The 69,790-nt window shown below is 39.1% G+C and overlaps 2 protein-coding genes across 2 annotated transcripts; both read left to right on the plus strand.

The window, feature by feature from the left end:
• Window positions 1-19,411: 19,411 nt before the first annotated feature.
• Window positions 19,412-41,080, plus strand: smad1 (SMAD family member 1). The gene is made up of 7 exons (XM_059342167.1): window positions 19,412-19,491; window positions 30,314-30,873; window positions 34,222-34,494; window positions 34,934-35,050; window positions 37,564-37,785; window positions 38,017-38,273; window positions 39,445-41,080. The coding sequence occupies exons 2-7, from the start codon at window positions 30,474-30,476 to the stop codon at window positions 39,586-39,588; spliced, it is 1,413 nt and encodes a 470-aa protein (XP_059198150.1). The 5' UTR covers window positions 19,412-19,491; window positions 30,314-30,473; the 3' UTR covers window positions 39,589-41,080.
• Window positions 41,081-43,175: 2,095 nt separating this feature from the next.
• Window positions 43,176-56,099, plus strand: mmaa (metabolism of cobalamin associated A). Its single transcript, XM_059342177.1, has 7 exons — window positions 43,176-43,223; window positions 44,795-45,227; window positions 46,902-47,024; window positions 47,922-48,092; window positions 48,363-48,448; window positions 50,536-50,685; window positions 55,082-56,099. Exons 2-7 carry the CDS (start codon window positions 44,795-44,797, stop codon window positions 55,373-55,375), a joined length of 1,257 nt encoding a protein of 418 aa, XP_059198160.1. The 5' UTR covers window positions 43,176-43,223; the 3' UTR covers window positions 55,376-56,099.
• The last annotated feature ends 13,691 nt before the right edge of the window (window positions 56,100-69,790 follow it).

Below are 69,790 nucleotides of genomic sequence, written 5' to 3' on the forward strand. Positions count from 1 at the left end.
CGTTTCCCTCCCGAAACGATAAAGACTGTGACCCTGGGAGAAGGGAGAATTGCAATACTTGGAGATAATAACTGTAATGATAGTAGATGATGGTAGGGGGCACTATGTGTTGTGTCAGGGCCTCCGTCGTAGCTCCGGAGGCTTTGGAGCGCTGAGAGAGTCAGGTTTGTAGTGAGAACAAGCAGCTGCTGCCTGCTGAAGGGCCCTGCCACTGACCCTATTCATCCCAACAGCAGGTGTCACATCAAGTCCCCGCCTCACCCCTCGCGCACACACATTCACTCCTGTGCACCACACACACACATACACCCATGTGCGAAATCACAGAGCCTCGTGCACGTTTACACACACACACACGCAGATGAGTGTGTGTGTGAGTGAGTGAGTGAGTGAGGGGGGACCTGGAACTACTTACAGAGAACAAAGAGGGAAATCAGGAAAAAATGCAGCCTCTTCGAATAAATCTCACCACAATGCTGAGAAAAATCCCCAACCTCACCCCCAGAAACGCAAGAAAAACCTTGTTTCTCTCTTTCAAAGCAGTCAAAAGTGTCTTACAAAAGCAGAAATAGAAAACATTTTAGATAAAAGGATCCAGGCCCCTTTCTGAAAAGGACCTCACACCAAGTTGTGTGTAATTCCTACCAGAAACTGGTTTATTTACCAAAAAATAATAAGATTTAATGCCAAAGCACTTAGGCCACAAATAAAGGACAACAAGTGGTGGGTATACTGAAAGGGGCGAGGGAGAAAAAAGGAGGACGACGCCGGGGTGGAAATTTTCCCTTTTCTTGTGCTTGTTATTTTCTGGTTCTCTGTTTACACGACACACAAGATTTCGCATGGAGGAGTAGCAGCTACAGGAACAGTGGCGCTAGAGCCGTGCAGATTGGCCTCCGCAAAATAAAAGAAAACAATAAACATGTCAGAGGAATTTGGACATCTGCAGTGACACAAGCTCTCACACCGAGGCCATGGCAATTTCACGAATCAAAGTGCTTCTGCCTCGGCTTTCCTTATATAAAGCAAAATCAACATTTACCCTGAGAAAGTGAGCAATGATGCTGACAAGTGCATAGAGCCAATGACAATACAATAGCAGAGATGCTAGGAACAACCGTGCCACCCACGTTGCTGAAAGACCGTGCTTTCAAACACCACCACTGAACTGTAAAACCACTAAAACCCCTGTCTTGCCCATACTGTCCTTTTCACTTTAGCTTGAAATAAGCCAGTCTTTTCTCCCCGTGCTTCATCAGAGGAGGCTTTTCCACGGCTAATTCTGGTATTATGTTCCTATTGGACCCACATCTCCCCTGACACACAGTCACTATAAGGAGGAACACAGTGCAGTGTTTCCATGAATGAATTAAAATTATAAATGCTGACCAATCCCACTCAGGGGGAATGAGCCAAAGCTTGAACCCTTGGCGTAAAATTATAAATCTTGTTAGGGAGCCATCTTCTCTTGCTTGCCTTTGCCTGCAAAATCTGCGGTAGAGTAGAGAGAGTGTGACAGCTCACTGCCTACAGCAATCCTCCAAGATTTCTATTATACACCATTGAATTTGACGAAAATGAGCTGAACTAAATAAAGCTGAGCTTATTGGTTCTGTTGCCAAATCTTTCCTCGTGAATCTGTGCCAAAAAGAAATGTTCATTTGTTTCCGTTTTGAAATGAAAATAGAATCACATCACTGCAGCTTGACGAAGCCACTATACCCAATTTTGCCACGGGGATAATTAAAGCTTCCAGTTATCTTAAAGGCAGCACTGTCCTCTCAGTCACTTTTAAATCACATTATGTGGAGTAAATACATGAGAGTCACTCTCTTCTGTGTGACCCCGGGAAGGAAAGAAAAAAGCCCATGTGCGCCCGCGCTTCCTTGTAATTCTCATTCATACTAATACACTCCTGATGAATGCTCTGCTATGCGGTGGGTAGTGTGTGTGAGGCTGAAGGAAAACCTGATGTGGAAATATCCGAAAGACCTCAAACGTCTTAAGAAGTTAACTCCCAGACACCCTTGTTCAAGCTACACACACACACACACACACACACACTTTCTTTCAAATGGACTGAGCTGTCGTGTATCAGTGACCTTAATTCATGTTTTCAAATCCGCATGATGACTTTGAACTCTGTTTGAACAGTAAAAAAGAAAAATCCTGCCCTCTTTTCCTTTTCCTTTCTTCTGTCCGCTTCTATTATCTCCACAAGGTATGTATAACAACTGGAACAGCCACATCGTAACATGAAAGTGAAGACTTGACCTGACCGGAATTCACTTTGCCTAAATCATTCTTAATATGAGAGCCGGGCAGCCTTGTTCGGGGGATTATCCTCGATAGAACAGGAAAGATTTCCAGCTAATCTATATAGGAATGCCCACTCTGGGGAAGGTGAAGGGAAGTGGCTGGGACCAAAGGTTTCTACTGGAAGCCAACACACTTCATTATTCTTTTGTGCAGCAATTAAGGCCCCAGCCACTAGGAAAAGCAATAATTTTCTGTTCTTTTACAACATTTGAGTCCTCCAAGGCACAGAGAGAAGATTTCGTTTTCTGTTATTGAGTTGTCAACAATTTTGACATTCCATCTTGAATGTAAGGATTTTTGTTGCTTTTCTACAAAGGCTTATTTATTTTTTAGTTTTGGGAGTTTGAAGATGTCAATATGGGTTCTGTGATAATGTGATGGGCATTTCCACTGTTTTCTGACCTTTTTGGAGACTACAACAAAGACTTTTGTTGTCTAGTTCTGGTGTCTGGTGAGATGTTTGCCTGCTGTTTTGCTTGTCTGGAATACTCGACTACTTGCCCACACAAAGAGAAAAGACAGGGAGAATAAAATATTGAACCAAGTGAGAAAGAGCCAGTAACACAAAGATTAAAGCTGCACAAATGATTATTTTTGTGTAGGAAATATGAAAAGTTGCTTCTGGCGATGAACCAACAGAAATATCATGCAACTCTGCAGTTCAGAGATCCTCAGCTCTGCAGTGCAGTTTTAGTTAACAGGTCCTCAAAATGTTTCTATGCCCTATCACTATACTTAGACATTATCACACAATTAAACGGGAGTTTTGAGTGGTCATCATCCCCATAAGTATGAGCAAGTAGGGGTCTGCTCCACGTTCTAGTAGGTCCAGAAGTTTGTTATCAGCCCACATTTATTGTTAGGTGCTGGCCTCTAGTGGCCATAGTAATCAATACAGGAGCGTAGGAGGACATTACATCCTTCAAGCAGTAACACCGACCACATAAGTAGAAAAGTCTTAAATACAAGTATTCTGCCCAGAAGGCGTCCTGTGATGGCCTTAAAGTGCAGAACAAAAGGGCCTTATTAGATGCAGCTATGGTAGATATAACATGTTGAATATATTGAAGAGGTTCATTAGGCCTATTGATATAATTTTTTACACTGTTTCTCTATACAAGGCCAATAAAGCAAAAATATTTTCTTGTACCTGACAAGTTTCGGCTACCCTGCTTCCTATATTTTTGCTTTATTGGCCTTGTATAGAGAAACAGTGTAAAAAAAAAAAAAATAACATGTTGAAGTAGCCTCGTGAACATGGCCAGAAAGTATATAGCCTGCAAACATGGTGGAGACCAAAAACAGAGCCAAAAGGAGAGTGACTACTGGACTTACACTTTTCAGATAAACCAAAAAATACTAAGGTGTATCCATATCAGCTGAATGTGTAGATTAGCAATTGTTGGCTAGCTTGTTGATGATGATGATATGTCAGTGTTGTGTTTACATTTTGTTCTGCTGCCCCCAAGTGGCCAAAAAATATATACTTTAAACAGCTTTTAATCAGGTTAAAAGACAAATATGCTAAATTTTGTTCTCACCAAAGGGTGGTAAGTAGCTGAATGAGCTGGGGAGTTTTGGGCCCTGGGATGTGTATATAATTGCAAGAGAGCATGTGTCTGAATGCATGTGTGCATACGTGAAGGTGTGCAAGGAAAGTTCTGGCAGTAAGAGGGATGGACACAGTTTTAATTAGTCCTGAACTGGAAGCTGAAACAGTGGAATCGTTGTGGAAAAGGCCACAACAGCTGCAGAGGCTGTTTGCTGGCTATTTAACATAGCTCTTACTCCCACCGAGCAACCCTTCCAGCTAGCCTCTGTCTCCTCCACTCCTGTGCTAGTTCAGGTGTCTGGGGCAGCTAAGGAAGCACTGGGTGGCACCCACCCAGACTTGCCGAGCTGGCAGCGACCACTCTGTTGAGGAATGTATGAGAGGGTTGCTGGCAAAGCACGCTGCTTGGCAGGTTGTCCCGCTGGGGAATCACTCAGTGAGAGCAGACTGCAGCCAATTCCCTGTCAGTGGCCGGTGAGCTCACAAGGGCAGTAGTCGGGGAACATAGACATTAGACACAGAGACGGCCTGTAGACACGCTGTGTAATACCTTCCCATTCACTCTGCCTAGCCGCCACCCCACCCTGCCCGCGGGGACACACTCTAAATTTTCAGAGTGGAACTGAGAAATGAAAACAGAATGTTCCGCTAAAAACTTCAATGAGTGGAAATCATTTTATTACTGCAGTGCTAAAACTGCATGTTCATGTGCTTCATTTGTTGTTCAGCTTAACTGTTCTCACAGAAGCGCCGAACAAGACACAAACATATCTTCATGTTCTGTTTACTTTCTTATCTATCTTATGACGATGCAAAAGAACTGTATGTTGCTTCCTCCATTTCCCGCTCCATTTCTAAACCCACACGAGCCAGGCCAAACCGAACCTCAATTTCCACTTAAACTAAACTTGAGGAGGAACCGACAACCCCAAAACCTCACCTCAACCTGACCGCACTGCAACCACTGCTGGCAGTCCGTCCCATCGCTGAGATGTTATGAACCATTGGTTGAGATATTGTTTTACTTTAGGCTTTACTCTGTCTATTTTGGCACCATAGAAATCAACACTGGCCTCCATGTTAGCTCCATGAATTACTGGCAAACCGTTTCAGTTTAAAAACTGTTCTCGAAAAAAATGTCGTCTATTTTGACGGAAAAGTTTAAATAATTTGACGTGGAATGTTTCTTGAAGCCGGAGTGAGAGTCTGATTTTCCATCCAAATGTACCAGTGTTTAGCTGTGAGTCAGGTGCTGCCAAGAGACTTTCAAAGGCTCCTTTCACACAGCTTCTTGGGGGCCACCTCAGTGCAGTGCAACACTGACATCTCATGGAAAACCAGAAGATGTGCAAACAAAACTAAGTGGTCAGAAATGCAGCAAAGTGCATTTTTCTAATGTTTTGAAATGTACGTTTTGAGTATTATTTTGGGATAAAGAATGTCAAAAATGCTAAATGAAAGTGGATGTAAAATATAATTGAGGATGTTTGAAAAGTATGTTTAAAAATGTGTGAAAATATTTGGGGGAAAAACCCCACAACAAAACATGCACACACCCACACACACACACACACTGCTATCCTCAATATCTATCTTTAATAAAGGTGTACTCCCCCCCAAAAATGACTCATACACAAGCAATTCCTCTCAATCATCACCTGTCCTCTGCTGTCATTCTATTTTATTTTCATTTGGCTGTGGTCAGGGCATTTTTGAGAATCACCCTTTGGATGCAAAGCTTAAAAAATAGGGGAATCAGCGCCAAAAAATATGCAAATATAGTGAGGCGGCATGCCAGGTGGACAAAGGTTGTTTCCAGGGGGATGAGATTGAATGTTGTGTTAACAAACAGCTAACAGCAATTCCTACATAATATGTCTTTAAGTGTATAAAGATAAAGCCTTCAACTTTATCATCGAACTGAGAAATATGAACATTTACACAGTAAAAAGTACTTTATGTCAAATATTAGGGGGGTCTCGTAGGACAGAAATTATATCTTAACTCTCTATTTCACCTGCATGCTTGCCTATGTTGCTGTAGGACAGCAGATTACCGCTCCAACACGAACCAGACCTGAAGAAGTGCTGAGGCTCGTTGGAATCAGTGGAATTTGGCGATTCAACAAAAAATCTTGCCCAGAAAACAGAAACCTAACACTGGAAAATATGATGTCAGTGAGTTTGTCTCATAAATATGGTTTCTGTTGTCAATGCTAACATTTCTAACTTTTAGAAATAAATAAACAGTGATGTAGGTGAGTAAAACGCAGTCATTTACATCCAGAGAGGAGAGTATAAAGTCAGCAAATGAGTTGAGGAGGAACTTTTTGCTTTTGCAACTGATCTCATTGTTTGTGCTCCATGACCAGTGGTGGAATGTAACTAGGTACTTTTACTCAAATACTGTACATTTTTAGAGGTACTTGTACTTTACTCAAGAGTCTTTTCTTTTAATGCTAATTTCTACTTCTACTCTACTATATCTCAGAGGTAAATATTGGGCTTAATTTCATTTATCTGACACATTTAGTTACTTTACAGATGGAGATTTATAATATATACAAGACATGTATAATGTATAAAATACGTTTTTTTATCAACAAACTACTCAACGTTTTTGTTGTATAATCATTGGATTTTTTTTGGTGTATAATGATTGGACTTCTTCCTTTGGGTTTCTATATTTGCTTTTCTATATTTGCATTTATACTTATATTGCTCTTCTCTTCTGTGTCATTACTTTTTAGGCCAGTTTTTGGTTTAATGTTTTGTTTTGGGGAGGGGAGATTTTCTCTATATATTGAGTTGGATTATTCTTTGTAGGATTTCCATTTTGGCACCCATGACGTATGTTATACTGCTACACTTTTTATCTCAATAATAGTCAAGTGGTTTTGTCTGATTGTTCAGGAAGCAGAAAATCTTGGTGCTTCTGCCGGGGCCTCCTGTAGGCCTGGAGGAGCACTGCATAGACCTGAGGAGCCACAGCTGAACTGAATCCCCCTATAATTGCATGTGTTTTTGTCTCTTGTCTCCATACACCCTGAGGAAGCTGACACGTGTTGGTGTTTTTAGATGCAACCCATGTAAAATAAAGGGATTTTAACTTTTGTCAATCCACCAGAGTGCCTGCATTTTTTGCTTTTGAGTAAACTACTCGCCAGTTGATACAAGTACAGCTGGAACGAATAATTCATTAATAAATTAGTCAACAATTGACTGAAAATTAATCGGTTACTATTTTGGTCTTTCACATAAAAACATTTTATTGTTCCAGCTTCATTAATGTGAATATTCATTATGTTTCCTATTAGTAATTTTTAATGGATTAATGTTTAGGGTTGGATTGTTGGTTTGACAAACATTGTTAGGGATTTTTACTTTGGGCTCTGGGTAATTGTAACGATATTTCTCACTATTTGGGGAAGGACAAGGAGGCAAAAAAGAGAAGTTGCAGGGTCACACAGTGTCATATCATTGGTGTACAACACATGTGCAGGAGTGGAAACCGTCACTTTATTTCTAGCACCGTATGCTGTAACCCCTCAACATCGCAGCTGTAGTTACACTGTGCATGCATTTTACCACAATGATATAACACCTTTTGACCCCTGACTTCTCCTCTTTTTACCCTCCTTGTTGAAGGGTCATTTAGGGAAAGTAGGAAAAAGCCCCACCTGCTGGCAGCAGAAAAAAGTGTGGTTGTAATGCTAAGATAAGATAAGATATTGCTTTATTTATCCTGCAGTAGGGAAATAAGATATAAGAATATCAAAAAATAAACAAGACATATACATACATTCTATACACATTCAATACATACATTTCTAACATTTGGGATATATATATATATATATATATATATATATATATATATGTGTGTGTGTGTGTGTGTGTGTGTGTGTGTGTGTGTGTGTGTTTGTTTGTTTGTTTGTTTTCCTGTAAGTACTTTGGATTTTACAGATATTGCACATTGGAGAAAATATATTCTAGCATGTTAAATAGGTCAAATATATTGTTGCATGTAGTAGTATGAACATCATTGAATAAAAATGCTTAAGTATATGCAGAGATATACACAGCATGGTATAAGTGATATATGACATATATAATATGGAAAAAAATACTAGTAATAAGTAATAAGGCCTTGTGTGGTCGGATGTAGGTGATGGTTGCAGGTGCAATTATACCAGTAAAGTGACCTGGTGGAACAAACAGTTCTGTATTATGTGGTGCTACTATTTATATCCTATCATTCTGGGTTATTGCATGACATAAAACATATAATTTATCACAATTCTACAATTTAAGACCATTGGCTGATGGAATAGTTTTAAAATGGTATTGTTTCCACCCTCAGCTCTGCAGGCCTACTTTATGTGCATTTTGGAGTATGCATTAGAAAAGAAGAATAGAAAGGCAAAATTAAATTAAAATTTCCCAATTGCAAAAGAAAGTTTTTATTCTTGCTTGAGGCGGTATTGCATTATGTCTAATTGTAAAACTGTATGATTTTCTGTGCAATACTGCAAACCTGTCTCGTTATTGTAGTTAACTCTTGACTGGATCTAATCAGATGAGTTTGTGATGAAAAATTATAAATCTTGGATATCACTGAAAACAATCAAAGTTTAAACACATGCTCATGCCTCCGAGCACAAACACATGTCTGCCCTTTTAAGGAGAATATCAAGTGAATTATAAAAAGACACTTTAAAAATAAGTAAATGCTTGGTCCATTTATCTTTACACCTTTTTTTATTTTTTATTTCTTAAGATAATGTCAACAAGTTAATCAAAATAATATTTCCAGCAGTGGAGCTTTTATGCTATAAAGCTACTTGACTTATATCAGAAGCTTTCTGCCCAAAATCTGCAAAATCTTTCACTGACCACTTTTCACCACTAGATGGTGGTCAGTATCTGCATTAAGATAAGCGGCTTCCCAGCACCAGAGGGCAGTTTGGTCTTTTCACATATTTTTGGATGTATGTACACAAAATGGTAACAAACAAGTTTAATTAAAGCTATGCAGATAAAAACGACTTTTATTAATTATAAGAAAGTCGATGGTTGATAGGGTAAGTCCTGGACATCATATTTTGTTAACGTGATCATGGACATTATCATTTAAGGATTGTATTGTGTTAAAAATACACATCGTCACACAAGCATCAACTAATTTTCTAGAATATTATGAATCTCAAGCTTCTTAAATTGCCGGAGATTAATTTACACTTCCTGTGCATTTTGAAGCTTGAGCAAGATTTTTCTCGAAATGATTGAGGAAATGTGTCTTTTTCTTTCAATAGGATATTTGATCATATAGCTTAGATCCTTAAATAAACATGTTATATGCATTAAACAATCCTTGGAATTTCATATAAATGGGACACTAAATGGGTTACTTGGGAAAATTAATTTCCTTTTTCTTTTTTCTTTTTTACATAAACTAATCCATAATTTGTGTTTATGGTGTTGAATTGTTGGACTTTTGACTTACTAATTTCCCCTCGATTATTATTATTATTATTATTATTGTTATTATTGTTATTATTATTATTATTATTATTAGAATTCTTCTTCTCTTTTTTATTATTATTATTATTATTATTAATATTTTTATTAATTCATTATTATTATTTTGTTATTGTCTTGTTTGTTGGATCCAATGTTATTATAAAAAATATTTAAAACTAAGGCTAATGTAAGATGCATGTTTAATGTCATGAATACTAATCTAGAAGTTGCTCAACTGCTGTTGATTGTAACTGTGTGCTTTAAAAATAATAATAATTAAAAATAATAATTAAAAAATAAAAATAATGCTGAGTAAAGCAGAGAGGGGATTAAAATTTTATCAAGAAAACTAAATATGAATTTATTAAATTATATTAAATAAATTGCTTTCCTCTCTTAGATGGCATTTGGCATCCTGTATACCTGACAAAGAAAAACAAGATCAAATCCTTAGAACTCATAAAGAGCAGGTCAGAGGAAGGTGGATCTGCTTGATGTCCTGACAGAAAGGACTGTTGTAAATGGTCATGATCGATGGGCCTTAAACTGAGGGTGGAGGGGGATGAGGAGAGGTGATGAGTGTTGCATTTATTTTGCTGGAAACAACACATGACACCACACTCATACATGAGCAAAACCTCAAAGTTTACTCAGGAATTCAGTAAATATAGTTTAGATGGAGGAGTATCTGATAAGGTTGTGCAGTTAAGTGGGCGTGTTCAGTAAATGTCTGATTCCCTTCAATTCCCTTTAAAACATATCAACCCCCACTCTTCTGTGTCTGTTACACACACACACACACACACACAAACACATCTGTCCTGATCACATGACAGCTTTAACCATAGGGATCAATTAAAGAACGGTGACATCATCGAAGTGTCTGGGTACAATTTGTGTCCCGCGTGTGAAGAGGGAACTCCCAGGTCGGTCTTGATGTGTTTTACTTCATTTACAGCTCTGTGACTGGCTGTTGTTATAGGTTCAAGTGAGCAACAACAAAACAACAAAGAAAAACAATTTAGTATATTATTGCATTTTTAGCAAGTGATTTGCAGACACAATTGCAGTTTATGGTGTTATGCTACCACAGTAGAGAGAAAAAAACTCTTATCTATCCATTATAAAATATCAGTTCCACATATTCAATTGAAAAATGTTCTTCATATTTGATATATATGTGTAATATTGGCATTAATTCAGTTTAACAGTAACATAGAATCTCATTATCCATTCACAGCTCTTCTCTTTACTCTGTAACATTTGACCTCAGACGTCCTTGTGGTTTATCCACTATCGTAATCATTTTCGCTGCAAACAATCAGTCATCAGCTTTGTTTGAGGAGCCGTCTATTTTCGCTCTGCAGATCTGTCTTTGGAGGCCAAACCAGGAAGAGGTGATGTCATGATGGCTATCACTTACAATGCTCCAGCCAGCTCCAGATGCACAGACCCCCCGCCCCCCCTTCTCTCCAGAGGTATGACCTCAGCCTGGTTGAACAGAGGGAACATCTGCTTGATGATCTGGTAAGCAGGATGCAGGTTTGATCTGACGCAAAACATTACACTGGAGAGAGGCTTCTTGTGTGATGATTTCAGGGAAAATATTTGTGATCAGTCCTCATCTGCTGGAGCTATGACTGGAGTCTTAAAATAAGTCAGAACGAAGATTAAGGTTAAAGGTTTGTGTGATGAGGCAATTTTGGAGACTATTTTGCCCATTAAAAATGCTTCATTTTTTACAAGATGACATTGTAATACCTTTGGCAAGAAGATCTAGCAACGTGGCATTCGTAATTTTGAAAGACACCAAAGTTAAGTTGCAGACTGTAAAAGCAAAAGAGGAAACAAGTATACAGAGTATAAAGAATGACAAAGTCCACTGAGGATGGGAGGGTTCAAACAAACACAGGACTTTCATCAACTTGTCCCATGTGAAACTAAAAATATAAAGCACACTGTGGCCAGTCAGCCTCCACTTGTTTTCCCAGTGCATGTATTTACTAAGCGTTACAGTACGAACGTGTTAGACCCGCCTTTAAAATAAAAGCAAACATATGTAGCTTTCAAAATAAGAGCAAATGGACGTGTTAGCAAAGTCCACAGAATTAACAAGGAAACTGTCAAAATATGATGCCTGAAATAAAACAAAATAACCCTAACTCTTTTTTTTTTTAAATAATTCATTAAAATATGCAATGATTAAGATGGAACAGTGGCATTAGAATGTGCAGGAGAATGTGCACCAAATTTAGGCTTCTAGGGCAAAAAGTGGTGTATGCTCTCCCAACACATAACAATGAAATAACATTTTGTCTTGGGTTATGATTAATAGCAAATAATTGTGTATAGATCAGTTTTGCTATTGAAGCAAATAGTATCTAATAACTGTGATATGGTTACTTGATTTGAATTGAAAGCATTACTGCACTAACCTACTCAGAAAAGTTTTGTTTTTTTTTAAACTACAGTAATCAGTTACTTTATAATTAGTTACCCCCATCACTGAAGTTAAAAAGGTTGCCGCTACAGTTGCAGATCAATTTTGGTATTGAAAAAAATGTTTGTGATGGTATTAAAAAAGGTATTAAAAGGTATGAAATTCAGCTTAAGTATTTCTGTATTTATAGCCTGATTTAACTACCTCACTTCCAGAAGTTACATCCATTCATTTGACCTTTTTAACTATCTCTTGCTACACCTTACAATGTACTTTTCTCCCTAACCTTAAACAAATAGTTTCATTGCCTAAACCTTTGGGGGAAAACCGGTATGAAGAGGTATTGATCTCTTGCTGCTGAAGCGGAAGATTTAAATGTTATGCATGCATTTCATGTTGCATTTGGGGGCTGCATAAAATATTTCTGGGCTGCCCTTTGAGCTGCTACTGTATGTTGTAAATGGTTAGTAATCTCTGCACAATAATCCTGAAGTCTGTTCCATATCTTTTCACTGTCTCATGAAGGCAAAACTGACAAAAAAAAGTATTTTTCTTTAAAGTGGCAGTGCCCAGCAGGTACAAGCAAGCCTTTACTTAGAAACTGAAGGATCATCAAAGGTAAAACTTTTGAAGCGTACATTCATTAATCAAAGGGAAAGGCCCTGGAGTGGGCGCCAGTCCATTGCAGGTCTAAAGCAGAATACCCAGTGGCAATTTGGAGTCTAAAGATTCACTTGATTTGCATGTCTTTGCAAGATTAAAGGGACTTCACACAAACGCAGGTATGCAGTCAAATGTCTGCAGTGAAATGCTTCTGAGAATGCACCTGTATAGTGAGGGACAGCTGGTCGATATACAGGTGCACTGCCATGTGTCTGCAAGTGTCGGCAGTTGGTTGAAGTTCATTGTGTCACCACCCCCTTGTGCAAAATGTGCCACGACTGCTTTGACGGACAGCTGTGCTATCTAGGGTTAACTGTCCCATCTAACAAGTGACTGTGACAGCTGCTGTCAGTCCCCGAGACTCGAACACTTCTACTCAATGAACGGGGACGGACCTCCCTTTATACTGAACCCCATGGAATCCCTTTGCTGGGGGTGAAGTGGGTTGTATGTGTGTGTGTGTGTGTGTGTGTGTGTGTGTGAGGGTGGGGGCTTGCAGACACTGTGTCCTCAGGGGAGTGTCATTTTACACAGTGGGTTTAGATTGGAAATACAGCATTGTCTAGAAAGAGGACCAGTGATCAGACCTCTAAAAAGACCCGTGAAACAATCAATCAAGCATGTTTGAGAGAGTGTGGAAAGTATTCGTGATAAGATGTATGTCTGCACATCACACACATAACATCAATGAACCACGCTGCATGTAAACGGACATGTGACACTGATAAAAGTGGCGAGCTGGTAGGACATAAGGTAGTGTCACATCTGATTGGTGCATCCTCTGTCTCTGTGCAATGAAGGTAGAAGAGGTAAACCGAGAGCCCCTGGAGACAGCATTCAAATATTACCACCCCACATTATTTCTAGAAGGACTTGCAAAAAGCCGCGCCAAATGAGCCACCCGTTTGAAATGTGAGCTGGCCTGATGCGCTGCTGCCGTGCCTCGCATTGCTGCAAAAAATGTGATGGGCCTGCCAAGAGCCCTCAGATGGCAAAATGAATTGCATGTGTGAAGGAGTGTCATCTAAACACTTGTGTCAGTCATCGTTAAGCATTTCAACCCCGTGCTAATTCATGGAAGTCTATGGAGTTAATGTTGTAATCAATCCGAACCCGTGAGTCCGCTCTTCCTCCGTCTGGTTAGAGACAGGCAGTGCTCCAAAGAACCCTGACCTAATAGAGCCTACTACTAAGTGGTTCAAATGTTAATGTCCTGTCTACACGTTTTACTGGCAACATGCTCTGCAGTTCTTCTCCTGTTTTGGGTCGAAGGAGCAGAGAAGTATTGTGACTATTTCAAGAGCTGGAGCTCCTGATTTAGATTACGATATCTATCCACCCTGTATGATTGTGATTTCTTCATCAGAGAGTAGAACAGGACTTACTGAGCTTCAGGAACTGTATGTGTAACAAAAAGATTAAAGCTAAATTTAGTAGCTTTAAGGAGCTTTTAACAAAAATTAAAAACTAATGTTTTAGGTTGGACTACTTGCTGCTGTGGAGTGTGTGCTAACAAATATGCATCCAAAGAAATGTAAACTTGATACACATTTTAATGGTTAACCACAGGTGTGGAAGTGAGGTCTTTTGCAGTATTGCATTTGTTTTAACCAAATTTTCTTCACAAATTTACTCAATGTGAATTCCCAAAAATTTGCTGCATTTGGTAATGTTACTAAGCCAGCAGAATGCCATACACAGAGCGTCCTGGTCCAAAAAATAGTCGTAGCTCATCTGTGCAAAAAGCTTGTTGCGACGTCTAGTGGTCATTGTGATTATCAATAGAACAAAGGAGAAAGTAAGGCTGACACGGTATAAAGAGCGACAGAGTCCACATAGAGCTGAGGATGTGTGTGGATGGGCAGGTGAAACAAACATAGGACTGTGAGCCAAGAGACTGCTGTTAATGTCCTGTGTGAAACCAAAAGTCAATGTTGAGTTATTTCAACTCAATTATTTAACCACTTCACTTACTTTTTCACATTAAGTAGCTACCTCACGTCCTTATTTTAACTCACATCATGATCTTTGCTAAACCTAACTAAACTAAACTAAAGTAGTTCTGTTTCACAACTTTAACAACATATATTTAAAACTGTGACCATGCGACAGTTTCACAACTTATTCTGTTGTTTGGGTATGAGGACGTGTTTGCTGTACATGATGGGGGCAGAGTAAGAGTAAGTGTGTTTGTAGTTTGATACGTAAATCAAATGGTTGTGATGAACTTATCTCAGTCTGAGAGTCATCAGCCGATTTAAATGTTATCAGACAACTGAATGGCCATTATCAGCGGTTATCAGTGGGTCAGTATCGGCCTGCTCCACCTGCTGGTAGGCCAGTCGGTCGTTATCAGCCCAATGAATGGGCAGCTATATTAACATGCGTTGTCTATCGCGCCCTCGATCGGGTGTAGTAATTTTGAACAATGCCAAGGCAATGTGCTGATATGGAGTGTGAAAGCAAAGGGGGAAGCAAGGAAATATTAAAAGTACGGAAAGCTGTTTCCTGCTTGTTGTGGTCAGCGCAGCACAGTCCCCACGCATGCCTGGTAGTTTCATACTGATTGCTAGCAGCAGCTCACAAAACAGACGTTTTCTCTCTTCTGTTGTTGTAATATGTAACTGTCTAATCATTGCTACACCGTTGGTGTGAACCCAATTGCATTGTTACAAAATGGGCTCTCAGACCCTCCGTGCACAGTTGCATTCGCACTGGACTGAACCAGGGTTATTATAGTTAACGAAAACTAACGAAATAACGAAAACTAGAATTGAAAAAATATTTTCGTTAACTGAAATAAAAATAAAAACTAGACTTTTTAAAAAAACGATAACTAACTGAAACTGTATTGCGTGGTTACAAAACTAACTAAAATTATAGTGAAAATGTCCTTAGTTTTCGTTTTTGTCAACTTTTTTCATACATAATTCAGTGTTTCTATTTGAACATGCAACACATGGTAAATATGTTTACTGAGACTGGGACGTCTACACTAGAACCAAAATTCAAAACACCCTGAACTGTAAGAGTTAATAACCTTATTGGGGCTGAGATGGATAAACCAAAGGAAATGAAGGCAAAATTTATTATGACCTCTTTGAATCTGGCACCCAACATATAGCTCATTACAAAAAAACTAAAACTAACACTAAGACTAATAAAAAAAACTAACTAAAACTAACTGAATTTGAAAACAAAAATTCACAACGAAATTAAAACAAAAACTAATGAAAAATCCAAAACTATTATAACCTTGGACTGAACGCAAGAAGCATGAAACAGCTTTTTGGTTGGATGGGTCAAATAAATCCAGGACTTTCACCTAGACCAGGGTTTTTGTTTGTTTGTTGTGTTGTGTTGTGTTTTAATCCAAGTTTCTCTGTGCTTTCTTTTTTTGGGAATATACAAAAGATATACAAAACTGTGTAAAGGAGCCAGTCCCTTTGTACATAAAAAGATGTGTCACATTTCTACGTTACTTGAGGTTACTGAAGGTTGGCTTAACACCCTCTCTTTGTTGGTTCAGAACATGTTTCAAACACAGGTTTTTCTTTTCCTGTTTCACCGTGATATTAATATTCAGTCATCAGTGTGAATCACAAGTGAGATATAAAGCCATTACAGTGTCAGCTGTCACAGTCATTACTGCTAAGAGGGAGAAGGTCTCTCTTTGTGACTGTTTGGGCAGCCTCCTTTCCACTGATACAATAATAAGCACAAAAGTAAAGTACGTATGCAACAGTAATTGATTTTCATGTTTTATTGTGCCTATAGTCATGATCTTAGCAGCTGCATTAGTGAATCTGTGTGATGGAAAATATAATTTACTTCAGGTTAGCCACTTTAAAAATGCAAATATTTATATTGTGGCTGCTTCATGCAGCATAAAGAGCGTAAGGCCGACACTCTTGAGCCCAGTAATTACATTTGCAGACAAATCTTTTGAGCATTTGTAAGATTTTATTTGTGTTTCTTAAACATTATTTGTGTTTAAAAAAGTATAGAGATATTGAGATGGCTTTGAGACAGTATCTGGGTTTACCTGTCTTGCCTTTTAATAAAGTATAAGTAACAATACTACAATGCAAAAATACTCCATTACAAAATTAATTTAACTCATAACAAAGTTTTTAACATTGTGGTGTTGCTACCTTTACCTATGTTGTAAATGGGGGAGAAAAAATATATTTAATACACCGTGTATAATATTGTGTACCTTAAGATGTAATGATGCATAACTGCAGTGGTAAGAAGTATTCAGGTCAGTGTGGAAATACTCTGTTACAAGTAAAAGTCCTGCATTAAAATTTGTTTTCAATATGTACTTGATGTACCAACTGTAAAAGTACTTTGCACATTTATGCAGAATGTGCAATTTCACAATTTGAATTTTTTTATTATAATGTTGCACAGGTAAAGGTGGAGCTCATTTGAAAACTTTATATATTGCTGGGTTGCTTAACCTATAATAATATGTAATAATTTATTAGTTGATTTAGAATTTGTATCTGCAAAGTAACTAGTAGTCCTGACTAAAGCTGTCATATATATGTAGTGGAGTAAAAAGTACAATATTTACTGCAGAGATGTAGTCGAGTGTGAGTATAAAGTAGCAGAAAATGGAAATATTCAAGTAAAAGCACTTTAGGTTACATTACACCACTGGTCGTATAGTGCAGAAATCAGTTATGGAAATCATGAAGGAAATGCAAATGTAGAAAAACAAATTTGTTGTCTTGATACTTCCCTCTCTGGATGTAAATTGTTGTGTACTTTGTGTTGTGTACTTATTTGATATCTGAAAATTGTAGCCTATGTAAGTGCAGTACTTTATTAAATGTGGTTGGTTACATTCCACCACTGCTATGCTGTTAGATAAATGTTACAAAAAAATAAATGTTACTGCAGTGCAAAATTTCCCTCTAAAATTGACTGGAGTTAAAGTCGCATAACATAGTAATATCCCAAGTAATAGCCTACTTTTTTTTAATCACAGAAAGAAAGATGGGTGTTGTGCACATGTACAAAGTAGAACTATCTCAATGTGAATATTAGTAGTTTATTGCACTGATATAATGAGATAAAATGTCATACAGACTGACAGTCTGTATAAGCTCAGCTGCCTCTTCCTTGTAAGTGCCAGGCCTGTAAATGTCTGTGCTGCAATGAATGTGCAGTTGTGCAGCCTTTGTGTGTGTGTGTGTGTGTGTGTGTGTGTGTGTGTTAGAGGGAATCCTGCAGCAGCTAAAAAAGTTTGGGGAGTCTTCTTTTCTCTTCCTACTCATAATCATCATCGTCGTCCCCTCCCTCTCTCCATCCCTCCCCCTCCTCGCACTGTTTTCCCAGATTTATTCACGTGCAGCTCGCTCCCGCCTCACTCAGACATTCTGTCGCCAGCGCCGTGACGTCACCTACGCCAGGAGCTTCCTCCGCTCTGAAACGTTTCCCTCCGCCTGTCTTCAAGATAATCTAGTCCCTGCTCACCGCGGCAACCCTGAACTTGATGAATGAAACTGGCGAAAAAACAACTTAAAATACCGTTTTTATGTTTTGTATCATATCACTGAAGATTTTTAACAATATTTCTATTATTTAACCCCTTGTTTTTTAATAATTAAAGTATGCCTGGACTCATTGACACTGTAATATCCCTTAAAAGTATACATACCTTAAGTGTGTGGTATTTTTTAGATGTAATATTGTCAGGCATTTAAACTTTCTTTTTCTAAAGAAGTGTATTTTCCTAATTTATATATTCACTTTGTGACCTCTTCAACTATATTTTGATCAGATAAAATATACTCTGGTGTTTCTGAATTCTACTTAATATGACTCATTTTTATTTCTGATGCACACGCATTCTGATCTATGGATTGATTTAGCTCACTTCTGAGAAAATGACACTTCATGTCCTCTGCTGCTTGCCCTGCTTGAAGGCTATTTTCATGCATTATCATGCAATATTAATGAGACTGTTTGAAGAACTGTTGGAAGTTTCACTCTTGACATTGCAAAATTACCCCTTTACATCCACCAGTGGAAATGCCAGCATTAGGGCTGGGCTTGTGTGTCTGTGTGAGTGTGTTCGTCATTGTCTTGAGGTGAAAAGTTGAGATGATGGCATGTGTAAGCATGCTCCCGTGCTTACTCTGCTCTTGGACACTTTTGTTCTCCTGACAACATAAATAGTGCTTATCATATCACAATCAAAGCAAGAGGGGAACTGAGAGGCAGGCTTAACATGGTGCAGTTCAGGAGTTCACTACAGATACACCACACTGCCTGTCTATCAGTTAACACTGCTGCAACAGATTACTGGCCAAGTTTCGAGGAAAAGAGCTGTTTATTTTCCTTGAAACAGAAAAAAATAAATAATGAATGCTTGTTTGTGGGCATTGAAGTTGCAGTATTATCTATGCAGGAACCTGTAGTCTAGTTTTGTCCTTTAAGTTAACTTTTAAGGGGATTTTGCAGCATTTATGGGTGGAATAGGGTGAAAATCAGATCATAAAAAGTCCCCAAATCCCCTCATTGTCACGGTATGCATGCAGAAATAAGCAACTGTTCTACATTTTGCCTGCATGTTCTAGGAATTTCTGAAGCAAAGAGACCCCCCTTTTCTGCTGTCTTTCTCTCTAAACTGCATCAGTCAAGCCACATTTTACCACCTTTGCAACAACAAACTGGAAAAAAATTCTCCGGCGGTGAGAAGCTCCTCGTATTCAGCGAGAACTTTGCATTGTTTCATAGTTACATAATCCTTTTTGCGCACAGTGGATGAAGATGTTAGATGTGTGAAAAGTAGGTCTTGTTATTGTCGGGGCTGCATCCCCGCGGCGTGATACTGGCGCTCAGCGGAGGGTGAGACGGCTCCGCGACTCACTGACGCCAGGCCGAGCAGACCCAAGACAGGCAGAGAGAGCACACAGGCGGACAGAGAGAGAGAGAGAGAGAGAGAGAGACAGACAGACAGCAGCAGAGAAAGAAAAAAGGTACTGTAAACTTTTATTTTCCAACGTGCTAAATGAAAAGTTTCTTTGTGTGTGTTTTCTCCTGTTGTAGTGTGCATGGCTTTGCTTGTTTGCGGGGAAGTAGAGCCCAACTGTTATCAACTCAACAGTGTGTCAGTTGGCAGCTCCAAACTTTTTTTCCTTTCTTTTTCAGTCAAAGTTTCACAATGAAGCTGCAAATGTAGCCGCAATTGAATTAAAATGAAAGCTAAATGTTCCAGCTAAGTGTTAAAACATCAATGTGTTCGTAGTAACTGCAGTAATGTAGTTAAAATGTAAGATAGGCTGCTGTATCTTACAGAAAAAGAGTACATTTTTGTATAAATATTGCAAAAGTGCTGCTTTTGGGCGCTAAAACGCCATAAAAAAAATGATTAAATCACTCTAAATCATATATGAGAAGCACTGGTAAATGTAAAGGCATACTGCAGTGATTTTTCAGGAGGGAATGCAGATGAAACTGCAGTTATTTAACACATGGTATGGGCCCTCTTGGCTCATTAAGCTTCAGGATGTGATAATTAATGAATGGCATGGTGAATGAAATGTAAGAAAACTGTGAAAAAATGCACATCCTAAAACATAATAAAATGATGACACAGAGATAAGCTGCAATTTCTCACATTTTCTGTCAATATTTACCTTCTTCTTTTTTTAATGTCCCTAAATGACAATAACCTTTCAGCTCTATACTACATAGTGCTATGGTGATAAGCTCATGATATAGGACATTTTGGTTTATTAAATGACAGGATGTAGATTGATCTGTGGTCTTTTTGTATCATACACTTGTTAACAGATCATAGCTTGATGTCATGAAGCCAGTGTATAATAAATAATGAATTATACATGTAGAATATTTTCATTATATATATATTATATTCATATTCCAAATTTACACATGCAATCTCTTTGCATCTTGCCATTTAAAGAAAATCATAATTTTACTGTCTGTTGCTTGATGCAGACTTTTTCAGTTGGTGCAGTAGTGTGCTGCACAGGCCATGTGTGTGGTTTTAGCTATGTCAATGTGTTTATGAATTTATGTAAGTGTGTGTGTGTGTGTGTAAGAGAGAGAGAGAGAGAGGGAGGGAGAAAGGAGGGAGAGTGAGTGAGAGAGAGAGAGAGACCTACAGCAGCTAAGGCTAGATCTCCTGACATTATTGAAGATGACATATCAGATTACCCAAAGGACAGGAATTTGTCCTTGTCCGTGATTTACTTCCAATTGTTTTATCGTTCCTACATTCTCCAGAATGCAGCTTTAAATTTGGTTCGAAAATTAAACAAATGGTGTTTTTATAGGAATTAAATGACAGGTTTAGTTTGATATCAGCCTCGTTAATAAATGGTAATGCAGATGTGATTGTCAGGTTATTTTATCAACTTCATTATGCTTACAAAATACAACACAATATCTATCTATCTATCTATCTATCTATCTATCTATCTATCTATCTATCTATCTATCTATCTATCTATCTATCATAGCGAAGGAAAACAGCTACTAAACAACAAGGTATAAATATAGGTTAGCAGCATTCCTGTATCCAGAGAGTCAGTCACAACAGTAGTGAACAACGTCAAAACCCTCCCGTGTGTCTGTGCAGCCCCAGACAACATAGCCTGCCATGTGTCGGGGTGAGGTGTCCACCCTAACACAACACTAACCCAACACTGAGTGCCAAGCATGGTTGAGATAGCTGCCTGAAACCCCATGTGTTTGCTAGTTATGTCTGCAGTCGTGTGTGGGACTGACTGGTGTGTCTGGGACATAAAGAATCTGATCCCAGTTCAGCCTTTTTAAAGTCAGGACAATACTCGGCACAGTTTTGGTGTCAGAAGGTTTTCTAGTGTTTTCCATGTGTGACGAGATGGATTCTCTCTCTCTCACTCAGTGTAATCTTTACCAGGTCAAAGCTACAGTATGTTATGTGAGGAAAAGTGACCCTGGTGAGTTTAAGGAGCCTCTCAGGTCAACGCCATGTCTAGTCACTAACGGCAGCACCTCATGTCTGACTATGGTTATTTCAAGCTTTGCTCTTCCCTGTTTCATAAGACATGAGTGGCTGTGGTAAATATCTGCATTTGCTGGCTGGGAGACCTGGCTATTGAGCCTCAATACGTCTTTGGAACTGATTGACATAGCAAAAGGTGTGTCACGATAACTGTTCATGTTAGACAATACACTTTTCCAGAAATTAAGATTTTAGAATTGCGACATTATTGTAATTTTAAGATCAGTTTATGCTACTGACGTAACGATAATATAGTATAATTGTAATGCAAGTACACCCTTTTAAAGAGCAAAGGACTTTTATATCTTAATAATATTCACAGATGAATGTGAAAAACATATTAACATATACTCAATAAATAAAACAACAGACCAGGAAAATGTCTGTCAGTAATTTTTATTCCTGTTCATTTGGCTTAGGCACTCCACCCAGGTCTTATAATAATCAGTCAAATCTGCTGTGTGTCAGAAATCATGTTGGCTGAAGTGTTGGTGACATTAAGTAAGCAAATCCGCAAATGATCATGGTCGTGTCCATATATCGTACAATAAGTAAATATTGTAATTATCATGACAGTTTAGAAAGTAATTAAGAAGCTTTGGAGGGGCTGATATAACAGCCAATATTAGGTAATATATACATTACCGTATATGTTGGCCAATAATTAGCGAAAGATGCCAAAACTTCAGCGACACTTGTTATATAGAACAACACTTGTAGTATGTAGAGTAACTTTATTTAAAGACCAACATGTTTCATTGTAACAGTCCTGATGAAGGCCACAAGCTGAAACATGTTGGTCTTTAAATAAAAATACTCTATATACTAAAAATGTCAATGGGGCCCTTTTGCCCTTCTCTGTGCACCTTAAAGTAGGTGAAGTTGCACCTGAACCACTCTTATTCCACAGCCAATAATAATAGCAAGAAATTGCATTACAGAAAGCCCAAAGATGTGTTTCCATAATACCAAGTTTTTTTTCCAGAGCTCTGACAGATATGTGTTTCAACTGTAAAATGTTCCACTCAGTACATATTTTGGTCACAACTATATAACAACTACATTTAAGGGATTCTTTTAAAATGATTTGAAATCAGTGTTGATCTTATATGATATGATGGTTCCTGGTTTAGTTCAGCTTTGTCAACTTTAGACAATTTTATGAAGCCAGTTCTCCTAAAACTCCTTTTGTTAAGACGTTGTTTAACATTTGAGAAGTTTGACTTATTACTTCATTGTATTTATGAGGACTTCCTCTGATAATCATTTCCTTGTCAGTTAATCCGCTAAATTTTTTTGGATGAGTCATTTATTCTATGAAATATCAGAAATAGAAAAAATACTCATCACAATTTTCCAGTGCCCAAGGTGACATCTTCAGGGGCCACACCAAGAATGATAACTACATAAATAACTATAAATGTATTGTAATAAAATATTGTTGTAATTCAGGTGGATGGCAGAGGCCACATCACAACTATAACAATGAAAATGGCAAAGAATATTGAAGCATTTCCTCTGTAGCCTAATGGAAACTATCTCACCTTCTTATGATCAACTACCAATTAATAATAAAAAAGGAAACATAAAAAGTTTTCATGGACCGAAATGCTAGATACAAAATTCATAAAGCACCTAAGTTAGTTTTAATTATCCTATTTTTATGAAGAAGAATATCAATAAGAAGAAAAGAGTTAAAGTAAGCTGCTACAATGCCTCACAGCTATTTAGAAGATATTGAATTTACAAAGATGTGAAACGGTGAAATAGATAATAATTCACATTTTTCAATGTGTGTCCTCAAGCGATATTGAACTTTGCGGCAGCTGCTACTCTGAACATGCTTTCATGTGTCATTGCTGCATTGCTATGACTCGTATTTGTGAAAAAGCATGTATGGCATCCTGGTAGTGTTAGTCTTTACTCAGTAATGACCCTTGAAGGCACTTAATCGAGAAGTGAAGAGACCAGATATACGAGTGTTTTCCATTTCTCTTACTCCAAAACAATTTATCTGTCTTACGTCTCTGGCTTTGCCTTCGCTCTCACTTTCTTCCTCTCTTTCTCTTTCTGCATCATTCCTCCTCTCCCTCCCCCCTTTCTCTCTTTATCTACCACTCTCTCTTCCTGCACTCCTCTGTTTATAGCCAGTGACTCCATTGAGCGGGGGCTAATGGAGGCCCTATCCAGGACCCTGCTGATAAATAATGTAGCTTCTTTATAATGCCCCGTCCCTGGGGAGGGTCCAGAGAGCATCATTACTGCCTCCTCATCCTACACAGCCCGGGCCTAAATTGATTAACAGACACTGGAGCGGTGCAAAATGATCCATGGGGCTAGTGTAGTGGCTAACAGCTCGCACCAGGTGGGTCAAAGCCTCCGCCTGTCAGTGTCGCATGATCCCATTCTGTGCTCCCATTAGCCTCGGTCTCTGTCCATTGGGCTAACTGATGGCCATAACAAGCTACCGCTAACACAATAGCGAGAGAACATTGCCCGGCCTCAGCTGTAGGGAATGTCAGAGTGGTTTTTATGGAGCTGTTGTGTAAATGATGGTGTGTGTTTCAGCTTTTATAGGGAGGAGAGCAGCGGCCAAGGCCACTGCAGGCATCTGTGAGGCTCTGCAGTGACTGACTGTGTGAGACCTGACTGATGAGGCTCAAAGGTTGATGACTACATTAGATATTTGATGCAATTATGAAGTATGAGTATGATGAAGTATTTTATGTGATTAGTTAATCTATCAAAGATAAATCTACAGTGAATGACCAGCAGTTAATCGTGTTAGTTATCAATCACCTTAACATTGCGGGTTTTTCTCGGTTTTGCATTATTGTAAAGTTTTCCCGTTTGTTGGACAAAACAAGAAATTTAAATACGTCATCTTGGCTTCTGGATGTCACCTTGAGAAAATTGTAGAAAATGATAAGTTTAACCCCATCAACCAGTTGACATGAATGAAAGGCGTGTTTTCTTTTTTAACCCTCTGGAGTCTCCAAAAGCACCAAAGCATGACTTCTTCATCACATCCAGACTAGAAAACAAAGCAGCGTGGAGCCCTACTGTAAATTTACCTCTAAAGTTCTGGCTGTGAACTCCATGAGGCCAGTTTCAGTTTGATGATGATATACCAAGTAAAACTGGAGACAAGGTCAATATATTTTGTATAAAACTATAGAACTGGATGTAACCCTCTTATATGTTATATTTGCAACCTTTGTTGACATTTGCAACATTTAAAATTCTTTATTGAGCATGATAGTGTTTTGAAAGTCAAAAAAAGATTCAAAATCACATTTTATGTTGGACTAAAAGACTAAAAGAGACACAAAATGACCAAAAAAAGACACAAAATGACACAAAAAAGACACAAAATGACTAAAAAAGACACAAAAAAGACACGAAAAAGACACAAAAAGGATATTTTGGATTCAAAAATGGACAAAATAGCCATAGACTCCATAGAGTTAAAATGACCAAAATCACATAATCTATCATAGAAAATGTAAACAGAATGCTAACAGAAATTAGCATTGGATTTTCAAATTTCTTACGGTTCTTGAATGAATTATGTGTGACGGATGCTTTGGTCAGAAAACAAATTAAAGCTTAAAATTGTCATATTTAACAACAATTAAAAAAACATCACAATTTTCTTAGAGGTCATTTAAATTCAGTTTTAAAAAATCGCCAAAAATAAATGATTTACACGATCCAGATCTTGCGAAAAACATTAAATTTTGAGCTCAACTGAGGAACCATGATTGACTTTCCTGAGACCAGCCGTCACGTAGCAAAAAATCAGTGAACCTTTGACTGAGCTGCTGTTTGGCTGTTTTCCCCCAGTATTTGTAACATGATTATCAAAAAAATTGCTTTGTTTCATTTTTTAAAAATTATTTCATGGCATGACTGTGTTATACAGAATAAAATACATTTTTTTGGTGAAAAACAAGGCCACAGTGAGTTAAATGTGACAGGACTGTGTCTTTTGCTGGAGCTTGTTGCAGAAAACTGCCATAGAGTTGCTCCAACAAGCATCTATGTTGTCAGCTGTTACAGGCAGTTGGGGGTAAAAGGTCGTGTTTCGTTATTTACCGCCATGATTTTTCAAAAGTTTCTTGTACTGATGTTTGTCAGTCCCTTGTCCAATGGCGTGGGATGTTTAGCATTTTTCTTTCATCTGAACATCAAACAAATCAACTAACATGAACACAATGAGGAAGTGAAATGGAAGTACAGAAAAATCAGCTGAGATCTTTCTCTAGGTGAGAAAATGAAGGATTTTTATTTTGCATTTCAATAAAATCCAAGCTTAATGTATACTATTCAGAATGAACTTTGATTGACCTGCTGCAGACAGTTTTTAAACAGTTTATTTCAAGTAAAACTTAGTTGGTGAAAAGTGGAAAATTGGTGCACAAAAAGCCTGTTCATGTCATGCAAACATCCCCGTCTATACATAGGTATAGGAGGAACAGGGAGGCACAATGGCGCCTTTATATTTTGACTGCCTCACAGACAACCCTAAACTAGCATTGTCCAAAGAACCAACACAAAGCCATATCAGACCCTTTAAATAAGCATGCGGTCAGGCCAGCCGTCAGATATTTCTAACTGTCAGGGTTGGAAATATCCAAGAGATATGGTCTCCAGCTGCAGCAGGATGACAGCCGAGCATTGTGAGTCCTGCTCCAGATGTTACAGTACAGAACTTTCTGGAATCTTCCATCTGAAATGGATTAAAGGTCATCCTGAACTTGTGCTGATAGTGCTCGCTGTTACTGAGAGGCCATCAAAGCAGCTGGAAATGGATCAAAAAGACTCCCAGTATGTCTGTCTGATGACCGTGGTACAAAGATGATTGTCTTTTGAACTTCATGTTGTGTATTGTTGTGCTCCAGACTCAGCATTCAAGCTTGTCTTCTGCTTTGTGGGAAGATGTGCTGAGTCAGTTTTGAATCAGACAAGGTCACAGTGTAACGGATACATATTTTTTTCATTTTGAAAATATTCAATTATATTTTAAAGACAATCATGAGAAAAGTTTGTATATGTAGTCTGAGACAATAGCACAGAAACGTTGATGGCAGAAAGCAAAGGCTCATTATGGTTGGTTATTTAACCTCCATACTAGACTTGGGCGTTATCCATTTTTTAACATACTGTCATACCGTTCTGACATTTCACTGGGGACTTATTATTAGTCCTGTAAGTTGCCATGTTTCTCAGCCAAGCTGCTTTGAGACTGACCTCTAGTGACGGCTTCTGTTCACTGCACATAAAAAACAGCATTTCTCTCTCGGTTTTATGCATATACAGAAAGAACAGCATCTATACTTTTGACGGTATTGAAAATCATACTGTCAGGGTTTCTTAAAACCCTATTATAGGGCTCGGCGATATGGCAAAAAAAATATACGATATATTTTTTCATATCGTCCAACTTGATGATTTTTTATATTGTTTTTAAACTGCCAGTTTTAAAGCATCTGTATTGAAAAGGAAAACATTTTTACTCAACAATACAACAAATGTAGAAACATATAAAACTACACAGTTAACTACTTTACAGTCCTGAGTGCTTTTGCAGGTATGCAAGACACAAAATTAACAAATTGTGAGATTTTTTGTTGTAAGAAAGGCCACACTGTTAATGTTTTGTTAACTTGTTTGTTGAACTAAGTTCCATTCAGTAATAACTTGTTCTCTGTAAGTTTTCATATGTCCCACGCTCTTAAACGCACCATAGCCGTTCCAACGCTATTGAATGCAACACATTCTTACTGAAACGTTTGGCTGCAGGCATGAAATGTTTTGTAGCAAAAATGTTAAGAATTTATTGGTTTCAAATTCTCAAATGAGATGATATGCTGCTTGTCCTTGTCTTAAATGACAGTAAACTGATCATTCTGACTTTTTGGTTAAAAATAGCATAATATTTGATTTTGTCTACATTGCCCAACCCTACTCAAATTTGAATTTCGCCAAGTTTAGTCTCGTTGTGAGGAAAATTAATTATTATCAAAATGTTTCAAAAGATACCCAGCCCTGATTACAAGTTTTTTTTTTTAAATTGGAGGCAACATGACTGCAATGAAGCTACTAAAATGACTGAACAGGCGGGAGCAGAAGCCACACTCGTGTCATTTCTGACCCATCCTCCTGCACTTTTAGCCGTTTGACTGCAAAGGAAATCAGTCAGAGAGAAAGAGCACAAAAGGAAGATAAAAGTCAGGGGTGGCCAGTTGAGGAAACTACTTTTTTCTGTCCCACCCTGCACCTGTGGAAAAACCTGCAGATCTCAGCAAGAGGAAGTGATGTCGCTGCTGTGCAGGCGATGACAGATATGAAGAAATAACTACACAGCCTGTTTCCTGTCTCTGTGATGGTGGAGAGTGTTTCTCTGAGGATGCAAGTAGTTTGTGATATCATAATGGGTTATTGAGGCACTTGATCTACACACACACACACACACACACACACACACACCAATCCATTGTCCCCTCCCTTGTGTTAGTAGTTCAGCGTCACTTTTGATCAGCCAATGTGATTCGCGTGGCTCAGCTAAGAATAGGTACGACTCTCTGTTTTCCTGTCAGTGTGGTTAGCAATAGTAAGAGTCCAGAGCCCCCCCCCCCCAATAACACACACTACACACAAACACAGTACACACACATGTTGTAAACAGCACCTGTTCTCATCAAACTTCCTGGCCCGTTTGTCAGTTTGATGCAGCCTACACATGCAGTAGCTGACAAAGATAGAAATCGCTATTCATCCCATAATCTGAAGGGCTAAGAATAACTACAGTACAGTCTTAATGATGTATTTGTTCCTGCTCGTAGGAAATCCAATATACTGCAGGCTTTACAGTCGGAGAGTGATGCATCCTCACCCATGAGTCAGTGCGGATTAAAGGTGGTGGATTTCTGACAAGCTGTTTATTGGATTCTAAGATTGCATCAGAACATTTGTGCAAAGCCAAACCCCCAACCATAACTATGTTTTTATCTTCCCTAATTGCATTCAGAGAAACTCTAAAAGAAGTTTGAACTGGGAGAGCTCAATGTGCTCTTGTTTTCCCTTTTAAAAGCTAGAATGTGTGTACGTCCTGGCTACTGAATTGCTCCTGTGGGACTCGAGTGAATGGGCACATTTATCCTGGGGTCCACATGCACTTCCTTTTTATTGTGCTGCACGTTGCCAGATTCCTGCCCCCAAAACCAGTGTTTGTTGGTTGATGGTGTTGAAGCTTTTTGCCTCAGCAGGCGGCTCGTTGAAAGTCTCCATCTGAAAGACCTTTGCAAATTTTACATATATGTTGTTTGCAGAGATGTCAGGCAAAAACTATTTTTTATTTTTTTTTAAACTCCTGCTGCTTGTGTTTGGGAGAGAGAGAAAACGGAGGAGTACATCAAGTTAAAACTTTTGTTTGACAATTTGGATAAATTACAAATACATTATATAAAGTTTTACTTTGCATTTTTTGATATAACTGTGATTTAGTAGCTGAAACAATGAGTATTAATCAATTAGTTTCTACAATTTTAACAAAACTTCATAATTCATTAATTGTTTGCCAATTACAAAAAATGTTTCAAATAACTGGTTTCAACTTCTCAAATATATATAAATGCTGTTTTTTCTTATCTTCTATGATAATAATCTGACTATCTTTCAATTATTTGTTGCATATTTAAGCAATTTAAAGATATTCTTTGGCTCTTGAAAACAGTGACTGTCGTTTTTGAAAGGTTTCTGACATTTTTACACAGTCACAACTCCATACAATAACTTGTGTTTTGTCGCATTATTGTTGAAGCATTTTGTTGATTTACTGATTAGTCTGTTGTAATAAATTAAATTGTCTACTATAATGATATTTGATTAATTGTTTTAGTCATTTCAGTCTATCGAATTCAGTCTAACTTCTGGAGTATTTACGGCTTTTTGTGTTTTATGGGATATGAATGCCAAGAAAATGCCTTTTCTTGCATTTTGTCGAGGAAATTATTTAAATAATGTATTAAAAATGGATTAATCTTTGGAGTAAATGTTCATTGTATTTTGTGCTTGTCAGTATTAAAATTAAAATATAGAAGAAAAGGCTTAAAAAATTACTAAATTAATCAATGTTTTGTACTGATGATCAGACAAAAGAAAAACTCAAAGCATTTTTAAAACAGCTGTCATATAGCTACATTCAGGGATTTAAATTGGCACCTGCCAAATTCAGGATGGATTTTGGCTGCGGCGGTTAAAAATCCCTGGCTACAGTATGTAAATGATGTTGAAGAAATGGACAAGGTGGCACATTTAACCTGCAAATGAGTAAAAATCAACGTGAATCAGGTGTTCAACCTGCACGCCACTTTCCTCCATGTTGTGTTGGCTACATACCGCATGTGAAGCCGTTTACTGTAAACGACATTAGTGAGTGGTGGTAATGTGACAAGCCACACAGACAGGAAGCTATCTGGAGAATGCCTGGTTGGAGAGGGTGTTCACTGTGACTCCTCTGCCAGTTTCCCAGAAGCCATGACGGACATGGCCATAACGTACTATAATGGTGACATCACCGCCTCATCATGGGTTGTTCTGGCTTCTGGTGAAATGTCAGTGCTGGTAGTGAGGCAGAAGAGAGCGGTTAATGTTCACCATAGATGCTACAACTTTGTCAGAGAAAGAACATAGAAAGCAGGAGTGATCTGCAGAAGTCTGTTTGAAATCTCTAAAATATATTTTTCCTCATAGATGCTAACCTGCCTCCTCTTTTCTTCTAGTACGTGACCTTCGAGAGGACCTGATCTTACATCTTGGAAGCTGAGGATTAACTCCAAAGGGACACTCGCAGCCTTTCTCTCCTCAGACTAGACTGTCCACCACCGCTGCTCCCGCTTGTTTTGGACAGAGAGGAGAGGGGAGGAGGGCGGCTTGTCCGACATGAACGTCACCTCGCTCTTCTCCTTCACCAGCCCGGCGGTCAAGCGGCTGCTGGGTTGGAAGCAGGGAGACGAGGAAGAGAAATGGGCAGAAAAGGCCGTGGATGCTCTGGTTAAGAAACTGAAAAAGAAGAAGGGAGCCATGGAGGAGCTGGAGAGGGCTCTCAGCTGCCCGGGTCAGCCCAGTAACTGTGTGACAATCCCCCGCTCGCTGGATGGACGGCTGCAGGTGTCCCATAGGAAAGGTCTGCCGCATGTCATTTACTGTCGGGTGTGGCGCTGGCCCGACCTGCAGTCCCACCATGAGCTAAAGGCCCTGGAGTGCTGCGAGTACCCCTTCGGCTCCAAACAGAAGGACGTGTGCATCAACCCCTACCACTACAAACGAGTGGACAGTCCAGGTGAGTGACCTGAAATGAACCTGGTCTCACAGGAATCCGTGAAATAGCCACGGATTCGCTTAACTCAAAATCCGTGAAATAGCCACGGAATCACTCAAATTTCCGTGAAACTGACACGGATTTCGCTACAATGCAAGTTAATATTTTTTCCTATTGGTTTGTTCCAAGTCACCTGACTTTAAAGGTTCCGACGGTCAGAACAAAAAACATGGCGGACAGTTCTCTCATTTTTAGTGAAAAAATCAATATTTTGACTTAGTTTCATAAAAATGGATTTTGATCACATTTCTAGCGAGAAATATATGTTTTATTTTCTAAATATTCACTCAGTGAATGTACATAATCACTTTGTATGTTGGAATAGCCACGGGATATGACTGTCATTAACTTGCATTGTAGCGAAATCTGTGTCAGTTTCACGGAAATTTGAGTGATTCCGTGGCTATTCCACGGATTTTGAATTAAGCAAATCTGTGGCTATTTCACGGATTCCTGTGAGACCATGTTGCCTGAAATAATTAGGCATGCAGCGATCCTATCAGGCCGATAGAGCACTGGTACCAAATCAGCACTGTGAATCAGCAGATACCTTGAGTTTGAGGAATTTCAGCAACTTTCTGTGTGTAGAATATTAGTCCTACCCTGAAGTTCCTGTCCGATAATGATTTATGCAGATCTTAATTTATTTTACTCTTCTCACCTGCAGCTCTTATCTGCTTTTTCTGTCTTTTAATCTCTTTGAAATGGGATTCTATTACTGATACCAAAAAAGTTGGATCGGTGTATCCCAAGAAATTACAAAACAAAAGCTGACATGGTATACACTTGAACTTGATAGGAATAATTTCTGTTCCTTTTATGTTTATGTTTAAATTTAATATCCTTGCATGGAGGGTACGGCAGTTTTGTGACACTGTGATCACAACATTTGCATTAAATGTTTTTCCTAAGAAAAAGGAAAATACTTCAGGCACATATTTAATAAAATAATCCTCATCTGCATATTCAGTCGTTATATATATCAGAAAACAAAAAAAACCTTTTTGAGTATTAAATGATTTGTTTTCTGTCATTTCCTTTCTGGTAATGACTCCTGAAGATCTTATTTAACTCTTTTTCCCCCTGCATCTCTTATCTGTTTTATGAAAGTCTTTTTTTATCTTTTTCGAAATTATAAGAAAAACTAGCACACAGTTTTTATCTACGAGACTGATAAGCAAATTTTGACCTCATTAGGAGTGGAGATGTAATCCAGGATCAAGAGATTTTGCTTAAAGATACAAAGTGCTCTACACAAGGAAGAAAATTAAAACCAGCAAATAACAATCACAATGATGGCCATGCTGATGATGATCACAATACTTCGCTGTCAGAAAAAGTCTGCAATGTGTCCCAACATTTATCATAACATAATATATATATATCATTATATCATTATAAAATATATCATTCAAGTAAACTCAAACATTCAGGTAAATTAAAGATAGGCTCTCAGATCAAACTTTGTTTAATTAAAAAGTTTGAAGAGATCTCAAAGATTTCCCAGAGCCTCGAGGCCTTTGCTGCAAAAGTAGTGCAGAAAAAAGACAAATCAAACTATTTGGCCTCTTACTAAACAGAAAATAAGGGTCAGCTGACAAGATAGAAACAGCTGTGTGCAGGGTGTTAAGTGTGTAAAGGGCCAAGTGTGTGTGCGTGTGTCTGTGTGTGTTTGTTCATTTGTGTGTGTGTGTGTCTGTGTCTGTGTGTTCGTTCATGTGTGTGTGGAGCAGGAAATTCCATCTGGGGGAGAATGAGGGCTTTGTTTTGGGTATGCTCTGTGCTGCTGGCCTTTTTTTCAAACATTTATACACACATGCAGACACACACACAGTCATACACACACACACACACACACACACACACACACACACACACACATGCATGCATTCAGGCACGACTGCATGCACAGTTTCTCTGAGGATGGCAGGAACAGGAAGCCAGTCACCCACACACAATGGGAGGAAAAAGTTGTTGCCTGCCTTGCACACTTTTTGTTTTAGCAGCGGGTGGAAGACGGGGGGCTAAGGTGATTAAACCCCACAGCACCTGTCTGTCCACACCACCCCCCTCCCCTTCTCCCCTAACACCACCCGCCTACACACACATCCTGTCAATCTCCCTTCACTATTCAACCAAACACCTGCTCCACATATAACCTTTGAAATAAGCTGCTACATTGATGCATTGGCCTGCTGCAGCACACATGGGCTACCTGCAGGAACACTGACAGCAGCGCGGGCCTCGTCTAAAATTTCAGCACCAGCTTTATTTATCTGCACAGGTATTTATAGACACAAGTGGAGCGAATCTCTGCGGTTTGTATGTACTGCACCTGAATAGCCTTCACATCAGCCAGGATATTTACACCAAGTGATGAATTCCTGAAGAATGGCTTGCCTCAAAATGTCTTTTCAGAGCAGAAACCTGAGAGTCTGGGCCAAATACTGCTGGCTAAGAGCAACAGGCTGGAAGCTGACATTTAAAAAATGCAGGGACATCTGCGCTCAGAACGTAAAAACACAGAGAGTGCCAGAACGATATCTTTTTATTTTGTTGGAATCAAATCCCTGAATTCTTTTTGAGTTTGTCTAGATATGTTTCATGTGTGTGTGACTGTGCACGATGTCTACAGTGCTGAAACAATTAGGGAGTCAATCATTAGGCTGAGATGGATAAAAATATGGTCTGAATTAATCACAAAGGTCAGTTATCAAAGCAGCCAAGTCACGTAGATCACAGAGCAGAAAGATGAAAACACCCGAGGAGGTAGAGGAGGAAATAATTAAATAAATAAGATAAAATATATGTATTTATTAAATATATAATAAACAATATAATGTGCAGACTTTTATCACTGTATATATCATTTTGTTTAGATCACAATATTTATATTTTTTTGTGATGGAAATACCATTAAATTAAATCAATGGATGAAATACCAAGGAACAAGCAACAAATTAAGCTACAACAATTTTATTTAAGTCTTAATAATAGTAATAATCCTCAGTGGACTAACTGTTAAAAAACAGTAAAAAAGAGCTTGAAAGCTTTCTTTCAGTCAGTGTTTATTTTGACTTATTTATGGGAAACAATTGCAGTGGACACATGAAGTTAAAGTTATGTTGCATCAAAACAATGTTTTAACCTTAAATATTTCATCTTCTACAACACAAGTATTCCTTTCCAATACCAGTCCACATTATTATATGTTTTTATACAATTAGATATAAAACATAGGATAGTAACTGAGAAAAAACAAAGAAACTAAACTGTTTTGCATGATATTTTTTTATTCTCTCTTTGCAGTGCTGCCTCCTGTTTTGGTTCCGAGGAACAGCGAGTTCAACGCCAAGCATACAATGTTGCCTCGCTTCCGCAACCCTCTTCAACAGAACGAGCCGCACATGCCGCAGAATGCCACCTTCCCAGAATCCTTTGCTCAGGCTAATACGATGCCCCCCAATTTCCCCAACTCGCCAGGAAACAGCTACCCAAACTCACCGGGGAGCGGCAGCAGCAGCGCCACCTTCCCTCATTCACCATCCAGCTCAGAACCCGGCAGTCCATTCCAGATGCCAGGTGAGATCAAAACTTTTCTTTCACTTCTTCCCTTTTTCCTGGGAAAAAGGTTCATGGAGCTACGATTTGAAATAAATCTTGCAAACTATCAGTTTAAGAGTCGACCGTCATTCAAACAGGAATGCTACTAAACGTACATTCAAACAGCAAAAACAATATAGAGCATGTTTGTTATGCAGTAAACCAGTAACTTATTAACTTTAAACAAAAAGCAATACGTGTTTTTGACAAGGTTACCTAGGTAACTCGGGTAACTCCGATATACTTAAATCACCTTCAAAATAAAAGCACTGCGGTTGTATTGATTTCTAATTTCTGGGTGACCTCATGCGGGCCGGAAAAGGACAGCCAACGGGCCGGATGTGGCCCGCGGGCCGCCCAATGCCCAGGTCTGCTCTACACTCAACAAAACCTCACTTCTCTGCTTTGTTTTTTGCAGAGACCCCCCCTCCTGCCTACATGCCCCCAGAGGAGCAGATGACTCAGGATTGTCCCCAGCCAATGGACACCAACCTCCTGGCTCCACCTCTGCCTATAGAGAGTAACAACCGGCCAGGTAACTATGGCAGTTACTATCTCTCACACATACACCGGTCCTAGTGTCCACGGTGATATCACTCACATAAAGCTGTTTGTACCTGCTCCCCTTGATCTGCAGGTGCAAATATTTCTGTGAAGTCTTTTTTTCTCTTGTGGTCAACCTTTAAATACAAAAACCGAAATAAAAACCTCAGCTGAGTTGCCATATCCTGTCAGATAAAACCTGAACAGTGTGTGGAAAGGATCTGCTGGTTTACAGAGAGGCTCTGTCTGTGGGTGTGAGCCCATGGGAAGCTCAAAGCCTCAGCAAATTAAGGCAGGCCTCAGCGCAGTTTTATGAGGTCTATAAACGCCGGGGCTTATGTCATCTCTGCTGGTGGTAATGACTTGAAACTCGTTAAGGATAAGATTCACTAATTAGCCCTAACTTGCAGATCTGAAATGTGGTGCAATAATTGCCGCTATCTCTACTTTGTGGTTTTGACTTTATTGTGCTGGAGACACATCTGAACCCTGCATCATGAATATGTTATGGATCATTCAGGACAATGGACATGTATTAGACTAAAAGGTATTTCACAGTTTACAGGCTGACTTTCGGGTACAGCTTTAACCCACTGTACTTAATGATAACTAGGGTAACACTAGTACAGTAGGTGTTAGTACCAACATATCAAGTGATTTAGATCCGAGACTCCCAACCTTTTCTGCTTATGGTTATGTTAGATAAAGTGACGGCAATAACTGTCTGCGTGATTGATTCAACCTTCTCAGTTGGGTTGGGACGAGATGCTTTTCTCCTGATTCGATACTATCACAATACTTTGGTGGTGATTCAAGATGTGTTGCATTTTAAGGTATTGCTATGCGATAATACGATTTATTGCTATTTTTGTTTACTTTTTCAACACTAGACCATCAAAAAACTTGAATCATACACTTCAAGAGACTGAGGCAAATATCCAAAAATAATGCACATCACATGTCTGTCAGACTTTTCCATCAGCATCATACACAAACAGCATAGGAAAGTGGGAAATAAAACATATGATTGAACAGATAAAATAACCTGTGTAATGGCTGCTGGGGTTTGTTTTGGCTGAATCTGAGTTGATGCAGACCATCTGCCATTCTCCACTTTCTCGCCTCGGCTTTGACATCACGTTACTTGTACGCTAACAAAATAAAAGCAGAAACTTCCTTCCTCCTCCTCAGCATTGACTAAAATGATTCAAGTGAATTATATCGATTCAGGCATATAAAAATCAATTCCAAAATCATAAAAGAAAAATTTCAATAAATATGTGAATTGATTTTTTTTCCACACACCTACTTGTCAGAATGTTTTCTTTTCTTTATTGCTAAAGAAAAACTGACGAAAAAGGTAATACATGAAAGATATATAAAGAGTACCGGTACATGTTGTCACAGCTGTCCATGTACACGTCCTCTTGGGACTATGGTCAGGACTTTAATTTATCTCCTGACTCCTTGTTGAGGATCAGACTCCAGGCAGCAAGCCGCTGACCAATCTGTTCCACTGTTTAAAACCTGTCTGACTCAGTTACTGCTCCTGTTTCTTTCCCCGTCATACTGTTCCAGCAATATGGCCACAGTCTCAGATCTTAGCAGGGACTTTTGTGAGAGTGATACTATCATAACTCACAGAAACGATGATCAAAACAACGGAAACAAGATCCGAGTTGTAATAAACCAAACCCTTTCTGTAATGTTTTTATTGCTGCACTAACACACCATGCAGGTGTTTGCAGCTAAACTATTCTGGCCTCACATTTCACTACTAAACTTTGGTCTGAACTTTAGTTTTCCACACCTGACCAACAAAATATTTGGACTTCTTTATGATCATGCACTCAAGCCCAAAAATCCTGCCTGCCCACACATGGTGACAGCAGTAGCGGGAAGAGCTGTTGAAATGTTTGCTGGAAGTGGGAGTTTTTCAGTTCTTTTCCACAAGCTGCATCCTGTACAGGGGAGCGGGCTTCTATTGTAGGCCGGCTCTGGGAAGGGGACAGACAAAACACACCTGCTAGCCAGTGCCACGCTACAGAGGAAGTTTGGGAGAAGTATGTGCTTAGATAAACATGATTTATTTGTCTCTCTCAGAGTGGGTGAGGCCAGCTGGCACTGGCACAGAGAGTAGGCCAGGCACCTTCTATTGACTGTTTTTCTGCTCAATAAAGGCTGGCACACAGACCTCAGACAGTCTGCATACTTTAGATGCGTCTGCATTGATTTTGGTCAGCATAAATGTACACAAATGTAGCCAGTGGGTCCTATATATTTATTCAAATCATTGTTATGGGCTATGAGGGACAATTTGGAAGAAATAATTGTGCGGATGAGTAAGATTTACTGCTGAGCCTCTGCTGGCATCGGTGGCTCCTGGCAGCTTGTCTGCACAGGAGTCTGCTCAGAGGAGCCCTAAATGTGCATTAAATGTGTCTGTGTCCGTCTCTGCGTGCACTCATCTCACTCCTGTGACCTGTTAATGTGTTTCCTGTGCAGATGTGCAGCCCGTGGCCTACGAGGAACCCAAGCACTGGTGCTCTATTGTTTACTACGAGCTCAACAATCGTGTCGGAGAGGCGTTCCAGGCGTCCTCCACCAGCGTGCTCGTCGACGGCTTCACAGATCCCTCCAACAACCGCAACCGATTCTGCCTCGGCCTGCTCTCCAACGTCAACCGCAACTCCACCATCGAGAACACCCGGCGGCACATCGGCAAAGGTGCAGCACGGGAAGCCTGTCAATGACAATGCACTGACCGTCAGCAGACGAGACCAAATCAATTCATGTTGTCAATAGGAACAATAGCAACAAATTGAGTAAACATTTTAGTGTATTGATTTTAAGATGACCACACTGATGTTTTGGGGCCTTTGTTTTTGCTGATGAAAGTGACACAGCAGCTCTGGGTGTCCAGGTGACCAACACTTTCTGTCTCCCGCTCTCTCTCAGGTGTCCATCTGTATTATGTCGGTGGGGAGGTGTATGCAGAGTGTCTGAGTGATAGCAGTATCTTCGTCCAGAGTCGTAATTGTAACTACCACCACGGCTTCCATCCCACAACCGTGTGTAAGATTCCCAGCGGCTGCAGCCTTAAAATATTCAACAACCAGGAGTTTGCTGAGCTGCTGGCGCAGTCTGTCAACCACGGCTTCGAGGCCGTTTATGAGCTCACCAAGATGTGTACCATCCGCATGAGCTTTGTTAAGGTAAGATGATCAGATTCAGCTAAATTTAATTGTGGGGCTGTCTGTTGTTAATTTTTTTTACCTAAACAAAATGGTAATATGTATAAACTGACGTATTGAGTTTAAAAGTTGGATCACTGTTAATACTAATCTCGTCTTTTATTCATTTTTAAGAAATCTGGGAATTTATAATGTCATCGGGTTCTGAAGGCATGCTTTTCACAAACTGTAAAATCAGAAAATATTGTTGGATTTTTAAATTTCCACAGTCCTTGAATGATTCATGTGTGAATAAACTAAATGAATTAAGTTCTTTCAAATTAATTTAAAATCAATTGTGTTAATCTAATTTATTAAATTAATTTGAAAGAACTTAATTCATTTAGGTGTTACCAAATGAAACAATTCAAATAAGTTGGTTCTTTTTTCAGTGTAATTCTACATGTGTCACCTAAAAATCTGCCGAAATAAACAATACACACTGACCAGATCCTGTTAAAAAAAAAAAGGACTTAGTTTAATATACATAGCATGGGGAGCCTTTTTTTCCCAAAATATTGGCAAAATGTTGTACCTATAGATTTTATAGAGATTTCTCCCACCATTAGCCATGACTGTCCTGTTTAATAACAGGAAGAAAATAATCTGTTTAAATCTGTTTAAAAAACAGCTTTCACCTTTTTTTTAAAGTAGTTTTAATGTCAGTGAAAATCTATAAAAGCAAAACTACAACCATCAGATATTCAAATGTCCTTTTTCTAGATTAATATTTTTTTTATTTATTTAATCTTTATTTAACCAGGTCGGTCCCACTGAGACACAAAGACCTCTTTTTCAGGGGAAGCCTGGTCAAGACAGCAGCAGGGTTAAACGTTACAACAATAAGACAGACAGTGCATCATGACAAGAACAGACAATAAAACATGGACGTACAATAAAATACAAGCAAGCCAGACAACACAGTAAGATAGGCATGGACAGTACAAGATCATGACATCATAAAAAACAAGTGCAAAGGCGATACGAGTCTGCTTCCAGATCTCTCAAGAGTTATATAAACATCAACATTAAAATGGGACATCTTGATATAAAAGTAAAATCTTGGACACTGGACAAATAACTTTGAACATTGTTCATGAAAAATGATAATCTTGTGGCATTTGTCAGAAAGATGTGTTTTCATGTGTTGCAGGGCTGGGGAGCAGAGTACCACCGTCAGGACGTGACCAGCACACCCTGCTGGATTGAGATCCACCTGCACGGTCCTCTGCAGTGGTTGGATAAGGTCCTAACCCAGATGGGCTCCCCCCACAACCCTATATCCTCCGTCTCCTAGGCTTCTCAGTCCACAGCCCCATGGCTGTCCACACCCCAGCATTTTGGTCTCGGTAGCAAGAACAGGGTCACGGATCGGCTTGTGGTTCAGACAGTCCGCCTTTTCCGATAACCGATAGAGGTTTTTGACTGAAACACAAGCTGATCTGGGACCGGTAGAGCGGGTTGTTAATTGGGTCGGCTTGTTCTCTACTTGAAGGATGTCTGAATTGGGCACATTTACAGTCTGGGAGAGGAGTAAGCAAAGTGAGCGTGATGCAACTGGAAGATACTTGATCTTTGTGACCAACTGTAATAATTAGACCATCACACTCATCATGACGCAAGTATCCTCCCTGATCTTGCTCCAACAACGTCTCTTTTTCATTGTTCTATTATTCTGACTCATTACAAGTTTTCATCTAAATATTCCCTCTGAAATCCAGATGTACGTGTGTAGTTGCGATAATTATGGGACATTCCAGGTCACCAAAATTGCAGTCGGCTGCTGTGTACTGCCTGACTGCATGGAGGTTGGCATGAAATGTACTTACAACATGTAAAAAAAATTAGCAGGGACTTGGACGTCTACCAGTATGACTGAAAATTTTTAACCATATCCGGATACTTAAACAGGTATGCTGTTTCCTCAAAGTTGTTCTTTTTTAATTTAATAAATTAAAACAGTACAAATTGTAAAAAATACAATCCAACATCACAGATCATGAAAATTAATAAAAGGGCAAAATTAGGGGGAGTTTGAGAGTTGAGAGTTGGGTTTAGTGTGGGGCATGGCACTAAAAGGGCATTTCAGACTATTCATAAAAACTAATGTTTAAATGTTGCTCATCTTGTGTTACACTCGTGTTTCAAATGAATTTTAAGAAAAAAAAGAATAGTGTTTAGATATATTCACTATTAGAATATGTGCTGTGCAGTCTGGTTTTGCAAAGCATAGTTTGGTTAGTGTAGTGTTTCACATTAAAGACTGGTAGCTGAACACCACATGAAGCAGAGGCAGGTCAGTTTGTCCCACTCCACAGCAAAATCAAATGTGTCAAATACAGAGTCACATTGAGGACATAAATATTTCAGTGACTCTGCTTCATTCTCTTATTTCATCGACTGAGCAAAACTTGTTAAATGACTGTTATGGGAAAATGTTGAGCATTCAAATTTTAATTGTTGACTGAGAAAAGGGTGTCAGTTACTGATGTCCCAATATGTTTTTGTTTTTTAAATAAAATGCAGATTTTTGCCATTCAGTTCTTTTATGCTTTGAGCAATCCTCTTTGCTATTAAACTGTATTACTCTTTACATTCTTTTTGTATTTTTTGAACATGTCGTCTGTTTTGTTTGTCTGCACTTTCACACATTGCCTCTTTGTTTTTGTTTTTTTGTTTTTTCTCCTTCTTTGTGTTTTTGCTCAGTAAAACTCCCAGAAAAGCAGTTTTATTCCATGAATATCAAGCCTCTACTGGAAGATTCAATAAATTTGTTTCATTACTTGCAATATCCCTGTGTCTTTTGTGAACACTGTGTCAGGGCGTGTGTATTTGTGTGCCTGTCTGTTAAATTACAGGCCACCCATGTTAAGAAAATATGCATCATGGTATTGTTGGGGACTTTCAGAAACATCAACCACTCTGTGTGTGTGTGTGTGTGTGTGTGTGTGTGTGTGTGTGCAAACCTTCAATTACAAGTACATCTGAAAGCCAACTGTGCTAATGTTAAATGTAATTGCATTTTCCAGTAAATTTCAGGAAAATGCATGAAATGATGTGTTCTCCTTTGTTTTATGGGGCACATTGCGACAGTACTGGAACAGTTACAACAATCTTCCAGGAAGCTCTCCTGGAAATCACTGACTTGTGTGTGTCTGTGTGTGTTTGTGCGTGCAGGAGTTCCATGTGACTGTACATGACGTGGGTGGTATGGTTGCACAGTGGTTTGTACTGTTGCCTCCCAAGAGTTTGCATGTTTCTCCCAAATTCCACAGTCATGCATGTCAGGTGAACTAGAGACTCTGAATGTCTGTGACTTAAAGTGTTGGTAAGTGTTCGTCTTCACTGCATGTTTTAGCCCTGTGATGTACTGATAATCCATCCCAAGTGTCTCTTTTTTTATTCTAAACTGACTGAAACAAATTGTTAGAACTTTGAAACACTTGGAAATGTGTCTGGGTCTTAATTAATATTTAAGGTAGCATGCAGATTTGTCTCACAGTATAACATTTATTTTAATGGGTGCAGATTTGGAGAATTTCCCACCTTATTGCTGTGTTTTATGTATTTTCAGAGTTCTTACTCAAACTAATTATTTTACTTAAAGAAGGTCCATGATTTTCTTATTTTAATGCATGTAATGCAATTTCTGAGTCCAAGAGGTGAGTTGGTCAACGTTGGCCAAGGCAGGCCTTAACTTAAAACAGTTTTGAGTGTTAACCAATAAAACTATGAGAATTAACAGGTTTTGGTGAATTACATTGAATCTGTATGTAGCTCAAAAGTTCAATAGTGTCACAGGAAATTGTGGGTGACTGCCCTGTGGTGCCAGGTGCCTCAAAACCCCAAATGCAGTATGTAAATGAATTACAAATTACACACATTTCTTCTAAAGTATAGCCCAAATAGAAAGTTTAAAGATTAGCATTTTCTGTCATTCCTGTTGTATTTTCTTGATTTCCCATTGATTTTATAGACATCTGCCACCTATTTATTTGTTTGATATGTATTTAATAGGTCAAAGAGCTCAACACAGTCGTATTCCTTTAATAACCAAATCGTTTGGAGTAGCCCCAGTCAGTCCTTTTTAATTTTTTCGAATTTAATGATTTAATTATTTTTTTTACATATGATATAATGACAATAAACAGGTGTTTGTGGTAAGGAATTCAAAGGGAAAGACAATTGCAACGTGTATAGCCCTATTTCTCATCAAGGATTAAAATTTAAATCAACACGTGGAAATCTGTTTGGTCCGGTGCTCCAGACGCAACAAGGTTCACAGTAAAAACAATAAGATATGCACATTAAGACCACAACATAATCATATTTTTTTTTAATTAATCACATTGAAACAGAATTAGATGTCGAATAAAAACATTAAATCCACAACAATTTGACAAATGATAAGCCAAGAGACCTGTTGATTCATGATTATTATAGTTACTGTCAAGAGAAATTATCTAAAATACTCTTTCCCTTTACAAAAAGAGGAGGGTAGTTATAAATAAAGACTGTATTGGCTGTGAAACAATCTACAACTAACAATATGGGAGTCACAACATACTGCTGTGAAGTCTGATGATTTTTAGGGAGAAGTTCATGCAGAAGGCAGATGGGATATAAAAATGAATCTCTGCTACCACCTGCTGACTAAAAATACCTACCGCATCATTCATTTTTTTGTTGTTATGTTTCATATACAACTCAAAAGGTTAACTGTATGTTGTTTTTTTTGCTTTTTTTTATTTTTACAAAGACCGTTTTAAATACACCTTTTTAGAGTTTAAATATTAATATATTTATTGTATAAATGAATCAACGGAACCGTTTGTCGGGGGCGGAACCCTACATCACCGGAAACGGGAAGAAGATGAATGAAACAACCGTTCACACAACCTGTTACGCCGTAACACCTCCAGCTGGGACGAGGTCAGCGTGAATTGTTATTTCAAACTTTAGGGACAATTTGTGTAAAGTGATTATTGGCTTTATTTGTGACAGCCGCATTTACACTTAGAGGACGAACAAAGGTCTTGTTTACATAATGTTAGCCTCACGTAGAGTGGAAGCTAACCGTTGAAACAGACCGACTGGAAGTTAATTAACGGTTACTATGTCACAGCTAACGACAGCTTAAATGTTTCAGCATGAGATAAATTGGCTCAAATGGGTAGAATAGTTTTACGTTTCTTGGTCGTCTATGAAACATTGTAGCTATAGTTAATTTGTTAAATATCACCACTGACTCGTTTTTTTTTTAATAACTTTATTTTAGGCATTTTTAGTTCTACAGAAATGAGCATACATACATACATATACAAACATACAAGCTCAAAATATATTCCCATGTTAATACCCTCCCTTTCTCCCTCCCCATATACCCTTCCATGGGACCAAGAGTAAAAAAAACAACAACACAAGATCCAGTTCTGCAGAGGTATATCAATGGGCTAGTCAGACAGTTGACTAGAGAAAGAGTGCTTCGATAACATGATCTGTTGAAGACTCAACTTCTTCACATATTCACTGAAGGGAGTCCACACTCTATTGAATGTGTCACAGGAACCTTTCAGTGTATGTCTGATCTTTTCTAGCTGAAGTAAAGATAGCACCTCCTGCATCCATCTCCTGAAGGGTGGGCTTTTATTAGATTTTCAATTCATTAAGATTACCCTACGTGCTATGAGACTACAGAATGCTACTGCTCTCTTTTATGTACTTGTGGTATGCATTTCCAAGGGTGTGACTCCAAATATAGCAGTGAGTGGATTGGGTTTGAGGGATGTGTTGCATAAAGCTGAAAGGCAGTCAAATATGGAGGACCAGAGATCAGCTAGGGAGGGACATGACCAGAACATGTGACCCAATTACACAGAGTTTCCACATCTGGGACAGATAGGGAGAACAGATGGATACATTTTTGGTAACCTGTCATTTGAGTAATGTACTCTGTGGAATACCTTGAATTGAGATCTAACGCCATCAAGCGCACATTTCTGTATAGAGGTATGAAAGAATGGAATTCAGTGCCTAAAATATCAAACTCACCACTAACATAAAGCAATTCAAAATATTAATAAAACAGTATTTATCAAAATAAGAAAACATGGTATATTTATATGTATGTAGTATATTTCTATGGAGATATGATATGTGTTATTATAATGTATATGCTGTAGAACGAAGGTGTATATACAACATATGTATTATGTGTTAGTAGATTTTGTAATGATGTATACATATATGTAGAAATGTGTGTAATATGGATTAATATGTGAATAATTTTTGTTTTGTTTTATTTTTTATTTTTATTATGTTTTGTGTTTTTAACTGTATATTTGATACTGTTGGACCCCAGGAAGAATAGCTGTGGCTTTGCTGCATATCTTTATAATAAACTAAACTAAACTAAACTAAACTAAATTGTATCAGTCCATGTCTTAGATACATAGAGGAGGTGTGTATTACTGACTCATTGTTTTTAATCTTCTTTCTCCTAGATGCCTCACATTTACTGTAAAATGCGAAGATTTGGTTTCTCCCTCCACCGCCACATCTCTTCCCTCCCCTCCTCACTCACTGTCCCCTCAGTCAGCAGGACGAGCTGTCTCCACCAGAGGGTCTTCACTGGCTCCCACACCTGTTATCTTAGCACTTTACTGGGTCACGGCTGCCAGCAGCACAGGAGGGGTGTGAGCACAGCCCTCAGCCAGCACATACAGGAGCTGAGTGGGCCTGAGGAGAGACTGCTGGATAAACTGTACGAGGGGCTGGTAGGAGGACAGCGTGCGTCTCTGGCTGAGTCAATCACTCTGGTGGAGACGCAGCATCCCAGGAAGAAAGAGCTGGCCCAGGTGCTGCTGCAGAGGGTGCTGGCCTACAGGAGGGAGCAGGAGAGTCGTAATGGAGGCAAGCCGGTGGCCTTCAGAGTAGGTGTGTGGTCTGAGTTTAAGTGGCTAATGGTTGTTATGTTATGTTATGTTATGTTTGTTTTTTGTTGACACTGTCAGAGAGGTGTTATTTCAACTGCAGGTGCATCTGAATAAATTAGAATATCATAGAAATGTTTATTTATGTCAGTAATTCAATTAAAAAAGTGGAAATAATACATTATATAGATCCATTACACACAGAATGAAACATTTCATGTCTTAATTGATTTCATTTCTTCTAATTTTAATGATTATGGCTTACATTTAATGAAGACCTAAAATTCAGTGTCTGAAAAAGACCAATTTAAAAAAGTATGTTTGATATGGATATTTTGGCCTCTGAAAAGTATGTCCATCTTTATGCACTCAATACTTGTTTGGTGCTGTTTGACTTGAACTCCTGGAAATGGACTTTTCCTTGATATTCTAATATTTTGAGATGCACCTGGATATGTTTATTATTGAGGTGAGGGCTGCACTGTATTGAAATGTGTTTGTAAATGGCATTGGCAAAACATGAGGAATATCTTTCAGTATATGTATGCAATCTAGTTCAGCCGAACTGCACAGTACAACAAAATATAGCTAACTTGATACCTCTCTGGCAGTCTCTGTAAATGTAGAGTTTATGGCTGAACTGTTGTACAGGATATTTATTTGTGGTAATTTGAGTGACCAGTGTACACACAACCACCCTCCGAAAAAAAGTTCTTCAGATGCATGACAAAAAAATCCCATCAATGCAAAAACATAACTGAGTCTGCAAACTGGAATAGGCTCTGGATAGTTTATTATCAAGGAGTAGGCAATGTTTTGATCCTGAAGAAGATCCTAGAGTATTGAAACATTGCCTACTTGTCCACATCAGTCTCTTGGTTACTAAAAGATAAGGAAATGGGGTCCAAAAGTTTCCCTTGAAATTATCCAGGAGATTCTTGTGTTTCTGTAATGAGGAACACAAGGAACACTAATGTGAAGAAAACTTAGAAATAGGAATTTACAGTGAGGAGAAATTAGTCACTTAGACACAAAAACTTGGGAAAATAGGGTCCAGGTTGGAAAAATAGCAAACTTTCCCCTTTTAACTATATGATTGGTTTAACAATGCCATAAGTTAAATTATTTTAACTTCTGAAGCAAATTCAAAAATGCTTGTCATTGCAGTTTTGGACAAAACATTGTGCTATATTTTCTGAATTAATTCAATTAAGACCAAAAAGTGAGTACTGAATGTGAGGTTTCTACAAAGTGTGTATAGGCAACAGAATTTAAAACGTGATGATTCAATGTTCAATGCTGAAATGCACTGTGGTCGTCATATCTGACAACTTCCTTTAATTTTTTATGTACACAGGCTTGTACCTTTTTTTTTTTTTTTTACTGCATTTTTTCTTTTGACGCTTCAAAACATGACATGCAATCAGTCAGTGAGAGCAGTGCACCACACATGAATTTTACAGCCAGATGCTCTCTCCATCTTGTCATGGCTATGATGGGTAACAGTGATTTTGTTTAATTTTTTAGAGAGCTGCTACATTGGACACCAGTGTTAGTTCCAAACCTGTAGGGGAGAAATCTAAACAGCTTATCTTGTATTTAGGTTTGTTTTAAAGTTATATGAAGTCAGGGAAATCAGTTCACAGTTGCTGATTTGATCCCTTTGTTGGTTTCTCAGGTCTGTCCGGTCCTCCAGGAGCAGGGAAGTCATCCTTTATAGAGGTGGTGGGGAAGATGTTAACAGGACGTGGACATAAGGTTTCAGTGCTCGCTGTTGACCCGTCCTCCTGCACTACAGGAGGTAACCACTCACCATCCTCATCTGATTTTTTTTCTGATTAAGGCCCAGTTTACACGAGTACGCTTGCAGGTAAAAACGACAAAATATTTTATCGGAAGTGCCTTTCGTTTAGACGGTGATGGCGTTTTGGGGGCTTAAAAACGCAAAAATCTGAAACCACCTTCCAAAGTGGAAAAGTTAAATACGCTCCGCCGTAGCGTGTCCATCTACACTGACAAGACACAAAACTCTGCTCACATCTGCTCACATCACGTACGTGTTTACGTCACATACATGCTCCAGTACAGGAAAATAAACAAACGTGGGATTATTTCCATGCGTCGGACCTTCAAGCTGCTCTGGCAGCTCTAGTAAACTTACAGGAGTCTTTCCACCAAATGTACAGGATCTGTACAGATAGTATTAGTGAACAGAGAAGGATCTGTAATTACCTCGATCACATTTTGGATGCAGCAATTCGTCGGAGGCGAGCCAGACGGCTGTGAACGAGACCTGGGAGATCTAGTGATGGTGGAGAACTTTGTGGAAGGAGTAGCTGATGAAAATGTGTGGCGTTAAAACTTCTGCATGCCCAAAGATGCTCTTATGGCTTTAAGTGATGCCGCCTGGCATGCATACAATCGAATTTCACACACTTTTGCGTCACCGTATGCACGCAGATTTCCTCCCGAAAATGCTCATCTAAACGAGGAATAAAAAGTGAAGACGCGACACCACTTTTGCGTCTTCTGTTCAGACCGTCCTCGTGTAAACGTAGCCTTAGTGATGACTATGTTTGTGCATGTTTAGATGTATTAATCAGGCTACAGCTAAAATATCTGTAGAATTAAGAGCAGCACTGTTACACTAATAAATCTTAAAACCATGCTACAAGCTGACTCCTCTGTCTTGTCTCAGGGTCTCTGATGGGTGATAAGACTCGTATGACTGAACTCTCCAGGGACATGAGCGCTTTTATCAGGCCATCTCCGGCCTCAGGAACACTTGGTGGAGTCACCAGAACGACTAATGAGGCCATTGTTCTCTGTGAGGGAGCAGGATATGACATTGTCCTTGTAGAGACCGTAGGTAAGACACTGTGATGTTGAAATTATTCAGTGTAATTAATCTGAATTTTGTTAAAGTTGATGATTATTCAAAAGCATTTTGAACCTCTTGACAAGGCCTTTTAAAAAAAAAAAAGAAAGACAATGCAACTGTAGGATACAACATTCAAATTCATGGCTCGTCATGAGTCGATTTAGTTTTATGATTAAGGAATTAGAAATCAGTTAGTTATTAATTTGCTGAAAGAGTCAACAACATCATTTGGTCCCGAAATCTGTCATTTGTTTTCAGGTGTGGGCCAATCAGAGTTTGCAGTGGCTGACATGGTTGACATGTTTGTGCTGCTGATTCCACCAGCAGGGGGCGATGAACTCCAGGTCAGTGACAAACTGTCAGATGGAAAAAAAATAATACTCAAGATAAATCTGGCAGGTTATAAAATTGGTTCTGACGGTGCCATTTAAAAGGTTTCCTGAATATTATTATTTGCTGCTGTTGTTATTATATAAACTTCACAATAAGTTTGTTAACTTTTCATGACTCAACTTTAGAGTTACACATTTTAGAAAAGGTTTTTGTGGAGTAAAAACACATTTCAGCCTCATTATACAAACACTGCAGATTCCCTGATGAGGGAAAAGATGATCTAATCTACATTTTGTATTACCTTCCTGCATAAATACATTTATAAATTTACATTTTTTTCAACAGAAACTGACTTTTGCATCCTCATTTTTATGTAAAGATGAGTATGATGACAAAAGCTATAATCAATTTATTAATTAGCTAGATTAATGGCATAATTAGCCCAACTCATTAGGATTAATATTATGGAGATTATTGCGGGACATTAAGCAGCTCAAGTGGCATTTGTTTTGATTATTGTAATTATAACTTAAATGAAACAGTGCATTAAAAATTCATGAAACTAACATAAACAGTGAATGTATGTTATTCAGATTGCAGGGACATATTCCCACCAGCATAGAGAGTTTGACTTGTTTAAACTATGAATAGCAGAAGTGCAACAACACTATGTGACAAAGACATTCAATTACATTATTATATAACACATAAAATGAGACAATTAGAGCAAAACGGCTTAATTGTAATATTTTTAATTGGATAAAGCTTTGACTACATTGACTGTGTATACATGCACAATTATAATGCATTATTATTTCAAATCTGACAAAGGTTGAAATTTAATACTGGTCATGCAAACAGTATTCCTGTGTGCTTATTGGAAATTAGGCTTTATTCCAAATGTAGTATTTCTTCATTAAGAAATATTCAATATGCTGATATAATTTGGCTGTGAGGAGCATTCTTTGGACATTTATACAGTGCATTTGGAATATGTGCCTAAATTGTTGTTGTTTTTTCCTGGATTTTTTATTGACGTACAGCCTCTTAACCGTTCACAGTCATCTCTGTGTGTTGCTCTGCTTATTGTACACAAACCAACTAACCAACAGTTCACAAGGCCGGGGTAGAAAATAAAAGGCAACACTTCTAGAAGGAAGGAGAAGCACAGCTGCTTTTAAACATTATGAAAGACGTGGATATCGCCAGGGTTTAAATAAGCACAAATATTGCAACATTAACCTTTTCAAGAAGGTTGAAGAAATGAAAGCCATTTTACTCGGTATGCATGGCTGCATGTAAACCAAAATATTAATGGAATATTCATTAAAGAGTTTCATATGAATATTGCCTTTTTTTTTTTAGCAGAAACGAGAATATTTTGTGTACATAGTCATTGACAGCTGCAATCATTCTTTATGTCTACTACAGCCTTGAATCCGCTGTATACAAAGACCTGAATTGGAACTACAGGTCAACAGGTGAAAGGCACTTTTCAGAGTAACTGTTAAAAATAAGCTCAACTGCTTTTCGTTGTATTGGAGCAGTCAGAAGCTAAGGATAGTAAGCAACAATATCAGAATAATAAATAAGTAAACTGGCAGCCAACCACAGCTCCATCCATCCATCACTCTGTACACAGATCCCTCAGCAGATTAGGTGTCTAGACATCAGATTTATTTACAGTGTTTTTGTTAATTATTTGTTCCATAAGATGTCAGAAAAAAGAAAGAAAGCAAGAAATGCCTTGTTGCCTCTGACCTACAGTCAAATTTTCACATCTGGAGTTTTGGACTTAAAAGATGAGTTGTTTATCAAAAAAGTCCAGTCAGCTTTATAATATGAATTCTCAACAAACTGAAATTATAAGTCGCTAATTACCCATCAATAATTTGAGCTCAAGTGTGAGTAATATCAGCAACAATATCAGAATAATAAATAAGTAAACTGGCAGCCAACCACAGCTCCATCCATCCATCACTCTGTACACAGATCCCTCAGCAGATTAGGTGTCTAGACATCAGATTTATTTACAGTGTTTTGAGAAGTTAATGACCCCACACACCCCCCTTGTTTAACGCTAAAAATCTCTGTCCAGGGCATCAAGAGGGGCATCATCGAGAGGGCCGACTTGGTGGTTGTGACCAAGTCGGATGGAGACCTGGTGGTGCCAGCCAGGAGGATGCAGACTGAATACACCAGCGCACTCAAGCTGCTCAGGAGACAGTCCAAGTCCTGGAACCCTAAGGTGTGTGTGTATATGTGTAAGGGAATGGCTGTGTGTAGGCAGTGTAGTGAGCGAGGGAGCCAACAACAGAATGATTAAAAAAATGAAAAGGATAATTGACAAGTGCTCAACAATTGACCTACTGGGCAGCTGCAGCACGCGTATAACTGCACTGTGGACCTGACAAGCCGTCCCACTGAGAGGTCAGCTGACCCAGGAGGGGCGGGAGGAGGTTCATGATGATGATGATGATGATGATGGCGGTGGTGATGATGTCATGGCATCATGGTTTCAGTACTGCAGTGTCTCACCCCTCCCCACATGTCCCAGCTCACCCGCCTGCCTGCCTGGCCTTGTCCCTTTGTTTTCCCAGCCCAATGCAGCATCTGCCCACTGGGCAAGCTGCCAGGAAACACCCCCACCTCCCACCCCTCTCCCCACCCCCACCCATCCCGACTCCTGCTGCTCTGAATACTCGGCTGCTGTGTCATGCATTTCGCTGATTAGAAGCCTGCGCACTCAACATAAAAGCTGATAGGCTGCTATTCAACGTCTCGTCTCTGTATTTATCCTTACTTTTGCTGTCTTGCCCTCTTTTGTGCCCGTCCGTTCGGCCTGCAGTAGCATTGTCTATGATTTAGTTTCTCGCTGTCTCTCTTCTTCATCAGTCTGCCCTCTATTGTCTAACTCGCTCAGCATGAAAATGTAACACACGAATGGTAAACGCTACCTGCTTCCAAGGTTCTTGGTAATATGTGAAAAATCTCAAGGCTTAATGATAAATTACTTTTACCAACAATTTGGGCTGCGACTCAATCGATTAATTATTTGTTCCATAAGATGTCAGAAAAAAGAAAGAAAGCAAGAAATGCCTTGTTGCCTCTGACCTACAGTCACATTTTCAAACAGAAAAGCAGAAAATCGTCATGTAAAAGAAGCTTGAAAAGCAGAACATCTGGAGTTTTGGACTTAAAAGATGAGTTGTTTATCAAAAAAGTCCAGTCAGCTTTATAATGTGAATTCTCAACAAGCTGAAATTATCAGTCGCTAATTATCCATCAATAATTTAAGCTCAAGTGTGAGTAATATTTTCTGCTAATTTCTTAAAGGGTCACTCCAACAATATCACATGTTGAACTCTATTGTATCAGTCCCCCTGACTTATCTGATTAGTCGACTAAGATTTCTTTTAGTGAATTCTTTGAGTTTTCTATTATTGCTTTTTTAATGCTGAATGGCATAATTGTACGAGTGTTAGTTGACCCGCCCGCACAGGAAACACAGCTTAGCCTGTGAATACAGTTGAATACTGTGTCTGCCTTTACCATGTCTTCTTTCTAACTTTGAAGCAGTTTCTAACCCTTTTTTGAACCGTGCGGAATAAATAAACTTTTACTTGTAACCCTGATTCCAAAAATGCTGGGACGTTTTCTAAAACATAAATAAAACAGTATGTGATTATTTGCTAAACCTTTTTGACATATATTGAATTGAAAACTGTACAAAGACAATATATTTAATGTTCAGTCTGATACACTTTTTTTTTTCCACAGCGTCCCAACTTTTTTGTGTGTGTCTGTTTTTATTTGTTTGTTTTTTGTTTTTTTGGGGCTTGATTTGTCTCCTGTCAGTCCTTTTTTAATATTAAAAGTGCAATACCAAATTGGTGGAGAAGCCCTTTATAGGGTCAGGTCGCCAACCTATTTTTTCTCTTACCATTCTAACAGTTTTCATTAGAGGCAAATTTATCAGGAGAAAGTTGCACTGAAAAATGTTAACTTTTTGGTTAGAGAAACTGGAAATGAAAGAAAAATATTTTTTAAATCAAGAATTTCATTGCTGTGAACACAACAAACCCAACTCCTATATTGCACTGCAGCGGAGGGAGGAATATCAGAGAAAGTGGGACAGTTTATAATCGACCCTATCTACATGGTTAGACACCAGTAGGGTTAGGTAAGGTTATAGTGTTTTAATTTCTACTTTTGAACTAGCCCTTTAAAGAGGATAATTAGTCAACATGCAGTACCTTTAGTCTCACAGAGTTTGATTTCCTGTTTTTGCATCAGACTCAAATCAAGTCCTTGTAAAATTATTAACTTAATGATGTCATTAGAGGATTCTTAATTGGCTGCTGATCACAAGCCGGCAGTATTTTTCAGCTGTCACATTCAACTTTGTCGATTACCAGTTGATGTCAAATTATCTCCAAATGATACATATAATTTAATTACACTTTAGCAGCCTGGAGATTGTTGAGTATCTGTGGTTTTATTTGACATCAACGCTGAGGTTTACTCCTGTCTCTCCACCTCCTAACTCCCTTTTCTCATTTGTATTCACAAGTGTGTAATGAAGTGATAAAAAACAGAAGGTTAACTTTTATATAAACAGTTTCATGGGTCCTGAATGCACATCTGAATGAATGCCCTGGCAGTTTTTTTGCATTCCTGAATTTGAGACTCTTTCACTTCTGTGTCTGCGTTAAATTTAAACGTTACCCTGAATTTCATCATATGCTTTTGAATCTGCAGCAAGCTCTCAAAAGAGACATGCAGTCACTTTAACTACACACATAAGTGACATTTATCCCCAGATTCCTTGTGTGAACAAGGTGGTATGGGCAGAAAAGTACTCGCAATGTTTGTAAAGCAACATGACAGCATCTTACAGGTTGGAGGCGCATCGCAAAAAAACAATCTGAAACATAGAAAAAAACATCTGCAGCAGCAAGTGCAGAAATAATCAAGCTTTATACACCTTTTAAATGATCTTGTAATCAAAAGTCACCCACTCATTTTTTTGTTTACGATGTAATTCAAAAGTTGTTTTTTGGCATTTCTGTTTTGCATATTGCATATTGCTGAATCTAAGATAAATCCAGGACTGATTTTATTGTTTACTTGTTTATACTCAATGCACATAAATCAACACTGACATTTTAAAATAAGTGTAAAGATGGTGGGCTGGCACTTGCAGGCCCAACATAAATAAAAACTGACAATACAAAGTGAAGTTGCAAAAGGATAAAGAGGAAATTAATCACAACATGTTGTCTTCCCAGTCTTAAGCAAACTATGCTATCAAGCTTGCAGTCAATTTAGAGTTGTAAGTTAGAGGGAATTACATTGAAAACTTTACAAACCTTTGGCTTGGCTTTTTAAGAGCATTTTGCTTGAAAAATTCAAATAAAATGCTATGACTTAATCTGCCAAATCAGACATGTCCGTGTATTAAATAAAACATAAACCCTTTGCAATCATGTTTTTTTCCTCGCAAACTGTGAAAAAATTCTCACCTGCAACAAAACGTGTGGCTATCTAGTCAGCTTGTTATGCTTGTTCTTTTTTTCTGTTTATTAGCGGATTGCAAATCAACTTTAGCATGCATACATAGTATAGTATAGTAGATCTACTGCCATCTACTATTTAGTAATATGTAGATACTGTGCTCATAAAGCAAGTTAAAGCAATTTGGCTTCATATTATCTGCCCTTTTTATCGGCTATGTTTTCATTATCAGACTGTAAACTTTGCCTTACTGATCATTTATCTACTTGATATATATCATGCATCCCAAGTTGTTGTTTTTTTTCTTGTTGCCATTTTTGTCTTCACTGCACAGTTTATAGTATAGAGCAGGGGTGTCAAACTCTGGCCCGCTGGCCAAATTTGGCCCGCAGTGTAATTTTATTGGCCCGCGAGGCAAAACCAAATTATTATATTATTATTGTAAATGAATGACATTGATGTGTTTTTTATTTGAAATTTGATTTTGCATGTCTGCACTATTTAGTTATATATTGTATGTTTATAAGCGTTGCTGGTTCCATATTTAATGTTAAAGCAAAACATGTTTGATATATATTAAAAGGTTTATTTGTTCAATGTTGGCCCGCGATTTTATTCAAGTTTTAAATTTTGGCCCATTGTGTATTTGAGTTTGACACCCCTGGTATAGAGACAGATTGGAAACAAGGGGGACAAAGAGTAGGGAATGACATGCAACTCGACTGTCCTCAACTATAATCAAACTGGGGACGTTGCAGTTATTATATATTGTGTCTCAACTCCAGCTACTAGGAACATTTCAACCACTGTATACAGTGGATTTCAGGTATTTGCAGAAGGCCATAAAAAGGCAGAAAAGGCTGATTGTACAATTTTGCAGCATTTGAGTGTGACAAGACAGTCGCCTCTGGCAACTGCCTTTGTTTTCCTGCAGTTAATGTCCATGAGTTTGACAAAGTGGCTCAAAGGAGTATGTGCTATCCCCTACAGAAAGTTAAATATGAGACACAGTCGTGCCCTTTCTGTCATCCTCAGAAATGGTCCAAACTACCACCTAGCTATTGGAAAAAGAGACCCTTTAATTCAAACCTGCATCCCGCACCCCTCCCCTCTAACTCCTTCCCTAGGTGGTGCGTGCCTCCTCACACACCAGTGAGGGCATTCCAGAGGTCTGGGCCAAGATGGAGTCGTACCGGGATGCCATGACAGCCAGCGGTGAACTGCAGGGCCGGCGGAGGGCCCAGCAGAAGGTTTGGATGTGGAGTTTGATCCAGGAGAACGTCCTCTGCCATTTCCAGAATCACCCCAGTGTCAGAGACGCTCTGCCCCACCTCGAGGAGAGGGTCACCAAAGGAGCCATCTCCCCAGGCCTCGCTGCTGACCTGCTCCTCAAAGCCTTCTCGTCATCATCATCATCATAGTAATCAGTGGGACTGCAATTCTGGGGCAGAATGGATGCTTCACGGCTGATCAGGGCCACTCGGTGCCAAGGAAAGCCAGGACAGAGTGAGAACATGTGACTCTGGGGTTTGCACAAAAAGAAGCAGTCTTGCTCTTTTTGCACTTGATTTGAAATTCAAAACACCTAAGATAGAAGTCACCCCTCCACAGAAACTTCAGTTTCTGCATGCTTTCATTCAAATCAGGAGAGGGAAGAGAGGCCGCCCCCTCTCACCTACAGCTTCAAGACACATCCATATTTGGACAATGGATGATAAAAATGAAATATTTGAATTGTAGTGAGATATGAAATGTTGCACTGCCAATGGAATGGTTTTCTAAAGCAGATACTGGGATTGTCTTCTTGGATAAAGACACTACAGACCCTCACGGTCACTCTTAACCCATTGAAGCCTGGAAAGCGGATATGTTGTTTTGTAGTATTTGTATAAGCTCTCAAATACTTTTTGAATTTCATTTCTATCTGCTACAGAGGCTGAAAAATCTATTATTTAGTAGAAGAGTTGACACTTCTGTTGAATTTCCAGAAAAACTTCAGGTTTTAGGGGGTTATTTTAAAATCGCCCAGAGGTTTTACAGGCGTTTCAGGCCTCAATGGGTTAATGAGATTATTGTGAAACATAGAGAGGACTGTAAAGTCAATGGTACATTTGGAGTTTGCACAATACACATCACTTTTACAAACAGGCTGTGACTTTTTTTCATTCCATAAATATTGACATGACAAGTACTGTAGCATGATCTGTGATAAGCTATTTTATTGATGCTCCTGCCCACCCTCCTCATGCTGTGATCAATAATACGTACTATTTATAACCCAAAAAGCAAAGTGATAATGAAAAGCTCACGCTGAGAGAAGTGGGCTTTGTTATGGTGAGGTGTTTCTCTTGTCGAGCTGCTGTGGTTGTTGCTCTATTAACAAACACAAATTTCCCTTTGAAAATCAACTGGATTACAAAATGTTTTTCGGGACCATTTGTGTGTTTCTGACTTGAATATTATATTAAAAAGAGTTTCTGAATCTTAAATGGATAAGTGAATAAAAGTAAATCTGTCAGTACAGGTGGCCAAGCTTTTCTCTCTCTCTCTGTTTGCTCATGATATGAAAAAAGGGCAAGTGATTAATGTTACCTCTACGAATATTAGCCCTGAGATTTGTCAAAGACGTAATGAAATTTTTTTCTGTACTCTGGAGCCAGAAATGTCAGTGCTAGGTATCGCCTGAATGAGTCAGCTGCTTCTAATTCAAGCAAAACACACTTTAATATTTTCAGAATTACTTTCATAATGCACTGCACTCCTGGACGCCACCAGAGAATTAAAGACAAAGAGAAGTCATACACTCATAACTCTGGTGCAGCTACTTTATTAATTTAAACAGACATGGTGCTTTATTCACAGTAAAGCAGTCGACTCCAGTGTCAGTGACATATGCTTGTAGATTCTATATAAAGGTTATTTTCTCGTCAGACAGTCATTTTAATACTATCCTGCTTATATTATCAGCGCAAAGCAGGGCTGAAACCAAATATTTCAATTATTTTTAAATCAATCTATTAATCATTTGGTCAGAAGAAAATGCCAGAATAATGTTATAAATACACCTCAGAATTCTTTTTTTTTCTTTGTTTTTACCACAACAGGCAAGTAACCAAAAATATTATTCTTTTAATGATACAAAACATAAATTATAAATGTATATATATATTTTTTTCTTTTTACCACAACAGGCAAGTAACCAAAAATCTTATTCTTTTAATGATACAAAACATAAATATTATATATATATATATATATATATATATATATATATATATATATATATATATATATTTTTTTTTTTTTTTTTTTTTTGTAAAAAAAAAAGTAAACCAGCTGAACCTTTTCAAATGGTAAAATACATCCAAGTTCAGTAAAATATAATTCAGGAAATATAATTAAAGTCAGTTTTTAGGCAGTTTAAAAGATGTTCAGGTCTTTGTCGTTGCAGATTGGTGGGTAGAGCTTTTCCTTTGGTCTTATTGTGCTCCTTTGTACATATGGGCTCAATATGTCAGAACTTCCTGGTGCGTCAGTCAGGGCGTTCTTCATCCAACAGCTGAAGAGCTCAGCACTTGGAAAATTTGACATTTTAGGTCTGAGGAAGGAGATATTTCTCGTGTGTTGACACAATATAAATCAGTGACGGCATCAAGTTTCCATTCTGAACTTTATGAACTTTCAATACAATTCTGCAGACATATCTTGGAGCTAATCAATAGAATGTCAAACTCTATTCTGAAAGTGACTGGAAGTGAATGGAAGCATGATTAAAAATGGTTTGATTTGTTGTTTTTTGTAGTTATAAGCCAACCAGCTGTTTTGGGAACCGACTAAAGATGATTTGGTGCTTATAAAAAAAAGCAGATTATGAAGACTTAATAAAGAAGCATAATGATTGGACTTTTAATTAAATTTTATTTGCACACCTAAGGCTTGCAAAGAAATCCAGATAATAAAGAATAACAAATGTGTCAGGAGAAAGCAAAGAAGCCACAAGCCTATACAAGGGACAACTGAAGAAAAACAATAACAAAAAGGAAATAAAGAAAGTAAGCTAACATCAATAATAATCATGGAATAATATTTAATTAATAAAATGTTGTAGTTTGCTGATGAATTTTTGTTCAACTACAATTCTTAAAAAAAGGAGTGTTGGCAGCTGGAAATTATTTTCCATCTATTGACACCCAAGCATAATCACTAACTTCCCCCCTGCTCCTTCCTGAATAAAATTGGAAATTTGACTTTTTGATATAAAATGAGAGCGTATGGAGTTGAAACCATCTTCCAACTCTCTCCATTACATTGCTTTATTTGAATTATTATTATTTTTTTCTTCTTTTTTTTTTTCTAGCCACGAGAGTCACAGCGGAAGCTCAGCATTTTATCAACAAACAAAATCACACTGATAAAGAAAGGGGGAACAGATTGAATGTTCTATGACAAAACACACTAACTTATATCTTTAGGCAAGTCTGGGGGGTTTCATTGTTTTTTTTTTACGTTTTTACAACCAAGCAATTTCTTCAAAACCTTTTTTTTTACCTTCTCAGAAAATGCATAACATCTTGCTTGAGGGACTTTGATGCTATAAATAGACAAAAAGCCAGCAGTTGAAATCAAATGTATCTATTTTTATTTTTTTGAATTATTTATAAGTGTTTAAGTGTGTAAGCCAGTTTGTGATAAAATCACGTTGGTATCATCATTTGACATGATACAGTATGCATAGTGTTCATGAGACTGTACTCCACCCCGTGTGTGTGAGTTTCTACTTTCTTCAGCCACTAGAGGTCTCCCAAATTCCATTCACCTCTGGATTCATTATCCTAATGACTGGGCCCTGAGTGCCAACCACCCTCCTCTTCATAATGCCCCCGCCTCCTGCCCTCCATCCATTCTTCATTGAGGTTGCCTAGGGTGCCAGGTCACTCAGAGGTGAGGACATCAGCAGCTGCCACTCTCCTGGAGCACAAGCTGTACTATAGAGCTCGCCCTCAGTGCCAAACCCTCCTCGGCTGTTCTCAATCCTCGCTGAAAAGCAGAAAGGAGCCGTGCTCCATACAGTACAGAACAGTACAGAACAGAACAGAACAGAACAGGAGGGTTGACTGTCTGACTGTATGGCTTTCAACCTCAACCCTCTCTTTGAAGGTAGCCTATATTACAAAGGAGGAGAAATGAAGTGAATTTAATACTAATCCATGCTTGTCCTTGCTGGTCTGCTTTGGAAATACTGAGCCCGAGCCCCCCGACCGCTGGACGCACTCCCAGGTCGCTGCTCGTTTGCTCCCGCCTGCGTACCAGAGGAAGAATGCCCCTTGAATGCAGATGGATTCATTAGGTCTGAGTAACACCCTTCTCCTCCATCATGCTGACACAAACACATACACACTGTAACTGCTCTGGCTTTGCAAAAGGGAACAGTGAGTTCTGCAGCTCTGGACGCACTCCACACACACACACATGCATATATATACACACACACAGTTGTCTCCAGTGTAAACAACACCATGCGGTTTCACTAAGGAAGATTATCTCAAATGCTGCCGGATCGTGTTCGGCCATTTTAGCCTAAACACAGGACCCATCCACATGTGTTTAGCATTTTGCTGGATCTCTAGAATGTAAGCAGAGGACAGAGACTGGCTCTTTGATGAGGTTTTTTCATGTTTAATGGAGGGGTTACATTGACAGCCTTTCTTTGTGTCAGCAGTCTGAAGTCAGAATGCTTTCCTGGCTCAGGACAAAACAAAACGGTGCCCTCATACTGTTGTAATTGCAGTCCAAAAACTCAGCTTTTCCCCTTCGAAACCTCAAAGTCTGGGATGAGCGATGAACAATGGGGCTGCAAGAATTGTAAACAAAAGCAAGCACATCGAAGCACGGAGAGACATTACTGAGTGTTTTTCTTCTTGTTGGCTGTGTCAGAGTTATAGTTTGGTTGTTTGCTGGTCAGATCAGAGCGTGAGGGAAGCCTGACACTGAGGGAAATGTCAGCCTGGCCCTCCTACCAAGCTGATTTGGGAGCTGCATGTGCAGTGTGACAAGCGGTCATGGGCTGCTGCTCCACCAAGCGTCCCCCCGCCCCTGCACTGTTTGCTCTGCTCCTCTTGCTCTGCTCCTCACTGGAGCTCTCGTGAATTTTAGGTGACGATTTATTGTCATACAATTAATTTCAATTAAATGTCCCTTTCTACTTATTTCATGCCACACAGCAATGCTGTTATGTTTGGCTTTGCAAATTGTCTCAAGTCCAGTGGTGAAATTTAACAATTTCTGAAAGTACTGCGAGGTACATAAATTTAGTATTTCTATTTTATGCTACTTTATACTTCTGCTCAACTTAATTTTGGAGGCAAATGTTGAACTTTTTATAACATTTATAACAATCAAAGCTTTAGTCATGAGAAGCTTTAGTTAGGTATCTTGTAGATTTTTATTATTAATAAAAATATATGTATATACAATCTAACTAACTAATACATTATGATAACCTATGTTAAGCAGTGTCTACTACAACCAAAATAAGCTTCACATTCACAAGCTGCAACATTAAAGTGACGTACACATTATGTACACATAATGTATCAATAATTATAATTCAGTAATGTAATACAGTATTCTGACATAAGCCATTCTTTATAATTAGTACTTTTACTTTTGGTACTTTAAGTTTATTTTTTACCTAATACTATGTACTTTTGCTTGAGCAATATTTTAAATGCAGGACTTGATTTCTGACAGAACATTTTCACTATTGTATTGCGACCTTTAAATATATATTTTTTTAAAGAATACTATTAATAACTGTAGTTTTCAAACAATGCATGACAACTAGATGCAAAGGAAACATATTGAGTGAGCCATAAAATATGATCGGAACTCATTTTTCCGATTATTCCTATGCCACATAAATGCAGCACAAATGTTCTGTCTCACAAAGTTAACGAAAAGGGAAAAAATATTTGATACACCATGATTTGGATCCTACCAAAATGTATCGGATTCTTCCTTGGCCCATGCTTCACCCACCAAGTTTCATGACAAGAGGTCCAGTACTTTTTTCTATAATACTGCTGACAAACAAACAAACAAACAAACAAACCGAACATCACCTCCTTGGCAGAGATAATTATTATGCATATCTGTTCCTCCACTGCCTAAATACATGTTGTTAATTGGCAAAGGAATGTCATTTAATCTTCAAATAGTTTGCTGAAACAATGTTTCACGGATATGCGCTTCAGGTAATTAATGTAGAAGAGGCTTAATTTTAATTTCAAAAGTTAATATGCAACATGAAAACACACGACTAGACAACTTTACTGCTAATTTCATTGTTCATTCAACCATCATTTAAATCTCACAGAATCATTGAGGGCTTGCCCTCGTTGTCAATGATGTCAAATTATAATTAAAACTGAATAAATACACACAAAAATTAATGAGAATGCAAACAACCAGACAACAACAGAGCAAAGTTACAGTTACATTAAAGAGAGTGGTTTGTAATCAAGGTTTTAAATTGACATAGGTACAATTGTGTTAAGTTTTAGTGTGTTGTAAAATGTTCCAAGTGTGTCCAGCACAGATCTAAAGTGTTTCCACGGAGGGCTTTAAGCATTATCCAATCACTTCAACGGGTCAAATTATGACTATAAGACCATTTTTAAAAATGTTTTTCTATTTTCCTCTCTGCTTCCTCTCGTCCACACACTCAGTGCACTTACAGTACACACTGGTTTATCCCTGAAATGGCGCACACTACTCTTAACACCATATTTCCATCCAAACGCTGGATGGAAGCGACAACTCCAGCATAACTTACCCCAAATACTGCTGCAGTCAAAAGGGAGACTCTCTGCTATAAATCAGGAAATCCGTTGTCAACACCTCTCTGTCATCATCCTGCTTCGTAAGCAACAATTACGGTCTCACATGAGCTAAAACTAACAAACCTGCCTAAAAGCTGTAAGATCTAGATAGCCAAGCTCTCTTTACCTCCGCCAAGGAGGTTGTGATTTTGGTTTGGCTCATTTTGTTTGTTGGCTTGTCTGTTTGTCAACAGAAATATGGAACAATTACTTTCCCTATTTGTTTGAAACTTGGTGGAAGAGTGTCACATGAACCAAAGAAGAACCCCTTCCTTAAAGACAACCCAATTTTGCTGAAGATCCAAATCATGGGGTGGATACACAAATGCATGTTTACTTTATTTAACGTTGCAAGACAAGACATGACCTTGGATTGCGCTCTCTCAAAGCCCTTCTAGTTTTCGTTGTTTTTGATCCTGACAGTGGGACCTTGTGCTCAGGTAGGGACTTTATTTCCTCAGCCGATGGGTAATGTGCCACATTTGTAGCATTGACTTTAAATTTCCTTGACTGTGGTATCTAACGATTATGCAAAATGATCGCAGTAAGCTCGAACAATTGCAATCAGGTGATTATGTAATGATTCGGACATGCCTACTCTTTACACACAAGCACATACCACCACACTCACCCGCCCTCCCTTCTCTGTGAGCGCCCGTCCTGCTCACCTCCTACACATCTTGTACATACATACAAGCTATCCATCCCCTGTCAGACACACACTCAAACACACATGCACCCACACACGCTGCCTGCCTTGTTGCCCACCCGGCTGCTCCGACTCGCCTGGCTGCACTGCTGTCTCTCTGTAGTGACAGATGAGTGTGTGAGAAGCATTTCCTCCAGGCTCAGGGCTCACTTTCAAGACGGCTGCAAAACGATACAAGAAGCCACACGCTAATGGGGTTGGAGAGCTGCAGCGAAGCCCTGAGTGAGTGAGTGAGTGAGTCTGTGCGTGTGCGTGCGTGTGTGTGTGTGTGCGTGTGTGTGTATGTGTGTGTGTGCTTGTAGATGTAACACCCCACTCATTATGCTGCTCTGATGGGTCACTGTGCAGCCTCTTTATAAGAAGACCCTTATGGCGACATGTCTTATTATATCAACTGCTGAGATGGATGTTAATACCAGGCTGCGCTGTGCATGCTGCGTGCTCTCTAGCCTGTAGAGTGATGAGACATGGTTAGTATTCGAAGTGCGTCTCATTGCATGGGCTAATTCTATTTAACCTGGTGAAGTCTGCTTGATGGTACGGTCAGAATGCCCCAGGGAGACCAGTATGTACCTCTGCTTTATTACCCACCTGAGAAGGCTGGCTCTCCCACACATGCACACTCCACTGTTTGCTATGTGTAATTTACTGGGCAGCCTCTGGGCCAGGCCTTCATCTGCAGGAAGGCGCGAATAGAGCCTTGGCGCCAGTAATTGGACTTTAGAACTGATTGGGGAACTTGATTGACCCCCGGTAATGGATTTGAGTGAATAATTATTTGTAGTTATGGTTGGAAGATGATATCAGGGAGAGAGAGACCAATCCCACCAGTGTGACTCACCCCTGCCGCCAGAGCAGAACGCTGCCAGCACTCAATTAATGAAATCCAGCTGCTCAGACTCCCCACGTGTAGTGGCTGATCAAAAAAACACACAGGGGTCTGGTCAGAAAAAGGGTTATCTTCATCCAACCTTTCCCTTTCGCCCAACTGGCAGCCCGTGGCCCATCACAATAGTGATTATAAAATCTTCTCCACTCCAGGTACAAGACATTAAGGTTGATAATGTCTCCATTATTTTTTAACTGCCTGTGGCAGTGCTCAGCACAGCCCACGGCAGCCATGTTAATGAGACCTCTCAAGATGGCAGGCAGCGCCTCCTCAGGACACAAAATGCAATCACTCTTAATCCAGCACTTTAATTGCTGGCCAAGCCTGCCTAAGTGAATTCAGCTGTTCCATCTCTGCAGGCGAGTGGCTGCACCTCAAGAAAGCTCCAACATCATACTTGCAGAGATAAACTGTGTTTCAAAACAAATGGGAAGTGATGTGTGGTGGTCTGTCTTGTTAAAACGGAGGCTTGTTTTTCTGGTTTGAGGGTGTCAGGCGTAGAATCTCAGAAAGCACAAGTCAGATTTTCTTTTCATTTCCCTCACTGCCTTAACACATCATTTTTTGCTCTCTTCAGAGGCTCAGGGAGGTAATATGCAGGGAGAACAGCAGCCACCTTCCTTACCTCTCTTTTATCTTCCTCTCTTTGCTCCTTGATTGACCCACTTGCTCCCACATCATTATCCTCACAGCTCCCCTCACTACATTACATTTCTCTTCCCTCTCTTCTTCTCCCTCTCACTCTCCTGCCTTCATCTTTTCACCAGTCCCCCTGTCATATGTCCTTGTCCCCCTCCTGCTCCTCCTCCGCCTCTCCCTTCGTGTGACCCCTCATTGCCCTCTTGCCAGTCTCTATTATTTCTAGCTGCCCAGTGGCCTGGTCAGGCTGGTGCTCCGGGGCTCCAGGCAGCCCATGTTATGACAGGTAACACTGGGCCGCACACTCTCTCTGGTAACATGCGGAGGTCAGCCTGTCATACCTGTCCACAGCTCCACTGTGCACACACACGCACATGTACGCACACACACACACACACATGCCATGATTCACTGTGTATGGATAACTGCCAGACAGCCCCGGCCATAACCTTAGATTCAGCAAAAGTGAACGGCGAGGGGCACTGGAGTAGAAGTACACCTTTCTCCATTCTGTTCCTTTGTGCTCGCAAAACAATGTTTTTTTTTTCTAAAGGTCTTTACATGATGTGTTGCTTTTACAGCCTGGCAACCAGCAGGAATGCTGTACTTGTTCCTGTTTAGCACAGAGGAGGAGGATTTAACTGGATAGTGGCTATTAACTACCGCTAGACTCCGCTCTCTGCTGGCATGGCCTGCTCCCCGTGTTAATGACCACTCACAGTTGTTGCCCTGAGGGGGCTGCAGGACAGAGTCAGCCAACATCAGACCCTCGCAGCACCTCCAAGACCATCTGCTCAAACAACAGAAAATATGTTCCGCATGTTATTTGTCTTTTGCGACCATTGTTTTTGGCTTCTAAGAAGCGGTGCCAAGTTACAATTTATTTCATTCATAACGGTTTTTAATCGGATGGGATTGCTTCTGCGGAGGGTCCAAGCACGTTCCCTGAATGCATTTCCTGCTCATGATGTCTCATTTCTGTCCAGCTGCCCTCTATCAACTAGTGAATAGCCAAGTTTTGTAAGGTTCAGGGCCAGTAATGAGAACAGTCATCCTCTACCCGACCGAACAAGCTCTATCCACCCCGGACAAGATGGTAGCGCCCCGGTAGTCGATCAGCAGTTGTTGTTACCGTGGCATGTTCCTGGCTCCCCGTCTGATCCAGGGCAGAGCCCCACACTACCAGGCCTGCTAGGGCCAAGGGGCCGGCATGGGTTTGTCACGCCAGGTTGACATTTCAGGGAGCTATGCCAGGACACCACGGCACATTTCGTCCTCCTGGACAAGTGGTGTGGGAGCAAACGTGTCAACTCAGGCAGATGGGCAGGCGTCAGTGCCAACCGCACTGGACCGTACCGGACCGCTGGCCTGGCAACTGTCGGCCAGCCAGCCAGACGTAGAGCTTCCTGGCACATAGTGGAGAGGCAGGTGTCTCCCTCTAGCAGCGAGCTCTGGGAACATGTCTGTCTGCAAACAGTTCATGTGTCTGTGTGTTTGAGACAGTAAAAAAAAAAGAAGTCAACCCATATAATTGCAACTCAAAGTAAGTATGCAGAAAAGAATTTAACATACTTTGATAGTAGAAGTTCAGGGCTGCCAGCACTCAAGTTATTAAAAGAAGCCCAAACTGAAACCAGACCACTATTCTTTTATTTTCAAGAAACTCTCTCTTTCTATTATGGAAGTTAAATGATTAAAATTAAATCCAACAAAAAATAAGTCTTGAGCTATAACAAAAGGAGGCTATTACCAAACTGCTGCAGTACAACAAAGATATTTGATTATCAAACTTTTTTTTACTCATGTTTTATTCAGTGGCCCATACAGTAGTTACTGGCTGTAACACAAGTTCTATGAATTGATGCGTAGCTCCCTGACTACTGTGGCGTTAATTGATTTCCAATAATAAAACTACAGACATTTGCATAAAGCAAGCATGTTTGTACACTCCCATGTTGATAACAGTGTTAAATACTTGAAAGATCTCACTTTAAGATATATTTTGAAAAGATAAAAAATGTGTGATTCATTTATGATTATTTTGCAGTTAACTATGGACAGTCATTGGATCATTCATGATTAAACTTTCTAATTGATTGACAGCCCTAATTAATTCTCAAATTTTTCGTCCTCAAGGACTTCATATGCACAAGCAACAGTTTCTTAAATATGCATAGATCCTTTGCAGCTTATTAAATCAGAGGACCATAAATGTGTTTTATACAGCTATACAACACCACATTGTCAAAAGGTTATAAAGGGACTAAAGGCAAATGTGAGCAAAAATATTCATCATAAATCAGGAAATGTCAACTTTCATAAATAAAGTATTACAACAACATCCATACAATAATCCTAGACAAAAAAATATATATTGCCAGTAAGCAAGAATGTGCAGGACTTATTCACTTTTATTAAAGCAACTCTGGAAAAAAAGCACATATTTTGCTCCATGTGGTTTCATTACTTTGGCAGTTGTTACAAAAAGGGGCATGGAGGAAATGACTCTGAAAAAAGCCATTTCCATTTTGTTTTTTATTAGAAACGAGCAAAAATCTGGAAAGTCAAGTTTGTAATTAAATTCCCAAGTTTAGGCTGCACATTGTCTGCAAATCTGAAAAAGAAAAAGTCCCATTCACATTTAATTCCATTATAATTGTGACAGTGTTATGCACTGGAGTAAACAGAAATACAAAATAAAAACGCTTACGGCTCTTGTCAGATCAAGCTTGCTCAAGGATGATTTGTGAGTGCATGTACATACATGTTTGGGTGTGTACATACATCTGGTAGCATTTCATTATCTGTTAGCACACACCTGTGCTTCTGTAGGAGTAAGCCTGTGTTTTGCTGCACATCTCCGGCAGGCCTGCTTGGAGGGAGGGCCATTAATCTTAGCTAAATCAAATAAATCAAGTGCACTTTAGAAAAGAGCTGTCAGTGTAATTGTTGTGATAGCCATTCCCCTGCTTCTCCAGGGGGAGCTCTATTGAAAATTGTGCCAGGGAATGCACACACACCGCCGTCCAAAAAATGCAGGGGCTCTGAGAAAAGATATAGCCGAGGCAGGCCTCTGAATGAAGACATCTGAAGCTACTCAGTAACATGATGAGCGCTGATAAGAGCGATGAGATTGAAGTTTTTCAGCCAGGTCTGTGCTGCGGAGCCCATCATAGTGGGATGCTCGGACAAGGCCGCTGCAGCGTAGTAGGCCTGTCTATGTGTTTGATCTTCCCCAATGTTAAATGTGTCCAAGAAGCCCCTAATGCTCTGCTCTGCTTTTGGTGCTGCTGTTAAACGGTTTTGCTCAAGAGAAAGCCACCGTGGTGATAAAACATCAAACCTAATCTTCAGCTCCATCCTGTGCGTCTGCGCAGAAAGAGCACAATTTGGTATTTACATTTAAAAGAATGCTAAATCCTTTCAAGGAAACCATATTGGTGGTTACAGGGATGAGACAGAGGAGATAATGGGGATGGAAAGAGCAGCATGTGAATAGGCTGCTCTGCCCTCTGCGTGCCTCTCAACCAATGACGGTTAAATGACTATCTGGGCACCTTGGCAACCATTTCTGTGCTTCTTCTTCCTCTAATTCGACTGTGAACTGGCTGAACAGGCTGCATTCATCAGTCAAACATGCCTTTGCTCTTCTCTCAAAATAAGCACTGTGTTATTAGGAAGTCTTGAAATATTTGCGCATGTTTGATCTCACTGGAACAAATTTTGGTTGCAGGCTAAATTTTAATTTTCACCCATCCTATCATTGTTTATTTTATGACAAATACCAACTCAAGCTAAATATTTCTCCAACATGTTTCTCAAGGTTCCAGCAGATGGTGCCAAACTGTGCGTGTGTTTATGTACAAAAGTGGATGTTTGTGTGTGCGTTGATCTCTTTAAGTGTGCGTCTTTGTGCGAGAGCATTCCTGAGAGATGAAGAGAGCCACTGTCACTCACCTTCACATCAGGTATCACAATAACCAGCGGAGAGGAGCAGGACAAAAGCGTTTTTAGATAAAAGACAACACTGTATTTATTCAAGGTTTCAGTTGAATACATTATAATCACAAGCACTGCGCTCATTTGTGCAGATGGAGGGGTCAGGGTACTAGGAGACCCATTTTGTTCCTATTTATAATGAAGTTAAAAATATTTAACTGCAGCTTCAGTCGTTTTGATTTGGGAAAACAATTCCTATTTTGTTATGGACACATAATATCCTGCCTCCATCCTGAACAAATCCTCGCCACACTCAAAGTAAAGTAACAGAAGGTTAGAAAATGTGAAAAAAAGAGATGAAAAGACATGGATGGATGCGATCTCTGTTAATTTGTTTGACCCACTCTCTTCTCAAATGAGAATGGATGGAGGGATTCCCGATGTCCTGATTGGAAGATGGATGAGTGTGCAGCTATGGCTTTAATTGATTGAAGACAGGAATTCAGTTAGGGATAATTGAATCATGGAAATCATTAAAAGCTCAAGTGCATGAGATAATTAGGAGAGCTAGCCAGGTTGTAATCAACCCTCAGTACAAATCATCTTTAGGATACGGACTAAAAGGAGCTTGTTATCCTGCAAGATTTAAGGTTTCGTGACACTCAGTGTAATAACATCAAACTGTTCTATTCACATAAAGGCACATTTAAACGCTTTGAAGCTGCTTTTTTGGATGACTCGGATTGTATTTATTAATAAATGACTGCTCTGTTTTAATATTTCCGTTTACTTTTGCCTAATTGGTCTCCAGGCCAGTTTTCCTTGCTACAGATTCCCAGGGTCAGCCAGGGGTCAGCGTTCTACTTCATTACTCCATCCAGGGAAATGAGGAGCCTGATTAGTTTGGGCTTGACCTTGGGCTATTCTGTTAAGCTCTCTATAACTAAATCTCCTCACTTCAGATCTCAGAAGACTCAAATCATTGAAATCGTTGCATCTCAGAGGCATGGGCGGATTATGAGACAATGGACCTGTGGGCACAGAGAGCATCCCCCACCTTCCCTACATAGGAACAGGATGTCTGTTTTTTGTTGTTGCTGTTTTTGGTCTCTTTGTTGCCATTTTGTGTCTCTTTGTAATTATTTTGGTCTTTTTGTACTTGTTTTCTCTTTCTTTTTATTAGTTTTCTGTCTCTTTGAAGTTGTTTTGACACTTTGTCATTATTTCAGTCTTTTACTTTTTTTTTCCGTGGATGTGTTGTCCATTTTTGTAGTCATTTTGTATCCCAAATTTAGTTGTTTTGTGTCTCTTTGTTGTCTCTCTGTGTCTCTTTGTAGTTGTTTTGACACATTCAGCCATTTGTCATTTTTTTTCTGTGAATATTTTACTCATTATTTTTGTTGTCGTTTTTTTTATCTCTTCGAATTATTTTGAGGGTTTGTAATTGTTTTGTCTCTTTGTGTCATTTCGTCTCTTTGTATTTGTTTTGTGGTTCTTTGTATAATTTTGTCTCTTTGTAGTTGTTTTGTGTCTCTGTAGTCATTTTGTCTCTCTCTTGTAGATTTTGTAATTATTTCGTCTTTTTGTAGTTATTTGTCTGTGAGTTTTTGTAATAATGTTGCTTCTCTTTGTGGTTGTAGTCCTTTGGGGACTCTGTGTATTTTTGGGCTGTTCTGCGTCTTTTTGTAGTCTTCCTGTCAGTCTTGTCATTCCCTTTTTGTAGATGAAGACCAGGGGGGCTTCTGACACTTTTGGCCCCAGGGCCTGTGCCCTGTACTCC

Source organism: Centropristis striata, chromosome 1, assembly GCF_030273125.1.
Source record: "Centropristis striata isolate RG_2023a ecotype Rhode Island chromosome 1, C.striata_1.0, whole genome shotgun sequence".
NCBI lineage: Eukaryota > Metazoa > Chordata > Actinopteri > Perciformes > Serranidae > Centropristis > Centropristis striata.

Excerpts from the sequence above, each read along its gene's own strand:
- smad1 (XM_059342167.1), top strand. The coding sequence starts at position 30,474 with ATGAACGTCACCTCGCTCTTCTCCTTCACCAGCCCGGCGGTCAAGCGG. Across the intron at positions 34,495-34,933 it reads CAGTCCATTCCAGATGCCAG|AGACCCCCCCTCCTGCCTAC; the intron begins GTGAGATCAAAA and ends TGTTTTTTGCAG. Across the intron at positions 37,786-38,016 it reads CCGGCGGCACATCGGCAAAG|GTGTCCATCTGTATTATGTC; the intron begins GTGCAGCACGGG and ends GCTCTCTCTCAG.
- mmaa (XM_059342177.1), top strand. The coding sequence starts at position 44,795 with ATGCCTCACATTTACTGTAAAATGCGAAGATTTGGTTTCTCCCTCCAC. Across the intron at positions 48,093-48,362 it reads TGTCCTTGTAGAGACCGTAG|GTGTGGGCCAATCAGAGTTT; the intron begins GTAAGACACTGT and ends ATTTGTTTTCAG. Across the intron at positions 50,686-55,081 it reads CCAAGTCCTGGAACCCTAAG|GTGGTGCGTGCCTCCTCACA; the intron begins GTGTGTGTGTAT and ends CTCCTTCCCTAG.